Below are 72,089 nucleotides of genomic sequence, written 5' to 3'. Positions count from 1 at the left end.
CTCGCGGGTTCATATGAGGAACTGTAGGGGCATACTGCACACTAGTGGTGGCATAAGGAACAGCACCTTTTATTATGTGGTTCTTATTGTGCTGAGAAGCACATGAGGCATTAACAAGGTGTAGAGCTGGATGAACACAGCAGGCCAAGCAGCATCAGAGGAGCAGGAAGGCTGACGTTTCAGGCCTAGACCCTTCTTCAGAAATGGTGGACGGGAAGGATGTCCTGAAATAAATAGGGAGAGAGGGGGACGTGGACCGAAGATGGATAGAGGAGGAGATAGGTGGAGAGGAGACAGACAAGTTAAAGAGGCGGGGATGGACCCAGTAAAAGTGAGTGTAGATGGGGAGTTAGGGAGGGGCTAGGTCAGTCCAGGGGGGATGGACAGGTCAAGGGGGTGGGATGAGGCTAGTAGGTAGGAGATGGGGTTGGGAGGAGGGAATAGGTGGGAGGAAGGACAGGTTAGGGAGGTGAGTACGAGCTGGGATGGCTTTGGGATGCGATACGGGATGGGGAGATTTTGAAGCTTGTGAAATCCACTTTGATACCATTGGGCTGCGGGGTTCCCAAGCAGAATATGAGCTGTTGTTCCTGCAACCTGTTCCTGTAATCTGCTACAGGAACAGCACCTCATATTCCGCTCGGGAACCCTGCAGCCCAATGGCATCAATGTGGACTTCACAGGCTTCAAAATCTCCCCTCCCCCTCCTGCATCCCAAAACCAGCCCAGCTCGTCCCCGCCTCCCTAACCTGTCCTTCCTACCACCTATCCCCTCCTCCCACCTCAAGACACCCCCCATAACATACCTACTAGCCTCATTTCCACCCCCTTGACCTGTCCATCCTTCCTGGACTGACCTATCACCTCCCTAACTCCCCATCTACACTCACCTTTACTGGCTCCATCCCCGCCTCTTTGACCTGTATGTATCCTCTCTACCTACCTTCTCCTCTATCTATCTTCTATCCGCCTCTCCCTCTCTCCGTGTTTATTTCAGAACCCCCTTCCCCTCCCCCATTTCTGAAGAAGGGCCTAGGCTCAAAACGTCAGCCTTCCTGCTCCTCTGATGCTGCCTGGCCTGCTGTGTTCATCGAGCTCTACACCTTGTTATCCCAAATTCTCCAGCATCTGCAGTTCCTACTATCTCTGAGGCATTAACAACTTGTTCAGCCACATTTTGAACACATCTTTCTTTGCCATCAAGGCCCAAGGTGGGATTTGAACCCAAGCATCTGGTTCAGAGATGCCCACTGCGTCACAAAAATTACTGCCATTCAGTTGGCTAGCACAGTGATAAATAATGCAGTTACATGACAAGACCAGTTCAGATGATGAAGTTCATAGAGTCATGCAGCACAGAATCAGGCCCTTCAGCCCAACTCATCCATGCCAACAGGCGTTTCTAAACTTAACTCGTCCTATTTGCCTGTATTTGGTCCATATGCCTCTAAAACTTTCCTATTCACCTACCTCTCCAAATATCTTTTACATGTCACTTCCTCTGGCAGCTCGTTCCATACACGCACCACCCTCTGCATGAAAATGTTGCCCCTTTTAAATCTTTCCCCTCTCACCTTAAACCTATGCCCCTCTAGTTTTGGACTCCCCCATTCTGCAGAAAAGGCCTTGTCTATTCACCCTATCCATGCCCCTCATGGTTTTATAAACCTCTATAAGGTCACCCCTCAGTCTCCGATGCTCCAGAGAAAATAGCCCCAACCTCTTCAGCCTCGCCCTATAGCTCAAACCCTCCAACCCCAGCAACATTCTTGTAAATATTTTTTGCAACCTTTCCAATTTAATAATATCCCTCCTATGGCAGAGAAACCAGAATCCTACACAGTGTTCCAAATGTTGCCTCACCAATGTTCTCATAGTCATAACATGATGCCCCAATTCCTACACTCAATGACCAGCGAAGGCAAGCGTGACCTTCTTCACCAGCCTATCTACCTGTGACACCACTTTGAGGGAACTATGTACCTGCCCCCCTAGGTCCCTCTGTTTGACAACACTCTTCAGGGCCCTATCATCAACTGTTAATTTTAGATTTTTGGAATTCTTGACCTACCCAGCATTTTCAGTAATTGTCTTAAATCAGCCCATTGTCTTGGTTTTAATCATCTTGACCCACTGGCTACCTTTGAAGTATAGATGGATTGGTCTGACGGGTAGATCAGTGGCAGATGGAATTTAAACCTAAGAAGTGTGAGGTGATGTGCTTTGGAAGTCATAACCAGACAATGGTGTACTCAGTGAATGGCAGGACACTAGGAAGCTTAGAGGGGCAGAGGCATCTCGGAGTATTTGAACGTGGCAGGGCTGGTTAATAGGGTGGTCTACAAAGGCACATGGGACACTTGCCTTTATTAGTTATGGCATAGACTATTTGAGCAGGGAGGACATGTTGGAGCTGTACAGGACTTTGGTTAGAACACAGCTGGAGTACTGTGTGCAGTTCTGATCACACACTGGGGGAAGAATATAATAGCATTGGAGGGGGTGCAGAGGAGATTCACCAGCAATGAAGAGAGGCTGGATAAGCACAGGTTATTATCTATAGAGCAAAGAAGGCTATGGTGGGGGCGGGAGCAACCTGATAGAGGTGTGTAAGATTGTGAGGGGCATGGACAGGGTGGGATAGGAAGCAGCTGTTCCCCTTAGGGGAAAGGTCAATAACAAGGGGATGATAAGTTTAAAGTAAGGGAAGGAGGTTTACAGGGGATTTGAGGTAAAATCCTTTTCACTCAGAGGGTAGTGGGGGTCTGGGAGGCACTACCTGGGAGGGTAATTGAGGCAGAAAACCTCACAACCTTTAAAAAGCACTTGGCTGAGAACCTGAAGTGTCATAACATTCAAAGCTGTGGGGCCTAGTGCAGGAAAATGGGACCAGTGCAGATAGATCAGCGCAGACATGATGGGCTGAAGGGCCTCTTCGGTACTATCTGATTCTATGACTTTAAGGCCCCAGGAGGAACAGCCATGCCTCATCATGCATTTATCAGCGGAGGGCCCGGAGTAGGAAGCTTTATTGCTTTTTTTATCTGATTACCTAAGGGTCACTGAGGCTAATTGTATCAGTGCCCAGCACCATCAAGCTGCCTTCAACTGCTATCTTTAATCCATTGGAATGATTACTGATGAGCAGGATGAGAAGCCATTACTTGCAAACAAAATTCCGACTAACATAAGGCCTTCAATATGTCTTGCACCTGGACATTACATAAGTTGCCACACATAAACTTGCACCTCGTAAATCATATTTATAGCATGACATGACTTCGCAATGACATCTTCGTCTTTTGCAATGTGGGATCTTGCCAAAGGAAGGCAATCTGCAGTGCAGTGCAAGGCGCCTCGTGGCAATGGCAGATGAAATTATGGTTTCCCTGTCACACACTAGGAAAGTGATGAACTGTACTTGAGCCTGTGAGGATTGAGTGACGTGCCTTTCGCTTATAACCTTGGCATCGATGCCAACATTTTCAAAGTATTCCAGCACCCATCCATCTGGACATTTATGGTGAGGTCATTTTTACAAAACTATTTACAGACAAGGGCATGTCCAAATTGCCTGTTGCTTTCTTATTGTAGTCTCCAAACACACTTCAGCAGTGAGTTCTCCTCAGAAGCAACATTGACACTGATTATACATATGTTCCATCCTGTTTTGTTCCTGTATAGCATTGCACACAAACATTGCTCGGAATGTAGAGATAGGAGTAGGCCCTTCGGCCCCCTCAAACCTGTTCTGCCATTCAATGAAATCGTGGCTGACCTGTGGCCGCAGTGCACGTCCCTGCTGATGGAGTGTGCTGTGGCTTTTCTGCTAATAGCAGGATTTTCGTGCAAATTCATGTCGAATGATTTCTGCACTCAAGCAAAAACCAAAAGAACTGTGGGTGCTGTAAATCAGGAACAAAAACAAAGTTGCTGGAAAAGCTCAGCAGGTCTTGCAGCATCTGTAAATGAGAGAACAGAGTTAATGTTTTGGGTCTGGTGATCCTTCCTCAGAACTGGTGGTGGCTGGGAAAACGTCAGATTATATGCAGAAAATAAGGAAGTGGATGGAGCGGGGAGTAAATGATAGGATAGAGCCCAAAGAGAGAGAAAGACAGTGGGACAGAGAAAGGAGTTGCTAATGATCAGGCTGGGAGGGTGAATAGTGGTTAATGGGGACTGTTAGTGACTAACAACAGGGGGTGTGTAATGGCAGGCTGTGTGGTAACAAGGCCTGGTGTGTGGGGTGGGGGCTGGCACATGGGAGAGTTTAGGCCCTAAAATTATTGAACTCAATATTGAGTCCGGAGGGCTGTGGGGTCCCCAAGCGGAAAATGAGGTGTTGCTCCTCCAGCTTGTGTTGGGCTTCGCTGGAACACTGCAGCAAGCCAGAGACACAGATGTTGGCCAGGGAGCAGGGCGGTGCATTGAAGTGGCAGGCAACTGGTAGTTCCGGGTCAGAGCAGAATGTAGATGTTCTGTGAAGTGGTGGCCAAGTCTACACTTCGTGTCCCCAATGTAGGGGAGACCACATTGTGAGCAGTGAATGCAGTAGACTAGACTGTGGGAAGTGCAGGTGAAGTGTTGCTTCACATGGAAGGTATGTTTGGGCCCTTGGATACTGGGGAGGGAGGAGGTAAATGGGCAGGTGTTGCACCTTCGCCGGTTACAGGGGAAGGTGCCGTAGGGCTGTGGGGAGGTTTTGGGGGTGAAGGAGGCATGGACAGGGGTGTCCCAGAGGGAATGGTCCCTGCAGAAGTTGGACAAGGGAGGGGACGGGAATATGTGTCTGGTGGTGGTATCTTGCTGGAGGTGGCAGAAATGGTGCCTGATGATCTTCTGGATGTGGATGCTGGTGGGGTGGTAGGTGAGGATAAGGGGAACCCTATCGCTGTTGCGGGAGGGAAGAGAAGGGGTGAGGGCGGAAGTGCAGGAGATGGGTCGGACCCGATTGAGGGCCCTGTCAACAACAGAGCTGGGGCATCCTCAGTTGTGGAAGAATGTGGACATTTCGGAGGCTCCCTTGTCGAAGTTGGCGTCATCTGAACATATTTGATAGAGTTGGAGGAACTGAGAGAATGGGATGGAGTCTTTCCAGGAAGTGGGGTGTGAGGATGTATCGTCCAGGTAGCTGTGGGAGTCAGTGGGCTTGTAATGGGCTCTTAGTGGCCAGTCTATTCCCAGAAACTGAAACAGAAATGTTGAGGAAGGGGAGGGGGGAGTCAGAGATAGGCCACGTGAAAGTGAGGGCAGGGTGGAATTTGGAGGCAAAATTAATGAAGTTTTCTAATTCCAGACAAGAGAGGGAAGCAGCACCGATGATATCATCGGTGTATCGGAGAGAGAGTTGTGGGTGGGGGCCGGAATAGGACTGGAACAGGGAATGTTCCATGTACCCCATGAAGAGACAGGCATAACTCGGGCCCATTCGGGTTACCATGGCAACCCCTCTTACCTGAAGAAAATGAGAGGAGTTAAAAGAGAAGTTGTTGAGGGTGAGGACAAGCTCGGCCAAGTGAAGAAGGGTGGTGGTGGGTGGGGATGGTTCAGGCCTTTGCTCCAGGAAGAAGCGGAGAGCCCCAAGACCCTCCTGGTGGGGAATGGTTAATAAATTTCGGGCACAACGTGACACCGAACTGTTCTTCCACCGTCTTCGCCTCCATGCTCATTTCTTTCGACAGGGGCCTTTCCTCTCCCCACAGACCCCTTTGCCCAACTCCAACACAACCCCTCCACCTGGACTTCTCCCTCCGGCCTTTTACCTGCACTTGATCTTTTCATTGAGAGCTGTCGACATGACATTAGTCGCCTCAATTTCATTGCACCTCATGACCAATCCAACCTATCTCCCTCTGAGCTGACTGCACTCAGATCTAACCCTGACTTTGTTATTAAGCCTGCCAATAAGGGTGGTGCTGTTGTAGCCTGACGTACTGACCTCCACCTTGCAGAGGCTGAGCGCCAGCTTTCAGATACCTCCTCCTACCTTCCCCTGGACCATGATCCCGCTATGGCACATCAGGACATTGTATCCATTACTGTTATGGATCTCGTTTCATCCGATGATCTCCCCCCATTCACTTCCAAGCTGATAGTCCCCCAAACCCACACAACACATTTCTACCTCGTCCTAAAAATGCACAAACAGGACTGTCCAGGCAGACCCATTGTTTCAGCCTGCTCATGCCCCACAGAACTCATCTCTTCCTACGCTGACTCAGTCTTCTCCCCGCTGGTCCAATCCCTACCCACATACGTCCATGATTCATCTGACAGCTTACGCTGGTTTCAAAACTTCCAATTTACCGCCTCCAGCCACATCCTCTTTACAATGGATGTGCAATCCCTTTACACATCCATTCCCCACCAGGAGGGTCTTGGGGCTCTCCGCTTCTTCCTGGAGCAAAGGCCTGAACCATCCCCACCCACCACCACCCTTCTTCACTTGGCCGAGCTTGTCCTCACCCTCAACAACTTCTCTTTTAACTCCTCTCATTTTCTTCAGGTAAGAGGGGTTGCCATGGTAACCTGAATGGGCCCGAGTTATGCCTATCTCTTCGTGGGGTACATGGAACATTCCCTGTTCCAGTCCTATTCCGGCCCCCACCCACAACTCTCTCTCCGATACACCGATGATACCATCGGTGCTGCTTCCCTCTCTTGTCTGGAATTGGAAAACTTCATCAATTTCACCTCCAATTTCCACCCTGCCCTCACTTTCACCTTCCAGGTGAAGCAGCACATCACCTGCACTTCCCACAGTCTAGTCTACTGCATTCACTGCTCACAATGTGGTCTCCCCTACATTGGGGACACGAAGTGTAGACTTGGCGACTGCTTCACAGAACATCTACATTCTGCTCGCAAAAAAGACCCGGAACTACCTGTTGCCTGCCACTTCAATGCACCGCCCTGCTCCCTGGCCAACATCTGTGTCTCTGACTTGCTGCAGTGTTCCAGCGAAGCCCAACACAAGCTGGAGGAGCAACACCTCATTTTCCACTTGGGGACCCCATAGCCCTCCGGACTCAATATTGAGTTCAATAATTTTAGGGCCTAAACTCTCCCATGACCCAGCCCCCACCCCACACACCAGGCCTTGTTACCACACAGCCTGCCATTACACCCCCTGTTGTTAGTCACTAACAGTCCCCATTAACCACTATTCACCCTCCCAGCCTGATCATTAGCAACTCCTTTGTCTGTCCAAGTGTCTTTCTCTCTCTTTGGGCTGTATCCTATCATTTACTCCCTACCCCACCCACCTCCCTGTATCCTGCCTATAAACGGACGTTTTCCCAGCCACCATCAGTTCTGAGGAAGGGTCACCGGGTCTGAAACATTATCTCTGTTTTCTCTTCACAGATGCTGCCAGACCTGCTGAGCTTTTCTGCACTCAAATGTTCTCTTATTTTGTTGTTCATGAGCCCCCCACAGAAAAGCCTAGAGGCATAGCCAGTGTTTATAGGTGCGAGCTCTCGAGTGGAAACAGTTTGGGCAGGGAAAGTTCGCTCATTTTGGCTTTATGTACAGTCTATGCCAATTCTGACCAGACAGTGTAATGCTGTTAGCCCTGTGTGCTGATGGGCCACGTCCTGTATTTGCCCTTTTGCATCTACACGATGTCAGAGGAGTGGAAATGAGCACAGAGCCCACTGAGACCTGCTGAAAGTGCTGGCCTGAATCATCTTATAATCTACAACCACTTATTTCTCTGCAGCACCGCAGGAATTCACCCCACTACAGCCACCTCCCTGACAGTACACCCACCCTATACACACAGAGTAAATTGGAAAGTCTTCCAAATTAACTGAGCTTCCTCCTAGACCCCCCCTGCGCAACATGAGTCCACACAGTGCTTGGATAATAAGGGTCGAAAAAGGGCTTACAAGCAACAGGAAGTAAGAATTTCATTTCAGAAATTGTAATATTCTTGACCACTTTGCACTACTGAAGAATATTTACAGATTCTGCTCAGGTGAGGGAGACATTTGCCTGATTCTAGAAATAGTGTGGCTTCACTTTGCTGCAAGACTGAGAAAATCCCAGCAAGATCATGTGGCACTGCATCACTTTCTGTGATGATATATACACTGTCTATAACACACATTCAGACCTGACTCTGGAAACGACATCACTAGTTCACCCCCCAAACAAGTTTCTGATTTGACCCATGATATTACATTCCTCCTCAAGCCTATAATTTTCACCATATTACATCTCTCGAGTCGCTGGTTCTATCGTACAAAAGTCAGGCGCAGAATATATTTGAAATCCCAGCAGAGTGCAGGGCAAAATGAAATAAGAGATAAGAAGGGCAGAAAGAGATTAGCAGGTACCATAAAATGGACCCTGTAATGTTTTAGAAACCTGTATTGAAGGGGATAGGAAAGGACTGACGTTCAGAAATCATCTTGTGTAAGCAATCAGCAAAACTGAATGAGCAATTTGTGGTTGTTTTTGCAGAGAAAGGGGTGCACTTAATTTCAGAGTGAAGTGTGTGTAGTGGGGTGCAGGAGAGATATTGGAGAGAATGAACATAGATACAAAAAAGTGCTAACATTGTTGGCGTCTCTTAATGTTAACAAGCCCCTCCAGGTCCAGATAGGATATATCCTATATTTCAGGGGGAAGCAAGGATTAAGAGAGAGGCAATTCGCACCACAATTTTTAATCCTTCTCATATCAGGCTAATGCCAAAGGATTGGAAAACACTATAAATGTAATACTTCTGTTCAAAAACTGGGAGAAAAGTTAACCCAAAGACTACAGGTCAGTCAGTCTTGCGTCACTGATGGGAAAACTCAAGGACCAAATATTTATCACTTGGGAAAATATGGGCTCATAACAGACAGCCAGTGTTAACGGCAAATTTACACCTGACCAACCTGATTGAGTTATTTTATAGAGTAGCAGAAAGAGTTGAAAAAAGATGGTGCAGTAGATATGAATATGGAGTTAATACCTCAGATTGGACATATTTGGAAGAGAAAAACATATGGCATTAAAGGGATTGGCAATCTGGCTAAAGGTTGGGAGGCAAGAGTCGCAAATAAATTATTTTTTAAAACATGAAAATGGAAAGATGTATACAGTCGACACCCCAGGGTCTTTATTTGGACCATTGTTTTACTTTCCCTGGAGTGTCGGAGGCTGAGAGACGACCTAACAGATATTTATAAAACCATGAGGGGCATGGATAGAGTGAATAGGCAAGGTCTTTCTCGCTGGGGTGGGGGAGCCCAAAACTAGAGGGGTGTAGGTTTAAAGTGAGAGGGGAAAAATTTAAAAGGGACCCGAGGGGTAACTGTTTCACACAGAGCGTGGTGCGTGTATGGAATGAGCTGCCAGAGGAAGTGGTGGAGGCTGGTACAGTTACAGCATTTAAAAGGCATCTGGATGGGGACATAGATAGGAAGGGTTGAGAGGGATATGGGCCAAATGCTGGCAAGTGGGGCTAGTTTTTTTAGGAAACCTGGTCAGCATGGACGAGTTGGGCCGAAGGGTCTACTTCCATGCTGTAAGACTCTATGACTCTAAATGACCTGGACCTGGATATAGGGAGAGCAATTAACAAAATTTGTGAATGATTCGAAACTCGTCATGGTGTGTGTGATAGAGAGAAGATTGCAGGAAGACAGTGGCTGACCTGGTGAATTAGGCAGACAGTCATCCAAGTGTGAAGTAATGCCTGTTAAGAGGACTGTACTTTGAAACACAGTGTAATCTAAGTTGTACGACTCTGATGGAGGCTCAAGAACAGGGGGAGCCAAGGTGTAAAGATTCACAGCTTTTTGTGGGTGACGGAGCAAGTTGTTGGGACTGTCAAAAACATGTCGGGGTTTCTTAGTGCTGTCAAGAGGGGCTTTGACTGATAAAACAGCCTCATGCTAAAATCTTTACAAATCTCTGGTTAGGCCTCAGCTAAAATATGGAATAGCTGAGCAGCAACAAAGTTTGAATGAGTCAATCCTTCTCGTATTTTCTATGTTTCTGTGTTTTGCTAGCAGGAAGCAGGGATAAATTGGTCTTTTGGAATTGGCCAACTGTTGCTAATGGAGTGCCAGAAGGTCCTCAATTATTTATAATCTATATCAATGAATTAGCTGGCAGGAACGAATGTATAGTCACTAAATTTGCTGATGACATGCAGCTTGAGAGGAAAGTAAACTGTCAAGATGGGGTAGAGAGTCTACAAAGAGATATAGCACAGTTCATATGAGGGAGCAAACATTTGGCAGATGGAGTATAAAGTGGGTAAACATAAACATGTTCATTTTGGCAGGAAGAATAGAAAAGCAGCACATTTTTTTTCAGTGAGGAAGGTTGCAGGATTCTGCAGTACAGAGGGATCTGGTGCATGAATCACAAAACATTAGTCTGCAGGGACAGCAGCATCTAGGATGGCAAATCGAATGCTGACATTTAATGCAGGAGGAATGGAATATTTAAGTGAGGAATGTTAACTGCAGGGTAAGACCACATCTGGTACACTGTGTATCTTGCTTTTTTAAACATCCTTATTTGTAAAAAATATACAATTCTTTTAGAATCAGTTTCGAGAAGTTTCACTCAGTTCACTCCTGGGATAAAAGGCTTACCTTATAAAGCAATGTTAGACAGTTTAGGTCTCTCTCCATTGGCAGTTAGAAGAATGAGGGGTGATCTTATTGAAATATATAACACTTTGAGAGGATTGGGAAGGGCAGATGTTGAAAGGATGATTCCCCTTTTGGGGTAGATTAACAATCCGAGCCCCAGTTTAAGGAAAGGAGGACTCCCTTTTAACACAAAGATAAGGTAAAATATTTTCCCTTAGAGGATCATTTGAATGTAATGGAGGCAGGGTCTCCAATTTATTCATGTTGTATAAGGTAGTAGTTGTGAAAGGGTTAATGGTGAACACTGCATGAAGCAACATCCAAACTAATTATGTCATTATGCCTGGGTCGGGATAAAAGGCAGAAGGGATAAAAAGCCTGAAATACCGATGGACATACTGAACTTTTCATGACAATGAGCGATAGTAGGAACTGCAGATGCTAGAGAAACTGAGATAACACGGTGTAGAGCTGGATGGACACAGCAGGCCAAGCAGCATCAGAGGAGCAGGAAAGCTGACGTTTTGGGTCTGGGCCATTCTAGACGCTGCTGTCCCTGTGATTCATGTACCAGATCCCTCTGTACTGCAGAATCCTGCAACCTTCCTCATTTAAAAAAAGTGCTGCTTTTCTATTCTGCCTGCCAATATAAACACATTTATGCTTACCCACATTATACTCTGAGAAGGGTGCAGACCTGAAGCATCAGCGTTACTGCTCCTCTGCCTGCTGTGTTCCTCCAGCTCCACGCTGTGTTATTTTTGTGTGTGTTTTTAAAAGAGGACTTATGGCCAAATGATGACTGCAGATGTAAATCCAGTGGCTGTCAGGAAAGGGAGCCTGGAATGTTATATCTGAAGGTCGGAAAAGCATGGCAGGTCAGACAGCATCCAAGGTGCAGGCAAGTCAATGTTTCAGGCTGAAACTCTTCATCAGGACTGAGGAGGGCAAGGGGAGCCCAGAAATAAATGGAGAGAGGGAGGTGGGGCTGGGAGACAGGTAGGTGGGATGGTGATAGGTGGATGCAGGTTGGGGTTATTGTGATTAGCCCATGTGAAAAGTGGAGCAGCTAGGTGAGTAGGAAGATGGACAGGTTAGGTCAGGTCAGGGAGGTGAGGGGGAGAGGGAGAGCTAGACATTGGAGAAAGCAGGGGATGGAGGTATTTAAAGCTGGTGAAGTCTATGTTGAGGCCATTGGGCTGTAAGATCCCAAGGTGAAATATCAGGACTTGTTCCTCCAGTTTATGTTTGGCCTCACTCTGACAGTGGAAGTGGCCAGTGATGGACATGTCATCAGGGGAGTGGGAGGGTGAGTTAAAGTGGATGGCAACTAGAAGATCAGGTGTATAAAACAGCCTGACCTTTCCTGCTCCTCAGATACTGTCTGATCTGCTGTGCTTTTCAAGCCTCACGCCTGTGGACTCTGGCTTCCAGCATCTGCAGGCCTTATTGTCACCAATTCACGTCTGAAAGTGTCAAGGAAGCTTCAAAAGAATAAATGCATGAGGAACTGAACTGTAATCTTCCACGAATACCTCAGACAGTGAATATAACGGAAGAAAGGACAGCAATCGGAGGTTGGGGGGCCTGGGGATATACGTTTGCATTTCATCTTTGAAGAAGACAATGAGGGCCAGCATTAAAAGTCAGTTTCCACTCTAGTCTGTGTGTGCTAGTGGGGTGAGGTTCTTATGTACACTAACCTGGGTCTCAGCATCAGTGAGCTGTGAAAGTTGCAGTGAAAGAACCATCCACCAATCGCTCCTACATTGCAGATAAACAGCTCTCTCAATCTGAGCGCTGTAAACCAATCAGCAAACTGTCTAAAGGAAGCAGGACAAAAGGATTTCAGCTAATGTGTAAAGCCAATAACTACCAGTCTCACCCAAAGTTCCAGTATTTACTCTTTACAAATGACTCAGAGACTGATCTGTGACTAATTACCTCATTCTTTCTTTGTGTGTTTAATAACTAATAAACTCACTCTTTTGATGCAGGAGGCAGTGGTATGGTGGTAATCTCACTGAATTAGCCATCCATAAAGCACAGGTTAATGTTCTGGGAACATAGGCTTGGATGCCACAATGGCAGATGGTGAAATTTGAATTAAATTAAATAAGAAACAAGTCTAATGACAGCTAATATTTTTGTTCAACCTCCCCCCCACCCCCGCCACCGCCCATCTAGTTTACCGATATCCTGAAAGGAAAGAACTCTCTCATCCTTATCTGGCCTTGCCTATGTGACTCCAAACCCACAGCCAATGTGATTGACTCTCAACTATCCTCTGAAATAGCTAGGAGAGACACTCAGTTCCTTTACACTAAATACTGCCTGGGCTAGCAACCCCTATTCCATGAATGAATGGAAAAAAAATTAGAAATTTCCATTCAAAACATGAATTTATTTGATCTGGCAGAAAGGTACACAAGATCGTACAATGGAGGGGGATCTTTTGTAAATTAACCATGTTGCAACGAACTAAGGAGACCCCCAGGAGTTTGACAATTTGTGGATCCTGTCACAGATTCCCTGCTGGAGCAGTTTGAGCAGCCAGTGAACTACTCCCCCAGCAATTAGTTGGGGGAAAGAAGCGTGTGAGGAAAGGGTGCCCAGCTTATCTCTCCCTGTGATAATGGGAACTGCAGATGCTGGAGAATCCAAGATAATAAAATGTGAGGCTGGATGAACACAGCAGGCCAAGCAGCATCTCAGGAGCACAAAAGCTGACGTTTCGGGCCTAGACCCTTCATCAGAGAGGGGGATGGGGTGAGGGTTCTGGAATAAATAGGGAGAGAGGGGGAGGCGGACCGAAGATGGAGAGAAAAGAAGATAGGTGGAGAGAGTATAGGTGGGGAGGTAGGGAGGGGATAGGTCAGTCCAGGGAAGACGGACAGGTCAAGGAGGTGGGATGAGGTTAGTAGGTAGATGGGAGTGCGGCCTGGGGTGGGAGGAAGAGATGGGTGAGAGGAAGAACAGGTTAGGGAGGCGGAGACAGGTTGGACTGGTTTTGGGATGCAGTGGGGGGAGGGGAAGAGCTGGGCTGGTTGTGTGGTGCAGTGGGGGGAGGGGACGAACTGGGCTGGTTTAGGGATGCAGTTGGGGAAGGGGAGATTTTGAAACTGGTGAAGTCCACATTGATACCATTAGGCTGCAGGGTTCCCAGGCGGAATATGAGTTGCTGTTCCTGCAACCTTCGGATGGCATCATTGTGGCACTGCAGGAGGCCCATGACGGACATGTCATCTGAAGAATGGGAGGGGGAGTGGAAATGGTTGGCGACTGGGAGGTGCAGTTGTTTGTTGCGAACTGAGCGGAGGTGTTCTGCAAAGCGGTCTCCAAGCCTCCGCTTGGTTTCCCCAATGTAGAGGAAGCCACACCGGGTACAGTGGATGCAGTATACCACATTGGCAGATGTGCAGGTGAACCTCTGCTTAATGTGGAATGTCATCTTGGGGCCTGGGATGGGGGTGAGGGGGGTGGTGTGGGGGCAAGTGTAGCATTTCATGCGGTTGCAGGGGAAGGTGCCGGGTGTGGTGGGGTTGGAGGGCAGTGTGGAGCGAACAAGGGAGTCACGGAGAGAGTGGTCTCTCCGGAAAGCAGACAGGGGTGGGGATGGAAAAATGTCTTGGGTGGTGGGGTCGGATTGTAGATGGCGGAAGTGTCGGAGGATGATGTATTGTATCCGGAGGTTGGTGGGGTGGTGTGTGAGAACGAGGGGGATCCTCTTTGGGCGGTTGTGGCGGGGGCGGGGTGTGAGGGACGTGTTGCGGGAAATGCGGGAGACGCGGTCGAGGGCGTTCTCGATCACTGTGGGGGGAAAGTTGCGGTCCTTGAAGAACTTGGACATCTGGGATGTGCGGGTGTGGAATGTCTTGTCGTGGGGGCAGATGCGGCGGAGGCGGAGGAATTGGGAATAGGGGATGGAATTTTTGCAGGAGGGTGGGTGGGAGGTGGTGTATTCTAGGTAGCTGTGGGAGTCGGTGGGCTTGAAATGGACATCAGTTACAAGCTGGTTGCCTGAGATGGAGACTGAGAGGTCCAGGAAGGTGAGGGATGTGCTGGAGATGGCCCAGGTGAACAGAAGGTTGGGGTGGAAGGTGTTGGTGAAGTGGATGAACTGTTCGAGCTCCTCTGGGGAGCAAGAGGCGGCGCCGATACAGTCATCAATGTACCGGAGGAAGAAGTGGGGTTTGGGGCCTGTGCAGGTGCGGAAGAGGGACTGTTCCACGTAACCTACAAAGAGGCAGGCATAGCTGGAGCCCATGTGGGTGCCCATGGCCACCCCCTTAGTCTGTAGGAAGTGGGAGGAGTCAAAAGAGAAGTTGTTGAGGGTGAGGACAAGTTCGGCTAGGCGGATGAGAGTGTCGGTGGAGGGGGACTGGTCGGGCCTGTGGGACAGGAAGAAGCGGAGGGCCTTGAGACCATCTGCATGCGAAATGCAGGTGTATAGGGACTGGACGTCCATGGTGAAGATGAGGTGTTGGGGGCCAGGGAATTGGAAGTCCTGGAGGAGGTGGAGGGCATGGGTGGTGTCACGGACGTTGGTAGGGAGTTCCTGGACCAAAGGGGAGAAAATGGAGTCCAGACAGGTGGAGATGTGTTCGGTGGGGCAGGAGCAGGCTGAGACGATGGGTCGACCAGGGCAGGCAGGTTTGTGGATTTTGGGAAGGAGTTAGAAACGGGCCGTGCGGGGTTGGGGAACAATGAGCTTGGAGGCTGTGGGTGGGAGGTCCCCTGAGGTGATGAGGTCATGAATGGTGTTGGAGATGATGGTTTGGTGCTCGGGTGTGGGGTCATGATCGAGGGGGCTGTATGAGCAGGTGTCGGAGAGTTGGCGTCTGCCCTCGGCGATGTAGAGGTCAGTGCGCCATACTACCACTGCGCCACCCTTGTCTGCGGGTTTGATGGTGAGGTTGGAGTTGGAGCGGAGGGCTGCCCGTTCTGCGGTGGAGAGGTTGGAGTGGGTGAGAGGGGTGGAGAGGTTGAGGCGGTTAATGTCTCGACGGCAGTTGGAGATGAAGAGGTCGAGGGAAGGTAGGAGGCCTGGGGGTGGTGTCCAGGAGGAGGACTTGTGTTGGAAGCGGGTGAAGGGGTCAGTGGAGGGAGGGTTAGGCTCCCGGTTGAAGAAGTAGGCGTGGAGGCGAAGACGGTGGAAAAACTGCTCTATGTCCAATCGTGACTGGTATTGGTTGATGTGTGGTTGTAGCCGCTGCTGCCGCCCACCCCGACACTCCCACCGCCGACGGAACCCCGCCCACGGCCGACGCCGACGGAACCCCGCCCACGGCCGATGCCGACGGAACCCCACCCACGGCCGACGACCTCATCGCTCTGCCCACAGCCTCCACAGCCAGCAACCCCAGAGGACACAGTCACACTGAGCCCTGCCGCATGTTCACCTTCCCCCCAGACCTCCCACTGACTGAGGACGAACGGTCAGTCCTCAGTAAGGGGCTCACCTTTGTCCCCCTACAACCACACATCAACGAATACCAGTCACGGTTGGACATAGAGCAGTTTTTACGCCGCCTTCGCCTCCATGCCTACTTTTTCAACCGGGAGCCGAACCCTCCCTCCACTGACCCCTTCACCCGCTTCCAACACAAGTCCTCCTCCTGGACACCACCCCCAGGCCTCCTACCCTCCCTCGACCTCTTCATCTCTAACTGCCGTCGAGACATTAACCACCTCAACCTCTCCACCCCTCTCACCCACTCCAACCTCTCCCCCACAGAACGGGCAGCCCTCTGCTCCCTCCGCTCCAACCCCAACCTCACCATCAAACCCACAGACAAGGGTGGCGCAGTGGTAGTATGGCGCACTGACCTCGACATTGCCGAGGCCAAACGCCAACTCTCCGACACCACCTCCTACCGTCCCCTCGATCATGACCCCACACCCGAGCACCAAACCATCATCTCCAACACCATTCATGACCTCATCACCTCAGGGGACCTCCCACCCACAGCCTCCAACCTCATTGTTCCCCAACCCCGCACGGCCCGTTTCTATCTCCTTCCCAAAATCCACAAGCCTGCCTGCCCTGGTCGACCCATCGTCTAGGCCTGCTCCTGCCCCACCGAACTCATCTCCACCTATCTGGACTCCATTCTCTCCCCTTTGGTCCAGGAACTCCCCACCTACGTCCGTGACACCACCCATGCCCTCCACCTCCTCCAGGACTTCCAATTCCCTGGCCCCCAACACCTCATCTTCACCATGGACGTCCAGTCCCTATACACCTGCATTCCGCATGCAGATGGCCTCAAGGCCCTCCGCTTCTTCCTGTCCCGCAGGCCCGACCAGTCCCCCTCCACCGACACCCTCATCCGCCTAGCCGAACTCGTCCTCACCCTCAACAACTTCTCGTTTGACTCCTCCCACTTCCTACAGACTAAGGGGGTGACCATGGGCACCCGCATGGGCCCCAGCTATGCCTGCCTCTTTGTAGGTTACGTGGAACAGTCCCTCTTGGGCACCTACACAGGCCCCAAACCCCACCTCTTCCTCCGGTACATTGATGACTGTATCGGCGCCGCCTCTTGCTCCCCAGAGGAGCTCGAACAGTTCATCCACTTCACCAACATCTTCCACCCCAACCTTCTGTTCACCTGGGCCATCTCCAGCACATCCCTCACCTTCCTGGATCTCTCAGTCTCCATCTCAGGCAACCAGCTTGTAACTGATGTCCATTTCAAGCCCACCGACTCCCACAGCTACCTAGAATACACCTCCTCCCACCCACCCTCCTGCAAAAATTCCATCCCCTATTCCCAATTCCTCCGCCTCCGCCGCATCTGCTCCCACGACAAGACATTCCACTCCCGCATATCCCAGATGTCCAAGTTCTTCAAGGACCGCAACTTTCCCCCCACAGTGATCGAGAACGCCCTCGACCGCGTCTCCCGCATTTCCCGCAACACATCCCTCACACCCCGCCCCCGCCACAACCGCCCAAAGAGGATCCCCCTCGTTCTCACACACCACCCCACCAACCTCCGGATACAACGCATCATCTTCCGACACTTCCGCCATCTACAATCTGACCCCACCACCCAAGACATTTTTCCATCCCCACCCCTGTCTGCTTTCCGGAGAGACCACTCTCTCCGTGACTCCCTTGTTCGCTCCACACTGCCCTCCAACCCCACCACACCCGGCACCTTCCCCTGCAACCGCAGGAAATGCTACACTTGCCCCCACACCTCCCCCCTCACCCCCATCCCAGGCCCCAAGATGACATTCCACATTAAGCAGAGGTTCACCTGCACATCTGCCAATGTGGTATACTGCATCCACTGTACCTGGTGTGGCTTCCTCTACATTGGGGAAACCAAGCGGAGGCTTGGAGACCGCTTTGCAGAACACCTGCACTCAGTTCGCAACAAACTACTGCACCTCCCAGTCGCCAACCATTTCCACTCCCCCTCCCATTCTTCAGATGACATGTCCGTCATGGGCCTCCTGCAGTGCCACAATGATGCCATCCGAAGGTTGCAGGAACAGCAACTCATATTCCGCCTGGGAACCGTGCAGCCTAATGGTATCAATGTGGACTTCACCAGTTTCAAAATCTCCCCTTCCCCAACTGCATCCCTAAACCAGCCCAGTTCGTCCCCTCCCCCCACTGCACCACACAACCAGCCCAGCTCTTCCCCTCCCCCCACTGCATCCCAAAACCAGTCCAACCTGTCTCCGCCTCCCTAACCGGTTCTTCCTCTCACCCATCCCTTCCTCCTACCCCAAGCCGCACCCCCATCTACCTACTAACCTCATCCCACCTCCTTGACCTGTCCGTCTTCCCTGGACTGACCTATCCCCTCCCTACCTCCCCACCTATACTCTCTCCACCTATCTTCTTTTCTCTCCATCTTCGGTCCGCCTCCCCCTCTCTCCCTATTTATTCCAGAACTCTCACCCCATCCCCCTCTCTGATGAAGGGTCTAGGCCCGAAACGTCAGCTTTTGTGCTCCTGAGATGCTGCTTGGCCTGCTGTGTTCATCCAGCCTCACATTTTATTATCTCTCCCTGTTCCTGGTTTCAGGATGAAACTGGTTTGTCACTCTGGAATTGAAAGAACATCTCACTATTATACTTTCCGAGCAAGTTGTGTCTACTAAGACTCCAGTGACAATACTGGAGCACCAGACTTTGGAACATTGTACTCTTCATTTTTTTGCCTTCAAGGCTAACGCTGATGGCCATAAGATGCTTTTACTTTTTCCAAAATGAATCACTGCAGACTGAAATCCATTTTTTTCCTTAAAGTGTGGGTGATGGAGTTCTTTGGAGGGATAAGTATTTATAGTTGCATATTACTGATTGTGTATGTTCTAAGGAAGGTCTCTGGGCCCAAAACATTGACTTTGACTTCTCTACACAGATGCTGCCAGACCTGCTGAGCTTTTCCAGCAACTTCTGATTTACAGCATCCGCAGTTCTTTCGGATTTTTATTCATGTTAACCAATTATTGAATCTTTATTGCATAATTTTGTCATGATAATAAGCCCTTGATAGTGTTTATTAATAAGCCTGACTCACAGATATTACTTGAAGCCTGATATGGCTAAACATTAATTGTTAACTGGGAAACCTATTGTTCATTTTACTTTATGGTTGCTGGAGTAGTGGGGCCAGGATTAGTATTCTACAGTAGCTTGGGTGTTGTACAGATGAAAGATACTTAGGCATTGCTTCCTCTCCTGCACTATAGAAATAGTGGTATGTATTAAGTAGGAAGCAATATTCTCTGTGTTTAATTATAATGTAATTATAGTGCCTTTTAAGAGTAAAAGGGCAAATCCTCATCTGTGCATCTTCTACTTTCAGTGCAGGGGGACACCCTCCAGCCAGATCTAAGCATTTACAAATTCTCTTCTAAATTAAGCTCCACTCTTTCAGTTCGGTTCTGCCCCCTTGTTCCTGTGGCTTGTTAGTCAAGTATCCTCTTTCTCTCATGCCTGCAACAGCTGAGTAAGCCTTCAAGATTCCTCGTCTATTTTTAAGAGTTTAACTGACAGTGATGGATGTGGCCTGGAGATTTGCAGTCAATTATTTATGGCCTTAGTTAGGAAACATCAGGCAACCACATGAGGACATTGTGGGATGGTTTCCCAGAGCTCAGCTGGGAAACGGTAACACATAGGCCCAGGCTCAGTGCTAGGTGGTGCTTTGTGAACTGTGCTGTCCTTTATATCAGCCCAAATCCTAGTAACTTGACTCTCCTGTATATAGGTCTACACATCAATACATGAGCCACATTTAAATCTTCATCCCAAAGCTGGTGGTTTTGAGAGAATGTAGATATGGGAACATTTTCATAATGGCAGAGAGGAGCATTATAGGCATGTATAAAAGGTGAAGCTATCATGTAGTGACTTTCTTGTTAGAGAGACAACTGATCACCACCATGCCTCTGACAAAGGGGCAAGTTGGAATCTTCATGGGGACATCAGTTAGGGATGGGAACTGAACCCACAGCATTAGCATCACAAACCAACTGTCCAGCCAACTGAGCTAACCCTCACTTCTTTACAGAATACCATAATTGATCTGAAAGAAGCTAATGGCTTCTCCAAAACAAAAACAATTGGGGGAGGCAATGAAGGTACTTAAGAAGTACTACAAGAGGTTAGAAAACCAGCTTGCATTGTGGCTCAGTGGTTAGCACTGCTGCTTCACGGCGCCAGGGACCCGGGTTCGATTCTAGCCTTGGGTGACTGTCTGTGTGGAGTCTGCGCATTCTCCCCGTGTCTGTGTGGGTTTCCTCCCACAGTCCATAGGTGTGTGGGTTAGGGTGGGTTGGCCATGGGAAATTGCCCATAGCATCCAGGGATGTGCAGGTTAGGTGAGTTAGCCATGGGGAATATAGGGATCAGGGGTGGGGGGGGATGCTTTTCAGAGGGTCAGCATGGACTTGATGGGCCAAATGGCCTGTTTTCCACACTGTAGGGAGTCTATGAAATCTTGATCACCTACTTGAAGAAGACTGGGTTTGACCTCAGCAGCTGGGAAGAACTTGTGAGGCTCTGCTTCACCCAAGTTGCTACTGGCCTGAAGGAAGGCTGAGGATGCAAGAGTAAGGAGAAACTTGGAGACCTCTCATCAGCAACCGACTGACTGTAATGTGGATTTGTTTTAAAGAAATGCTTGCTGAGCTATTTACTTTCCATTTGCCACCTACTTTACCTTTCACTTCTCCTTATACTCTGGGACTGTGTAGCAAACATTCTCTTCAATCCACAGGACTGCCAAAGGGAGATAGTGAACATGATGGCAAGCGTGACTGGGGACTGATCCTCTGCTAATCAATGTCCTACTGAAAATTAAAGTCATTCTGAGAAAAGATACTTGTATCAGGCAATACTCAGTGATTCAGACAGTGTTCCATTGCCTGGAAGCATATGATTTTGCACAACCAATCCACCTAACCTGCACAAACAGGGGGATAATGTTGCAAACTCCATACAGATAGTCATCCAAGGATGGAATCAAACCCAGATCCCTGGCCCACTGAAGGAGCAGTGCTAACCATTGAGCCACCGTGCCACTCTTGGAGAGAGGAGAACACCATCCTGGTGATTAGAGATAATGGGAACTGCAGATGCTGGAGAATTCGAGATAACAAAGTGTGAAGCTGGATGAACACAGCAGGCCAAGCAGCATCTTAGGAGCACAAAAGCTGACATTTCGGGCCTAGACCCTTCATCAGAGAGGGGGATTGGGAGAGGGTTCTGAAATAAATAGGGAGAGGGGGGAGGCGGACTGAAGATGGATAGAGGAGAAGATAGGTGGAGAGGAGAGTATAGGTGGGGACATAGGGAGGGGATAGGTCAATCTGGGGAGGACGGACAGGTCAAGGGGGCGGGATGAGGTTAGTAGGTAGGAAATGGAGGTGCGGCTTGAGGTGGGAGGAGGGGATAGGTGAGAGGAAGAACAGGTTAGGGAGGCGGGGACGAGCTGGGCTGGTTTTGGGATGCAGTGGGGGCAGGGGACGAGCTCGGCTGGTTCTGGGATGCAGTGGGGGAAGGGGAGATTTTGAAGCTTGTGAAGTCCACATTGATACCATTGGGCTGCAGGGTTCCCAAGCGGAATATGAGTTGCTGTTCCTGCAACCTTCGGGTGGCATCATTATGGCACTGCAGGAGGCCCAGGATGGTCATGTCATCTAAGGAATGGGAGGGGGCGTTATCCCCTCCTCCCACCTCAAGCCGCACCTCCATTTCCTACCTACTAACCTCATCCCGCCTCCTTGACCTGTCCGTCCTGCCCGGACTGACCTATCCCCTCCCCACCTCCCCACCTATACTCTCCACTCCACCTATCTTCTTTTCTCTCCATCTTCGGTCCACCTCCCCCTCTCTCCCTATTTATTCCAGTTCCCTCACCCCATCCCCGTCTCTGATGAAGGGTCTAGGCCCGAAACGTCAGCTTTTGTGCTCCTGAGATGCTGCTGGGCCTGCTGTGTTCATCTACCATCCTGGTGATTGCTGTCTGGGAAGGTGGCTAAAGTTAGGATGAGCTCAGCTTTTCATAGAAGATGGTGTCATGCCATTAAAGGACAAAAGAATTGAATTCATATTGCACCATTCACAGTCTCAAAGTGTTGCAAATCGCTTCACGGCCAATGAAGAGCCTTGTTTGTGTGATGAAATCAAAAGTTGTAATGTAAGGAACATGACAGCCAATTTGTGCACAGCAACCTCCCTCAGATAGTCAGGAGCTAATGACCAGAAGTGAAAGTTCAACCACTGAAATACAACCATCATCAATGATCGACAGAGTCAATGCTCCCTGTGAAGGCAGGGCAGTCTGTAACTCAACACTGGGCAACTCTGAACACTAAAATCTGCTTCAACGTGATTGAAATGAACTAAAAAAAATCCACAAGTTTCAAAGAGGACAAACATGAATGCAAGACACACAGGTGCAAACTGAACCAAGTTGCAATTGATGCCAACAGCAAAAACCCAGGAGTATCTTGAAGTGTATAAACATCACCAGCGTCTGGCCATTTCTTATGTACAATATTTCAGTGTTTCAACATCTCTTGTAGACGGTACCACATCAGTATTTTGCAATGGCTCGTTGACTGTGCTTTGTGAGTGTTCGGGGACTCCTGGTATACATTATATCACCAGTGTTTGCAATCTCTAGTGAATAGTACCTTGTCTGTAACAAAAACAGAAGTTGCTGGAAAAGCTCAGCAGGTCTGGCAGCATCTGTGACAGAAAATCAGAGTTAATGTTTCGAGTCTGGTGGCCCTTCCTCAGATATAAAATAATGAGGGTCTTGGACAGAGTGGGCAGGGAAGGTCTGTTTCCCCCTCGCAGAAAGGGGTCCATTAGCAAAGGCCACAGATTGAAGGTGTTTGGTGGAAGGGTTCGAGGGGTCATGAGGAAAATCCTATACTCCAGAGGGTGGCACTGCCCAGTTTGGTGGTGGAGACAGAAACTGTCAACCAATTTCAAAGGAACCTGCCCCTGAAGCACTGGAACTAGCAGGGCTACAGAGCAAGGGCTGAAAGTTGGAGATAGCATAGTCAACCACATGGCACATAGACTAGTTCTATGCTGTAACTTTTCTATATAATCATAGGATCCTACAATGTGGGAGCAGGCCATTCAGCACATTGAATCCACACCAACTCTTCAGCGAGCATTCCACCCAGACCCACCCACTACCCTATCCCTGTAACCCTGCATTTCCCATGGCTAACCCACCTAACCCACACATCCCTGGACACCAGGGGTAATTTAGCACAGTCAATCCACCCTAACCTGCACATTTTTGGACTGTGGGAGGAACCCAGAGCACACCCATACAGACAAGCAGAGAACATGCAAACTCCATACAGACATTCTCCCAAGGGTGGAGTCAAACCTAGGTCTGTGATGGTGGTGAGACAGTGGTGCTAACCACTGAGCCACCATGCCACCCAAAGGTATAGAAACTAATTGATTAGTTGAAACTGACTCCTTAATGGGCCTTTCAGATGACCAAAGCTTCTCTGGCCTTTCAAAACCTTTAAATATACATTTCTGAAGCATTCTTCAATCTGCAGAACAATCTGAAACGCTAGTCGCGCATCAGCTACATTTCAGGCTGACTACAACCCTGCCTCAAGACTGAGTCCCTACTTTGAATTTAGAAACAGAAAACAGGAAGCAGTAACTCTGGGCTAACAGCTCAACTGGCCTCAAGTCCAGACACGCGAATCCCAGTTGTGAAAGGAACCTTGCATTTGACCGAGAAATGTTGATCAGCTCACCTTCCATTGCTGTGTCTTTGTCATCTGTAAAAGGAATTCTGTAACTCCTGACTTTTGCCAGCAGAGACTGCTTGAATTGGAGGGCCAAATTTCCCTCTTTTTGGACTAAGTGTGGGGGTGGGCATCCAAGATGGCAACTCAGAAAACTCAATGATTGGCAGATGATTGGGTAAGAGCTTAGATGTGAGTGTGGCCAAGCACCTCACCATATTGGAGGCCTTAAGACTATCAGTCAAGTCCTTTTCCTCATGGGATGCCAGCGGCAAGAAAAAAAAAATCATTTTATTCATTGCCCATCCCAGAGGGCAGTAAAGAGTGAAACCACATTGCTGTGGGTCTGCAATCATGTGTAAGGCCAGCAGTTTCCTTCCCTGAAGGACATGAACTAGATGGGTTTTTTATAAAAAATTGACAATGGATTCGTACTGATCATTAGACATTTTTATTGAATTCAAATTCCACCATCTAACATGGCAGGATTTGAACCCTTGTCCCAGGGCAGTATCTGGGTCTCTGTACTGACACGCCAGTAATAATAGCACAAGGCTATCACCTTCCCATTGATTTGGTACAGGCCATGGAAAGAGGGGTATCAGAGGTAAAGGCAGATGGATTGGCTTTCAGAGGTCACCCTTTAGCCCCCTCCTTTCCTTTGCTTGACCCCAGATTGGGGCAAATGGAGGCACACCGCTCCCACCCCAGTGACTTAGTAAGTAGGACGTCCGGCCATTATTGGGAACAATTTACTTTTCTCATCAGCCGGGAGGGCCAGTAATCAGGGAGGTGAAGAGTTCAGGCCCTTAAGTGGCTGTAAATGACCATTTAAGGGCCTTAACTGGTGACAGGTCAAGAAGGTCACAGGAACATTTTCACCCACAATTTATTTGGCGAGGTGGCAAGAAAGGGACAACGATCTCTCAAGGACCTTCTCGCTACCTCCAGTGAGGGGAAAAATCTATCCTGATCTCCTACAAGAAAGAATCATCACTGGACCTTCTTGATTCTGACACCACAATGAATTAATTTCCATCTCTTTGTTTTTATTTTACATTATTCTGAATTGTAACCTGTTTCCCTTCATTCAGAGATAGCAAAAACTGCAGATGCTGAAGTCAGAGACAAGTAAAGAGCTGGAGGAACATAGCAGGCCAGGCAGCATCAGAGGAGCAGGAAATTTTCTGAAGGGTCCCGACTCGAAACGTCAACTTTCCTGTTCCTCTGATGCTGCCTGGCCTGTTGTGTTTCCCCTGCTCCACAGTGTTGGCTCTGTTTACTTTCATTGTTTTCTTTGTATATATATAGAACATAGAACATAGAACAGTACAGCACAGAACAGGCCCTTCAGCCCACAATGTTGTGCCGACCATTGATTCTCATGTATGCACCCTCAAATTTCTGTGACCATATACATGTGTGTGTGTGTGTGTGTGGGGGGGGGGGGGGGGGGGGTTGACTGCATAAATAAACCACACATCTCATTAATCCAAAAGAAAGTTTGTTGTTGCCTCGTTTAAAAATTGACTTCACAACTGTGGACAATACCACAGCCTGTCTCAAAATAGAAAAACAAATAAAACAATTTTGCTGACGGACAGAAAGCAAAAAAGTAAATCCTTTAATTTATCTCTCCTCTGTCCATAACTGGACATCATTAGTGTTAAACACATCACCGGTGTTTAGAAATTTTGAGTGAACAGTACATTGACAGTGTTTGTACATCCTCATATGTAGCACATCAACAGTGTTTCATATTTCTGGTGTACAGCATATAGCCAGTATTTGGGCACCAGTATTTGATATTATTCAGTTTCTTGCTTTACCCTTGGGCTGAGAATATGTCTGTCCTCTTTCAGACTTCTATCTCATTGACAGAACATTCTCCTCAGCATGTAATTCAAAAGTTTTCCAGAATGCACATCTGGAGTCCTTTTATGTACATTTCTCCTAGGCACTTCACTTCGGCTGTGATTTGCGAGTGCTACATAAGTCAGTGCGAACTTTGGTTTGCTGCAAACTTTCTTCCTTGTAGCATTCATACATATTCCAATAACTCTTTCCTCTGATTAGACTTTTCCTGTGGTCCTCAATATTTACTTATTCTCATCAAGGTGAGGAGGCCCATTACAGACGTCACAGTACTGAATGCAATAATGTTTAATGCCTTTATTAATACGGTCAACACATCATTGCTCCATCTTGCCTAGAGCAACTTGTCAGTCTTGTCCTTGTCTGGGTCAAGTAGTTACCCTCAGTGCCTCTTCACTTATGCAGGTAAGTGCTGTGATAAAAGCAGGAAGTGCTGGAAAGAACAAGTCAGGCATTATCTGCGGGCAGAAAGAAGCAGAGTTACTGTTTCAGTTCGATGATCTTTCATCCATCAGTGCTACAGCACTGACATCTTGTGGCTATTTAATTAGACTAAATGTTGGCAGAATATGTAACTTAGTCCAATTGCCGATTGCATTGCATTAAATCTTGCTAGAAATGGTGCATTTTGAAGAGCAGATTTACAACATTGTATCATAGCTGAAATTGGAGCAATTTACATTTTTCATTTTTAATGAGCTTTCAGCTGGAGTAATAATGCAGAACAGCTCAGCCATATGAAACACAAGTAATAGAGTCATAGAGCCATACAGCACAGATACAGGCCTTCTGCTCAACTCATTCATGCCAACCAGGTTTCCAAAACTGAACTAATACTGTTTGCCTGCGTTGACGCATATCCCTCTAAACCCTTCCCATTCATGTACATATTTAAATATCTTTTCCATGTTGTAATTGTACTCACCACTTCCACTTCCTCTGGCAGCTTATTCCACATCTGAACCACCCCCGTGTAAAAATGTTGCTCCTCGGGTCCCTTTTATATCTTTCCCCTCTCACCTTAAACTTATGCCCCTCTAGATTTGGATTCCCCTACCCTGGGGAAAAGACTTTGGCTATTCACCCTATCCATGCCCCTCATAATTTTATAAACCTTTATAAGGTCACCCCTCAGTCTCTGATGCTCCAGGGTTAAAAAGTCCCAGCCTATCTAGCCTCACATAACTTCAACTCTCCAGTCTCAGTGTCATTCTTGTGAATCTTTTCTGCATCCTTTCCAGTTTAATAACATCCTTCCGACAGCAGGGCATCCAGAATTGTATGCAGTATTCCAAATGTGGCCTGTTGTAACATGACATCCCAATTCTGATCAATGAAGGCAAGTGTGCCAAATGCCTTCTTCACCACCTTGTCTATCTGTGACGCCACTTTCAGAGTGTTTCAGAGTTTGTCTCGTGAAAGATGACACTTGCAGCACTGCAGCACTACCTTGACGCTGCACTGGACTGTCAGCAAGAATGGCTGTGCTCAAGGCTCTGGAGTGGGATTTGAATCCCCAGCTTTCTGACATCAAGGCAGGCATGTGCCCACTGGCAACTATGATCAACAGAAGCTGTCACTACTTGCTGACAAGTCATAGGTTTCACCTCTATTCAGAACAAAAATGCTAAGTAGCAAGACAGAGCAGTTAATTTCTTAAAGTTCAGTGCGCTCTGTGCCTTCAGCTGCCCAAGCACAAAGCCCCTTAAACCTCTCCTTCCGTTCACTGCTCTTGTTCAAGAGGCTTCTTACAGCTGTATCTTTGTCCAGGTTTTGGCCACCTGTCCTACTATCACCTTATGTGCCCAGGTGTTTTTTTTAATTCAGTCCCAGGATGAGGGTGTCACTGACCAAAAATTCCTTTGTTTGTTGTTTTTATATATTGAACAGTACAGAAAGGCTTACTTAAACATGTTAACCAGTGCATGACCAGAAGTTGAGGATGTTTCTGATGGACCAAAATTCTACTTCTCAAATGAGACAGCAACCACTAGATGGAGACAGAGTGTTAAAGGACATACAAAGTCAGCAGGCCAAACACACATTGATGCAACGAGTGCACAAAATATTCAAATATATGAGAGAATTCGGTGAGCATCGGACACTTCATGTCAACGATGTAAGCATGGGTAAAGTGCACGTTTCATACTGGCCAACTGAGAGGTGTTTCTAAATGGTCTCATCCTTTTTCTTCATCTTTATCTTTGTGCTTCCTCTCCATTTCTCACACTATTTCTTCTCTTTCTACTGTCTTTTCACCCCACTCGACATGAGTGAGTGTTTGGCCTTCTTGCCCCGATGGAAGGAGGGCTATCCCAGCACTTCTTGTGGACATGAAACTACTCTATTAAATGCACAGCGTCCTGATTCAGAGACATAGCTCTTCGCTCAGCTAAGCTGTCAGACTGAAAGCACAGAGTTTGTTTACTGCTTTGCTCCACCTTCCCACACCCTCAACACATCCTTCCAAATCTTATTTAACAGCATTGTCCCTCACCCAGTTAGCTCTTTTGAAAATTAACATTGAATTTCTTCCCATCACTTTTCAGGCAATAAAATTTAGATCTTAACAACTTGCTGGGTTAAGAGAAAGGATTCCCTGATCCTTTCTCATTATTTTGCCAGTTACAAGGCACAAGTCAGTAGTGTGATGGAATACTCCCCACTTGCCTGGATGGGTGCAGCTCCAGCAACAATCGAGAAGCTTCACACTATCCAGGACAAAGCAGCTCACTCAATTGGCATCATATCCACAAACATCCATTCCCACCACCAATTGGAAATATATCGCTGTTCTTTCAGTGTTGCTGGGTCAAGATCCTGTAACTTGCTCCCTCAGGGCATTGTGGGTCAACCTGCAGCACATGGGCTGCAGCACTTCAAGAAGGCAGCTCATCACCATCTTCTCAAGGGGCAACTGGGGACAGGTAATAAATGTTGGACCCAGCCAGCAATGCCCACATCCTCTGCATGAATAAAAGAGTTCATATCTGTGTGTCATCAGGTGGATGAACTATCTGCCATTAGAAATACTTTCTCCTCAATGACACTATGAAACTCCCTCTTGATTTTGAATACATCAACAAAATTGCTCCTCTAAATGGAAATAAAAATCCAAGTTTTTCCAGCTGTTCACAATTAATTCCTTTCCCTGGCATTGCTGCAACTGAATTCTAGTCTCACCTTGGCAGTGGCAATGGAACCAAAACATAGCCCCTCCACCATTAACCGATCCTAACAAACCTGGCCACATTCACCAGATCTTGCTGTGAAATGGCCGACTGCCAACTTGGGTTGGGTACGTTCCTGGAGGCATCATGACGTGACCTCCAGCCTCGCATTGCTCTGCCCTCACACTCCTGCCATTGGTCACCTGACATGTCCATCTCAAGACACTCATCAGCCTCTCCTGAATTGTTCACCAACCTATTACTCTGATATCACTGTGAAAAGAGTTTGAAGATTTTTTTTCTTTGAAAGTGTGATTTTTTTTTCTTCCTAAATGCCTCTGATTACTTTTCCTCTTTAGGATTGCTCCGTGGTTCTTGTGTTCAATTCTTGGGAACACCAGGGCTATCCTAACCCAAAAGTTCAACCCTTCCGGCCTGCTTTCCTACTTGATAAGATCACGGCAGATAAGATTGTGGCCTCATCTCCACTTTCCTGCCTCTGTCTAAAACATGCAGTGCATTTCCCATGTAAAAATAGTTTCTTGACCAATTGTCCAATCTTCATTCTTAGTATCCTTGGATGCTCCTATTATTTCTCTTGCCCGACTCTGCTGCTGGGACCTCTTCGGGCTCAACCTTTTCTGTCCAGCTTTCGGTGTCACAATCCGGGGAAAACCACTGCTTCCTAAACCCTTTTAGATTGAAAAAGAGCGAACGCAAGAGCTTTCACCTCCCCATATCCTGTTTAATCCTTCAAAGGCAGCAGGAGCCAGTCCAATCCTTCTTTTGATGTCCCCTTCACTTGCCAAACAATTATCTTAATTGACTAATTTCAGAACAAAGCAAGCAGCCTGTCTCCACAGAAACTCCAGGAGGGAAAACATTCCAGGCAGTATGCTCTGTTTGGCATAAACACATCAAAGTGGCCGAAAGTACACTTTATATTCCGAAGGTCTTTATCTTATATTTTACAAATCGTATATGATATAAAATCCCATGGCAATAAAACATCTGATTTTTATCTGCTGCAGCATTTCTCCTCCAACTCATATCGGAAACGTGTATGTGTTAACGCTTCAGCTACATGCTTTTTTACTGTGTTGACTCTACAGCTCCAAGGTTGGCTGGCAATCAATACATTAACTAGGTTGCCTGGATGTGGAATCATCAGAGCATAATGTTTTCAAATGCTCCAGCTTAATCTATCCAACAGATGCAAACCAAAGGCAGCTTGTCTCAAGACGGTGTTGCATAGTGAGTTCTACTGAAGCTGAAGATGGGAACGAAAGCTGTTTCGCCTTCCACAGAGAACACTGTGAGCACATCAGATGCTCCCCCAGTCCTTTCCTCCAACTCAAAAAGTAGACAGGTTTAGCTCCCACTTCAGAGAGTTGTGCACAACATCTAGGCTCACCCCTGAGCAGACTGCTGCACTATCAGACATGCCAGATTTTTGGAGAGGTCATGAAACTGAGGGTCCCATGTGCCCTCTTCTTAGGCAAGATAAAAGACCACATAGTCACTATGTCAAAGCAGTAAAGATGAGTTGTCCCTGCCCAGTAAGTATCCCTCATCTTTAAACAATGATATGCACTTTACCTTGTGTTAAAAGCTGATGCTGCTGGCTGTACATTGAGATCCCAGTCTGGAGGGTCTCTGGGCTGTGTGTGTCTGCACAGACCTTGTCCCTGAGGGTACTTGCTCCTTATCTCAAGCAAGATTCTCCAACTCCTAATGTACTGGAACACTCCTTTGTACAGAGTAGATTCTCAAATACAGCTCCCTAGTGTGGTGCCTTAGACCTCCGTCCTCACATATTCATTCGAGACTGGTGTCCTCCCCCCCTCACCGATGTCAGAGTCATATAGATATACAGCATGGAAATAGATTCTTCAGTCCAACTCATCCATGCTGACCAGTCATGTGATTGACACAATTGGTTGTGAATCCTCATTATCTCAGCCTGGTCTATGCCCTCTGTGGGAACTTGCTGTGTGTAGCATTTCCAAGATCGCAGCAGTGACTATCCTTCAGAAGTAGTTCATTGGCTGTCCAGTTCTTTGGCATGTCCTGAAATTGAAGGGGATATACAAATGCAAGTCACTTCTGGAGTAGTTGGTAGTGTCAGCTCGCCATGAGCTCAAAGGTTCAGGGTTCAAGCGTCAATCTGCCTCACAGGTGTGTGTCACAAGGTGTTCAAACATGTTGGTAAGAAGCTACTTAAGGCCTAGTGGACCAGTGGTAGCATTCAGTACCCCTGGGTTTGAGCACCAACTACCCTCAAGACTTTGCTAACATGTTGATTGAAAAGCAAAAGCTGTAAATCCAAGTCTCTGCCTTTTACAAAGACCTGAAACCCCCTCTGCAAATTTGATTCAATAACAAGGTGTTAAACCCTGAATATTACGAATGGCAACAATGTTCATAGTATACTATGCCACTAGGTGGGGCAGCCGCCCACTGCCATGCTCTTGTCCCTTGCTGATTTCTTCTCCTCACCCACTGTATTGTAACTAAAGGCCCTGGGTCTGCTCAGGTCATAGTCCTGGCAGTTACACCAAAATTATAGCAGCATGCCTGCCATCTTTGCTCTTGGCAGAATCCGCAGCATTAAGGGGTGGGCACCTCATCAACATGGCACGTCAGCAACCAGCTGGTATATGCACTTGTTCTTCCCTCAGGAAATGAGACTATCCAGCCCTACCATTTCAGCAATTTGGTCACACCGAAGATTATGATTGCTGAGGGAGATAGCGAATGGGTGACCAAAAGGCAGAGGAAGAGCAGGAAGGCAGTGCAGGAGTCCCCTGCGGTCATCTCCCTCCAAAACAGGTATTCCGTTTTGAATACTGTTGGGGGAGATGGCTCACCAGAGGAAGGCAGCAGTAGCCAGGTTCACGGCACCGTGGCTGGCTCTGCTGTACAGAAGGGCGGGAAAAAGAGTGGAAGGGCGATAGTCATTGGGGATTCAATTGTAAGGGGAGTAGATAGGCGGTTCTGCGGTTAGAAACGGGACTCCCGAATGGTATGTTGCCTCCCTGGTGCACGGGTCAGGGATGTCTCCGATCGGCTGCAGAACATTCTGAAGGGGGAGGGTGAACAGCCAGTTGTCGTGGTGCATAGAGGCAGAAAATGGGATGAGGTCCTACAAGCAGAATTTAGGGAGTTAGGAGCCAAGTTAAAAAGTAGGACCTCAAAGGTAGTAATCTCAGGATTGCTACCAGTGCCACGTGCTAGTCAGTGCAGAAATGAAAGAATAGCCAGGATGAATGCGTGGCTTGAGAGATGGTGCAGGAGGGAGGGGTTCAGATTTTTGGGACATTGGAACCGGTTCTGGGGAAGATGGGACTATTACAAATTGGACGGTCTACACCTGAACCGGACTGGAACCAATGTCCTTGAGGGTGCTTTTGCTAATGCTGTGGGGGAGGGTTTAAACTAATGTGGCAGGGGGATGGGAACCAAATATTGGACAGAAAAGAGGTAGAAACGAAAGCCTGTAGGGAACTAGATAATGGAGTCAGTGTGACTAAAGGGAATAGCAGTCGGGGAGCAGATGATGAACACAAAGGGACAGGTGGTCTGAGGTGCATTTGTTTTAATGCGAGAAGTGTAGTAGACAAGGCAGATGAGCTTAGAGCTTGGATCGGTACCAGGAAGTATGATGTTATTGCTATTACTGAGACTTGGTTGAGGGAAGGGCATGATTGGCACCTAGTTGTCCCAGGATATCGCTGCTTCAGGCGGGATAGAGAGGGAGGTAAAAGAGGTGGAGGAGTTGCAGTAATGGTCAAAGGCGATATCACAGCCGCACTGAAGGAGGGCCCCATGGAGGACTCAAGCAGTGAGGCAATATGGGTAGAACTCAGACATGGGAAGGATGCAGTAACAATGCTGGGGCTTTACTACAGGCCTCCCAACAGCGAGCGTGAGATAGAGGTACAAATATGTAAACAGATAATGGAAAGGTGTAGGAGAAACAGGGTGGTGGTGATGGGAGATTTTAATTTTCCCAACATTGACTGGGATTCACTCAGTGTTAGGGGTCAAGACAGAGCAGAATTTGTAAGATGTGTCCAGGAGGGTTTTCTAGAGCAGTATGTATGTAGTCCAACTCGGGAAAGGGCCATACTAGACCTGGTGCTGGGGAATGAACCCGGCCAGGTGATTGATATTACAGTAGGGGACTACTTTGGAAATAGCGACCACAATTCTGTAAGTTTTACAATACTCATGGACAAGGATAGGAGTGGTCCTAAAGGAAGAGTACTAAACTGGGGGAAGGCCAACTATACCAAGATTCGGCAGGATCTGAGGAATGCAGATTGGGAGAAACTGTTTGAAGGTAAATCCACATATGATATGTGGGAGGCTTTTAAAGAGAGGTTGATTAGCATGCAGGAGAGACATGTTCCTGTGAAAATGAGGGATAGAAAAGGCAAGATTAGGGAGTCATGGATGACAGGTGAAATTGAGAGACTAGCCAAGAGAAAAAAGGAAGCATACATGAGGTCTAGGCGACTGAAGACAGACGAAGCTTTGCAAGAATATCAGGAATGTAGAGCGAATCTGAAAAAAAGGATTAAGAGGGCTAAGAGAGGGCATGAGATATTGCTGGCAAACGTGGTTAAGGAAAATCCCAAAGCCTTTTATTCATATATAAACAGCAAGAGGGTAACTAGAGAAAGGATTGGCCCACTTAAGGACAAAGAAGGAAAGTTATGCGCTGAGTCAGAGAAAATGGGCGACATTCTTAACAAGTACTTTGCATCGGTATTCACCAAGGAGAGGGACATGACGGATGTTGAGGTTAGGGATAGATGTTTGCTTAGTCTAGGTCAAGTTGACATAAGGAAGGAGGAAGTGTTAGGTATCCTAAAAGACATTAAGGTGGATAAGTCCCCAGGTCTGGATGGAATCTATCCCAGGTTACTGAGGGAAGCAAGAGAGGAAAAAGCCGGGGCCCTAACAGATATTTTTGCAGTGTCCTTAGACACGGGTGAGGTCCCAGAGGACTGGAGACTTGCTAATGTTGTCCCCTTGTTTAAAAAGGGCAGCAAGGATAATCCAGGTAATTATCGACCAGTGAGCCTGACATCAGTGGTAGGGAAGCTACTGGAGAAGATACTGAAGGATAGGATCTATTCCCATTTGGAAGAAAATGGGCTTATCAGTGATAGGCAACATGGTTTTGTACAGGGAGGGTCATGTCTTACCAACTTAATAGAATTCTTTGAGGACGTGACAAAGTTGATTGATGAGGGAAAGACTGTAGATGTCATATACATGGACTTCAGTAAGGTGTCTGATAAGGTTCCCCATGGCAGGCTGATGGAGAAAGTGAAGTCACATGGGGTCCAGGGTGTGCTAGCTAGATGGATTAAAAAAACTGGCTGGGCAACAGGAGACAGAGGGTACTAGTAGAAGGGAGTTTCTCAAATTGGAGACCTGTAACCAGTGGTGTTCCACAGGGATCTGTGCTGGGACCACTGTTGTTTGTGATATATGTAAATGATCTGGAGGAAGGTGTAGGTGGTCTGATCAGCAAGTTTGCTGATGACACTAAGATTGGTGGAGTAACTGAGAGTGAAGGGGACTGTCAGAAATTACAGCAGAATATAGATAGACTGGAGAGTTGGGCAGATAAATGGCAGATGGAGTTCAATCCGGGCAAATGCGAGGTGATGCATTTTGGAAGATCAAATTCAAGGGCGAACTATACAGTAAATGGAAAAGTCCTAGGGAAAATTGATGCACAGAGAGATCTGGGTGTTCAGGTCCATTGTTCCCTGAAGGTGACAACGCAGGTCAATAGGGTGGTCAAGAAGGCATATGGCATGCTTTCCTTCATTGGGCGGGGTATTAAGTACAAGAGTTGGCAGGTCATGTTGCAGTTGTATAGGACTTTGGTTCAGCCACATTTGGAGTACTGTGTACAGTTCTGGTCGCCACATTACCAAAAGGATGTGGATGCTTTGAAGAGGGTGCAGAGGAGGTTCACCAGGATGTTGTCTGGTATGGAGGGTGCTAGCTATGAAGAGAAGTTGAATAGATTAGGATTATTTTCATTAGAAAGACGGAGATTGAGGGGGGACCTGATTGAGGTCTACAAAATCATGAGGGGTATAGACAGGGTGGATAGCAAAAAGCTTTTTCCCAGAATGGGAGACTCAATTACTAGGGGTCATGAGTTCAAAGTGAGAGGAGGAAAGTTTAAGGGAGATATGCGTGGAAAGTTCTTTACACAGAGGGTGGTGGGCGCCTGGAACGCGTTGCCAGCGGAGGTGGTAGACGTAGACACGTTAGCATCTTTTAAGATATATTTGGACAGGTACATGGATGGGCAGGGAGCAAATGGACACAGACCGTTAGAAAATAGATGACAGGTTAGACAGAGGATCTTGATCGGTACAGGCTTGGAGGGCCGAAGGGCCTGTTCCTGTGCTGTAGGTTTCTTTGTTTCTTTGTTTTACCATAACAAGTGACCTAGAGTGATGGGTGGCGAGTGGGAGAATCACTGGGGATGGCAGAGTCAGCACTCCTTGGGTTTCAGCCGTGAGTCCTTGCTTCAGGTAATAATGCCTGAACATTTGCATGTTTATAAGTGTGCCTGTGATTGTGTATGTGTGACTGGGTTTGTATTGTGTGTATGTGTGCGTGAGTGTGTGTATGTTACCGTGTATGTGTCTGTGCACGTTCATGTCTCTGTGTAGGTATGGCTACAGTGTGTGCGTGTGTGAGAGAGCCTGTGTGTGTGTGTCTGTGACTATGTTTGTATCTATGATGCTGTGTATGTGTGAGACTCTGTTTATGTGTGTGTTGGTTTGGGGGGGCAGTAACTTTGTGTATGTGTGTATCTGTGACTGTGTGTGTGAGCCTGTGTATGTGTGTCTATGACGGTGTGTATGTGTGAGACTGTGTGTGTGTCTGTGACAGTGTTATGTGTGTGTGGCTATGTATGTGCCACTTTGTGTGTGCACATGTGTGTGTGCGTACATGTGTGTGTGAGAGACAGAGAGCGAGAGAGAGAGAGAGAGAGACTGTCTGTGTGCACGTGTGTGCGTGTCTGTATTTGATGGCTGCCTACACTCCCAGTATGGACATGGGCCTTGTGGGAGAGTGGGGGTTTGTTGGCAGGGGATGGAGGGGAAGGAGGAACTGGCCTGCTGGCTCACGTCCGTGGTCTACTCTGCCTGGGTTGCCCTGAACAGGATGGGTGCAGTTTCCGCTGGTCTGCTTGAGGCTCTGTGACAATTGGGCATCGCAAATCATTCGATAGACAACCAAGCCATTGATTTTGTTTCAGAAGTTTCCTTCCGATTAAGAGTTCAATGTGCGCTGCAGCAAACAGGCATCCAGCCAAGAATGACTCCTTTGTCTCTTCGGAAGCCATGTTTAGATTTCTTAGTTTCTAAGCAGCTGAAAGCGAGACTCAGCGTCACAGTCTTGTTGCGATAAAGGATTGCATGCACAATATTTTCCACTTGTGGCTGAGGCCATTGTGTCTGCCTTGTGATATCCCACTCCTTGTGGTTTGTGTGGTTGGGCCTCATGTGTTTGCTTTACGATCACGTCACTGTGACCTCTGATAGTTGCCATGGCTCCGTGTATAAAAGTGCAACAGAGATAACCGCAGCCTTTGAAAGCACCCCACTTTTCCTGAAGTCATTTACTGATTGATGAGCTCAGTTGGGTGTCAGAGACGAGACAGGTCAGATGACATTGAGTTTCCCTTCCTAATTGCTAGTGTATACTGCTCAAATGTTTGCACAGATGTGACCCACATACTCCCATTGTGGCTGGAGGAGACAGATAGGAGGCAGTGTGACATTAATCAGAGGCAAGGGATACCCAATGTAATCCATCTGGTGCCAGTCAAACTCCCCAAAGACTTGATGTGAATCCAGAGAATGAGGGCTTCCTAATGGCTGGATAAAATAATGGGATCACATGTGTGTCCAATTCTGTCTGCTGCCAAGATCTGCACCAAATATACCAGCCAAAGTGCTCACCCCAATGATTGACAGTGGTGACACCAGCTGATTTTGCCCCTCCTTGTTCTCTGAGGCCACTTGAAACTCTGTTCCTCGCCTGTGTGCTTAGACCATAATTGCTGGCAGGTTATTTAAATGATCAGGGATTAAATCTGGGATCGTCCAGTATGCCTCTGCATCAGTCAATAAGGTGGGGTGTGTTTAAATTGGAGTTTGATACCACTCCAAAATGGATGACAGAAGGTCACAATGCAACCTATCATTCAGTATGCTAACTCAATTCCACCGACATCATTCTCTGGACATGCATTGCATACACAGTCTATAAAGCTTCCAGGTCTCCTAATGGCATATACATACATTCCCAGTTATTGCTCATCTGGTAGCTGCTTGTTCCGAGGATGATGTTCCTTCACTGGGCAGTGTATTTCCTGTGGCAAGTGCTGCTGCTATAGTAACTGCTGCTATGCTAAGTGCTGGTGCTGATCCAATTCTATCACTGGGGAACAGAGTACCTTTGGGATTGGTGGTCATTTTGTACACTGTGCAGATAGTGAGATCATTTCTTCCGGATCCACTGCCTGCAATAACAGCCTCTCTAGCTCTATGGAAATGCCTGTGGTCATGATAATTTATCTGGTTGTTCACGACACACAGTTAGAGTGACAACTGCTCTATAGAGGTCCAAAGTTGCATGGGGGCTGGCTTTTGTTAAAAAGAGTGTTGAATGTTTGCACTCTGGCTACACCAATACTCAGCTCTGGCAATGATTTGGCAGTTTAATCAAAGTGGAATTTGGCATGCTGTTGTTTTCACCTTGATTTCTTTTCACTCACAACTAGAGGTCTACAGCATAGAAAAAGGCCCTTTAGGGCATCAAGTTTTCACCAGTCAAAACAACCACCTAACTACTCTGTCCCCCCAACCACTTGTTCTTCTTACTTCAGAGGTATTTTTCACTGCTGGAAGAGTAGTTTGGGTGCAGTATAACACTATTTTTTGGACTGGGCTACTTTCCATGCCTTCATCTGGTGTATTTCTCCACTGAAGGATTACCTTGTACAGGACTAGGCTGGGTTTGTTCCATTTCTTTCATAGAATCATAGAATCCCTAAAGTGTGGAAACAGGTCCGTCAGCCCACACAATCCATACCGACCCTTTGGAAAGCATACCACCCAGACCTACCCTTTTACCCTATCCCTGTAACCCCCACGGCTAATCCACCTAGCCTACACATCCCTGCACATTATGGGCAATTTAGCATGGCAATCCACCTAACCTGCACATCTTTAGACTGTGGGAAGAAACCAAAGCACCCGGAGGATACCCACACAGATATGGGGAGAATGTACAAATTCCACACAGACCAAGGCTGGGATCGAATGCAGGTCACTGGCGCTGTGAGACAGCAGTGCAAACCACGGAGCTGCCACGATCCCTTTTAAGGATTTTTACTGTGTTTCCCCCCAACCCCCACCACTGCCTAGCCTTTGTATTAGATGGGGAATTATTTGGTGATGGTGGATGATGTTGAAATTCCAAATCCTTTATGAAGCGACTGAATCTTCCCTCATGAAATGAGACCCACTGTCACTCATCACAGCATCTGGAATACAAGAATGACTAAGTGTGCCTTTAGGCATTCAACAATTTCACTGGGAGTTATTGACATTCCCTGGCCTAGCTCCCAGTCATCAGAATAGTAGCCAATGGTGAGAGGTTTATCATTTCCTGTGAGAATGAAGAAGTCTACTCCCAGCTTCATCCACGGCCTGTTTTAGGTGTCATGTGTCACAGGTGACTCTTTGCTTGTTTATCTTGGTATGTCTTGCAAACACTGCAGTAACGGATGTGGCCCTTAATCTCATTACTCACATTCGGCCAGTAGATCATGTCTCTTGCCTTCCTCAGACTAGACTCAATTCCTTGTTGCATGGACATGTCATAGCTCTCTAATATCATCTCTTTCAGGATAATGACTCTATTTCCATTGTACAAGATGCCATCTTAGGCTACCACTTCATCTCTGTAGGTCCACTAACCTCTCTTTACAATAGCAGTGTCCTGGATAGTTTCAGACCACCCTTTCATCACCACTTCCTGTAGCACTTGGAGAGTTATAGCTTGTCAATTGGGTGCTTGATTTGAGCAAGACGCTTGTCTTTAACTCTCAACAACAAGCTAATGCAAACAAATGTATCATCTACATGTCAGAAATACGTAAGGGGTAGAAGGTTAGGTGTCATTCCATCAAAGACCCATTTCTTAATGAATCATTAATGATATATTTCCAATGGCAACACCTCTACCAATCAGAGTCCACTTGCCAATGAATCAGCACTCTCCTCTCATACAGTGTAAAAATGATAAAAATGTTGTTCTCTCTTTACTTTGGTATTCTTGCAAATGGTCCTACTGAGTGAAATATGAAAAGCTTCCAGAAAGTGTGTCTATTTTCAGCAATACTCAAGTTCTGAACGAGCAAATTACTATGCTCAACTTTCTTCATAGTGGGTCCTGCATTGCTTTCGCCATATATGGTCACTGCATCTCTGCTACAGCTGTCACCTTGTCAGGATCTGGCCAAAACATCCTTGTGTTCCAAAATGCTTGGCCTAGCCTCCCTCCCTATCGCCGTAATCTCCCACAACCCTCAACCATCTGACATCTCTGCAGTCTTCCAATTCTAGCCTCTTGTCCACCCCAAGTCCCCAACACCACCATCCCACCACTCTTTCCTTCACCTCAGTATTGGTGGTTGTGCTGTCATGATCCAAACTCTGGAATAAAATTCCCAAATCTTACCACTTCGTCAACCCTCTTAAGATGCTCCTTAAAACCTAACTCTTTGACCAAGCTTTGGGTCGCCTCTCCAAATATCTACTTCATTAGTTCATGATCAAATGTTATTTGATAACTGCTCCTGTGAAGCACCTTGGGATAGTGGACTATATTAAAGGTGCAGTACAAATGCAAGTCATTGTTGTAATTTTAGTTTTCTGGAGGAAGGCAGGATGATGCTCATAAGGACCATAAACACTGACATGGACTGGCTGGGCTGAATGGCCTGTTTCTAAACTGTGGGTTCAATGTAGAGGAAGCCACACTGGGTACAATGGATACAGTATACCACATTGGCAGATGTGCAGGTGAACCTCTGCTTAATATGGAAAGTCATCTTGGGGCCTGGGATAGGGGTGAGGGAGGAGGTGTGGGGGCAGGTGGCTTCCTCTACATTGGGGAAACCAAGCGGAGGCTTGGGGACCGCTTTGCAGAACACCTCCGCTCGGATCGCAATAAACAACTGCACCTCCCAGTCGCGAACCATTTCAACTCCCCCTCCCATTCTTTAGATGACATGTCCATCATGGGCCTCGTGCAGTGCCACAATGATGCCACCCGAAGGTTGCAGGAACAGCAACTCATATTCCGCTTGGGAACCTTGCAGCCCAATGGTATCGATGTGGACTTCACCAGCTTCCAAATCTCCCCTTCCCCCACCGCATCCCAAAACCAGCCCAGTTCGTCCCCTCCCCCCACTGCACCACACAACCAGCCCAGCTCTTCCCCTCCACCCACTGCATCCCAAAACCAGTCCAACCTGTCTCTGCTTCCCTAACCTGTTCTTCCTCTCACCCATCCCTTCCTCCCACCCCAAGCCGCGCCTCCATTTCCTACCTACTAACCTCATCCCACCTCCTTGACCTGTCCGTCTTCCCTGGACTGACCTATCCCCCCCTCCACCTCCCCACCTCTACTCTCCTCTCCACCTATCTTCTTTTCTCTCCATCTTCGGTCCGCCTCCCCCTCTCTCCCTATTTATTCCAGAACCCTCACCCCATCCCCATCTCTGATGAAGGGTCTCGGCCCGAAACGTCAGCTTTTGTGCTCCTGAGATGCTGCTTGGCCTGCTGTGTTCATCCAGCCTCACATTTTATTGTCTTGGATTCTCCAGCATCTGCAGTTCCCATTATCACTGTTTCTTTCTTCAGTCAAGGTTTACTCAGAAGCCAGTGGTGAGAAGCCAACAGCCCAGTCCACTTAATTTCAATCCTTCACAAAACTTACATGATGATCCCATCTCAGCTTTCTTCAAACACCTTCCTCATGTTCTTTGACAAAAGATGGGGTAAAACTTGTTTGGCAGCCTTCAATCAGATCCTTGTTTGAAAGAGCAGAGAGCTGAAGACAGAAAGGGCTTGGAAAAGACCCACTGCTGCTGTCTCAGTGTTGCCAGAGCAACTGGACTGGTTCAAGGGGTCCGAGAAGGGAGTCTCTGGGGACTCCGTGCTATCAGGTTTGTCCTCATCTGAGTGAGAGAGGGTTCACAGATGTGCAGTTGGTTAATGTCTGGTGAATGTGACCCTGGGGTTAACCAATTGAGTGGGATGTGAGAGATCCTGTTGAGATTGTGTATTGTGCTACATTTGTACAGGAATTAATTTGATTGCTTGCAACAAGAGTCTACCTTTGTTGCATCAAATACCTTTCTTTTAGAAAAATTTATCACCTGCTGGTTAATATTTGAATTACAGTGGCTTCAGTTGGCTTCTTACAGTAAATGTTTTAAGAAGTGCAATCTTGTCCACCTGTTATTCCTCCATTGGTTTGTAGCGATTCCTTTTTTTAAAGAAGTTATTGCTCTCTGCAGACAATTGCAACACCTCCGCAAGCACCCGGCTTTTTAAAAAAAAACAAGCTGGAATTCATCATTTAACACCAACATGTTAAAGCTGTCTGGAGGGGCGACTTCTGTCTCACCATGAACTGGTGTACACTTCTCAATGCAATCTCATGCTTAGTAGGATCATTTTTTTTCTTTTGAAGCATGTACTTCCTACAGCTGCGACGAACTCTCAAGCGTACACATCTGCTGTGTTTATCAGACTGAGTCTAGTGGGCAAAATGCAATCTCTTGGGGCCCATTTCATACCCTCAGAGTCATACAGCACGGAAACAGGCCCTTCAGCCCAACTCGTTCATGCTGACCAAGTTTCCAAACTAAACTAGTTCCATTTTCCTGCATTTAGCCCATATCCCTCTGAGCCCTTCCTATTCAGCGACCTGTCCAAATGACTTTTTAAATGTTTCAAGTGTAACCACATCTACCACTTCCTCTGGCAGTTCATTTCACATACCCACCACGCTCTGCATGAAAAAGTTGCTCTCAGGTCCCTTTTAAATCTTTCCCCTCCCAACTTAAACCAATGGCTCCCCTCCCCCTCCTATTCCATAGATGACATGTCCATCCTGAGCCTCCTGCAGTGTCACCATGATGCCAGTGTAGAGGAGCTTTACTCTGTATCTAAACCCCATGCTGTCCCTGTCTTGGGAGTGTTTAATAGAGACAGTGTAGAGTTAGCTTTATTCTGTATCAAAGTCCATGCTGTCCCTTTTCTAGGAATGTTTGATGGAGGGCAGTGTAGAGGGAACTTTACTCTGTATCTAACCCCAAAGGTTGCAAGAACAGCACCTCATATTTTGCTTGGGAACCCTGCAGCCCAATGGTATCAATGTGGACTCCACAAGCTTCAAAATCTCCCCTCCCCAGACCACATCCCAAAACCAGCCCAGCTTGTCCCCTCCTCCCACCTCAAGCCCCAACCCCATCTTCTACCTACCAGGCTCATTTCGCACCCTTGACCTGTCCATCCTCCCTGGACTGACCTATCCCCTTCCTAACTCCCCAACTACACTCACCTTTATGGGCTCAACCCCCACCTCTTTGACCTGTCTGTCTCCTCTCCACCTATCTGCTCCTTTATCCATCTTCTATCTGCATCCCCCTCTCTCCTTATTTATTTCAGAATCCCCTTCCCCTCCCCCATTTCTGAAGAAGAGTCTAGGCCTGAAACGTCAGCCTTCCTGCTCCTGTGATGCTACTTGGCCTGCTGAGTTCATCCAGCTCTACACCTTGTTATCTCTTAAACCAGTGCCCTCTTGTTTTGGACTCCTGTACCCAGGGAAAAAGACATTTGCTGTTCACACTATCTATGCCCCTCATGATTTTATAAAGCCCTATAATGTCATCCCTAAGCCTCCAACACTCCAGGGAAAATAGTCCCAGCGTATCCAACTTCTCCTTATAGCTCAAACCTTCCAATCCCAGTAGCATCCTTGTAAATCTTGCCTGCACCCTCTCTAATTTAGTAATATGCTTCCCATAGCAGGGTGACCAGAACTGTACACAATACTCCAAAAATGGCCTCACCAACAACCTATTCAACCTTAACACGATGTCCTATCTCCTATACTCAATGGTCCGAGCAATAAAGGCATTGATCACTGGGATCACCCTCTCGTCAAAGTCCAAAGGCTTTCAGCACCGGAGCCTGTGCTGGCACTCCCAATGCTGTGCTGTCAGAAATGGCCTTTCAAAAGGAATGTTAAATTGATCCATCCCTCTGCCCTTTCAGTGCAGGCATTGCAAGAACAGTTGACGTGAGTAAGGTCACAAGCTTGAAAAAGTACATGGATGAGCAGTTGGAATGTCATAACACTCAAGGCTTTGGGCCAAGTGCTGGAAAGTGGAAACGCGTCGGCACAGACTTGATAGGCCACAGGTTATCCTCTATGCTGTACGCCTCTATGATATTGGTGTCGTGGTAATGGTACTGGACAAGTAATTTAGAGGCTGAATCTTGGAGGACGTGGGTTCAAATTTCACCACAGCAGTTGCTAGAATTTAAGGTCAGTTTGTAAAGTTTGGAATTGAAAAATGGGTGTCATGGTTGCTATTACTGAAACTATCATCGATTGTTGTAAAAACCCATCTGTTTCACCAAGGTCCTTTCTGGAAGGAAATCTGCCATCCTTACCTGGTCTGGTCTACATGTGACTCCAGACCCACAGCAATGTGGTTGACAGTTAAGTGCCCTCTGAAATGGCTGAGGCAGCCACTCTGTTCAAAGGCAACTAGGGATTGGCAGCAAGTACTGGATTTGCCAATGATGCCCAGATCCTGTGAAAGAAGAAAGAAAAGACACAGGCACTGCAGGATCCTGAGAACTCTCATAACAGGGTAAGACATAGAGTAAAGCTCTCTCTACACTGTCACCCATCAAATACTCCCATGACAGGGACAGCACAGGGTTAGATACAGAATGACACTTCCTCTACACTGTCCCCGTGAAACACTCCCAGGTCAGAAAACTGAGATGAACATCATTTACCATTGGCAAAGTCTAAAATAATCCAGACAGGGGACAAAGGACAGCTGCGCCATCATTCTCTCCTTCTCCCCAATCTAGGGCCACCGTCCATTTTCAGGGGTCATTGGCAGTGTCCTAACAGCCGTGCCCTCAACCTTGCAACATGAGTCTTTACTCTGTATTGAACCCCATGCTGTCCCTGGAAGTGTTTGTTGAGGACAGTGTAGAGGAGCTTTACTCTGTATCTAAACCCCATGCTGTCCCTGTCTTGGGAGTGTTTAATAGAGACAGTGTAGAGTTAGCTTTATTCTGTATCAAAGTCCATGCTGTCCCTTTTCTAGGAATGTTTGATGGAGGGCAGTGTAGAGGGAACTTTACTCTGTATCTAACCCCATGCTGTCCCTGTCCTGGGAGTGTGAAGCTGAAATAGGATGTCTGAAGCAAAGGAAGTTTTTACTATTACAGCAGGAACATTCCTCATTTTCCATGTGCAGACTATGCTGTTGTCAGTCGTTTCATATTTTTGCTATTACTTGGGATCTTGTTTGGAGCATCAATTTGGACATGAGGTTTCTAAATCTCTTTCCGGCTGCAGGGTGTTCTTCAAAAAAAATGTCAACTTGAAATATCAAACTCAGAGAGAAAACTGGAACATGTGGACCAGTGCAAATGCTTTTTGCTGTCTCCTCAAATGTCAGACAGTAGCAAACTTTGCAATAGGGCCAATGCAGCGATCGTCTCCATCTCACCACAGTGTGTCACAAATATCTTATCAGGCTACAAGCTTCAACTTGACATGCTGTTCAGTATCTCAGTTTTGCTAATCTGATTGTATTTTCTCAAGTCAGGCTTCAGACGGAAAGCTCACTGACTGTGGTACATGCACAGGAACATTCTACGTGCTTTCTTATACATGGGCAGTTTAAGTACATAATGTGCATGTTTCTATAGTCATTATATATATTGTACTCAATGGTTTGTTTTATTTGTTTGATTATACTAGTGGGAGTTAAATAAGATATTATGAAAAGGTGTTCCAACAGGAGTAAAACAACAAGGACTGTAAGGGTGAAATGTAAATGATGGATAGGTATTAAACTTGATTATTTTCTGTACGTATCAGACATGGGTCAGAGAACAGACAGATGTGGGGCAAAGCCGGGGCAGAGTGCTAGGCAGAATTCAGTTTGGCCAGACAAAGGCTGACACTGTTTGAACGAACATGAAATTAACCTGCATACCTGGGTCCTCCGTTTGTCTGTGCAGGCAGAATTCACCACGACGCTCATAACTGATCCTCATATACATCGTCAATAGCTTGAGGATGAACGGAGTAAGCGAATTAAGTACTCTCACTTCACATGGAATGCTCCAGAACATTTGGAATCTAGTAAAGATGACAAATCCTATAAGTTATGAGATGTTTTAACTTGCTGTGAATAAAATTTTAGAACTAGAGTCATTACTGCATTGCTCTGAAATACTTTAGGCAGCCAAAATATATAGCAGTCTGGTACATACATATCAAGAACGACAGCATCACCGTTCAAGCACTGCTAGACATTCTGCCCATTGTCACCTCTTCCACAATCTCTGATCTGTAAACCATACAAGGGTTACAATGTGAAAAATTACCTGTTGGCCTCCTTTCAGGAAATCTTGCTTTTGATTATACTGTGTGATTATTTGTGTGTAGTTAGAGCATATCCCTTCAGGGCTGATGTCAGGAAGAACTTCTACAAAGGCAAATGAAGCACTAGAATAGTTATTGAGGCTGGAGGTCAACTGAAATGTGAAAACTGCAATTAGTGCTTGTTTTTTGTTCATTAAGGAGGTTGCGTGCTATGGAATCAAAAATGTCATTAGATTGGAGACCAGCCATGATTTAATTGATTGGTGAAACAGGGAGAGGCTGAAAGGCCTCCTCCTGTTCCTATGTAAGACTCCAGAACTCTCCCCAGCATAGAGCTTGTAGCACTCTGTCCCTGAGGGGCCTGGATAGAGTGGACGTGGAGAAATGCTTTAGAAGAGACTAGGACCTGACTGCACAATCTCGGAGTGAAGGGATGATCCTTCAGAACTGACGAGGGGGAATTTCTTCGGCCACAGGATGGCGAGTCTGTGGAACTCATTGCTGCAGAGGGCTACGGATTTGCAGAGGCAAAATCATTGAGTGTCAGAGATAGATAGGTTCTTGACTAGTAAGGCGATCATGGGGTACATGAAGGTCAGGAGAGTAGGTTTGAGAAATATATCAGTCATGATCGAATGGCAGAGTAGACTCAATGGGCTAAATGGCCTAATTCTGCTCCTGTATCTATTGGTCACATGCATATTCACTCCCTTTTCACTCATTTCCCACAAACTGTGTTTGCAAGCTGTAGCACAGCTACTGATACTCAACAGTGGAATTAGTGAACCTGAGCAAGTGCCACTGAGGAAGCCAGAGGTGGATGGCAACAAGTGATGGTGCCAAGGGAAGAGCAGGCACCACATGCCTGCTTGGCCACATGGCTGGCATTGATGATCCCTCTCCCATCCACAGCAAATTAGTAACATTGGCACTCATAGCATGGTGTCAATGTGAAAGGGAATGAAGGTGTCGGCTATAATGAATAATCCATTAGTCCAATCGTACAAAAAAGTTGACGCTCAGGGCAACTTCGACTGCAACTAGAAATGATATTCCCATGTTGCAGCTTGGCTGTGAATATCCTGGCACCAGGTGGCATCGATCTTCAACTGCCTTTGTGTTAACTCACAGCTGACGGAGCAACTGCCCATAGCCCAGCTGGTAGCACAATGTGTGGCTATAGTGAGACTGGCGTTAGTGCCAGCCAATCTCACTGTGCCTTGTTTCATTTTGCAGTACATCAACTGTGCAATGTTGCAGTTGAGTTACTTACAAAGTTGCGTCAGTCACAAGTTTTACACAAACCTGCCAATTGGCTTGGTAAGGGTACTCCAAGACCCCTTCTTCTTTAAAGCAATTCAGCAGAGCAGAAAGACTGTTTATTAGAGGTGACAATATTCAGCAGCTTTTCTTTTTAATTCATGCAAACATTCCTGGGATGTTCTGTTACAAATAAAAATCCAGAAGTCTTGGGAGAAACCTCGGCAAATAAAAGCACAAAAGAAAACGAAAACCCAAAAAGTCCCCCTCAAGGTCAATATGCCTTAACAGTTCCCCACTACATGGAAGTCCCCTTAATCCTTTATGCATATTATCCATCATAAATTATTTGATGGATAATTCAATTTTCCTTCATCTGCCATGTCTAGAGTAAACTCAGGAACTATGCAGGACTGACAGATCTTGTCTGGGTGTACAATGGCCTTTTAAAGATAGCACTGGTGCCAGGGATCCCAAAGTGCCCTAGCAGCGGTGAGTATATCTGTCTACAGCAAGTTGGAGGATTGGGCTGGCATCGGATGAGAGGGGCACTGTCATTTGAATGGTATGTGGTTAACAAGGTGAGCTTGGGACAATAGTGTGAGAAAACTCACTGGCTTCACGGACAGAAACCTTCCAGTAACCCGACAAGAAATAACACTTTGCTGATTTCTGGTCAGATTCAGCCCTTCACTTATGACAAAGCTTTGGGTAAGACCTACGTTTCTGAAATGTTCAACTTCCAAAATCTTGCCATTAGATTTAACAATGGGCAAGCAGAACTGGAGTACCCTGTTGGAATATTCTAGCTTCTACCGAGAAAGACTATGTACATCCAAAGAATGGAAAAGTCCTCACTGGATCCACAATAACAATTCACCTCTGAGCCACCCCCGATGTTGAAATGAGACTGATGACTTGTATGGAACAGAAGAAGCCACATTCCAATTACCCAGACAGTAAAGTCTAGCTCCCCTTCTGTTCACCACCATTTAAGGATGTGTGTGAATGTGTTGGTTGTCTCTGTGTGTGTGTGATAGAGACGGAGAGAGTGTGTGTGAGAAACTGAGTGTGTGGATTGCGCATGTCTGTGTGAGTTATTTAAGTGTGTCCCTGAGTGGCACAAACTTGAGTGCATGTTTAAGGGAGTGTGTATGTGAAAAAGCGCGCACGCGCGCATGTGAGAGAGACAGAGAGAATATGAACATAGAACACTACAGCACAGTACAGGCCCTTCAGCTCTCGATGTTGTGCCGACCAGTCATACCAATCTGAAGCCCATCTAACCTACACTATTCCATGTACGTCCATATGCTTGTCCAATGATGACTTAAATGTACTTAAAGTTGGCGAATCTACTACCGTTGCAGGCAAAGCGTTCCATTCCCTTACTACTCTCTGAGTAAAGAAACTACCTCTGACATCTGTCCTATATCTTTCACCCCTCAATTTAAAGCTATGCCCCCTTGTGCTTGCCATCACCTAGGAAAAAGGCTCTCCCTATCCACCCTATCTAACGCTCTGGTTATTTTATATGTTTCAATTAAGTCACCTCTCAACCTTCTTCTCTCTAACGAAAACAGCCTCAAGTCCCTCAGCCTTTCCTTGTAAGACCTTCCGTCCATACCAGGCAACATCCTAGTAAATCTCCTCTGCACCCTTTCCAAAGCCTCCACATCCTTCTTATAATGCGGTGACCAGAACTGTACGCAATACTCCAATTGTGGCCGCACCAGAGTTTTGTACAGCTGCAGCATAATCTCTTGGTTCCGGAACTCGATCCTTCTACTAATAAAAGCTAAAACACTGTATGCCTTCTTAACAGCCCTGTCAACCTGGGTAGCAACTTTCAAGGATCTGTGTACATCGGCACCGAGATCTCTCTGCACATCTACACTACCAAGCATCTTACCATTAGCCCAGTACTTTGCCTTCCGGTTACTCCTACCAAAGTGCATCACCTCACACTTGTCCGCATTAAACTCCATTTGCCACCTCTCTGCCCAGCTCTACAGCTTATCTATGTCTCTCTGCAACCTACAGCATCCTTCGTCACTATCCACAACTCCACCGACCTTAGTGTCATCTGCAAATTTACTAACCCATCCTTCTATGCCCTCATCCAGGTCATTTATAAAAATGACAAACAGCAGTGGACCCAACACCGACCCTTGCAGTACACCACTAGTAACTGGTCTCCAGGGTGAACATTTCCCATCAACTACCACCCTCTGTCTTCTTTCAGCAAGCCAATTTCCGATCCAAACTGCTATATCTCCCACAATCCCATTCCTACGCATTTTGTACAATAGTCTACTGTGGGGAACCTTATCGAGGGCCTTGCTGAAATCCATTTCCACCACATGAACCGGTTTACTCTCATCTACCTGTTTGGTCACCTTCTCAAAGAACTTGTGGCTGTCTAAGTCTGTGTCTGCACGTCTAAGTCCAAGCATGTGCAAGTGTGTGTCTCAATGTGTGTCTGTGTGTCTCAGTGTGTGTGTGTGAGAGAGAGACAGCATATGTTGGTGTCTCCTTATGTGTGTCTGCATGTCCAGTCATGGTGTCTCAATGTGTGTGTCTGTGGGTGAGTATGTATGTGTGTGAGCAAGTTTATGAGTCTCAGTGTGTGTGTCTGTGTGTCTATGCGAATGTGTGTGTGTGAGCATGCATGGATATCTTTGTATATGTGTGTGTGTGTGTGTGCACGTGTGTCTGAGTGAGAATGTTGTTACTGTGTCTCAGTGCGTGTCTGTATGTTTGAGATGTGTAAATTTCAGAGTGTTTGAGTGTGTGTCTGAGAGACACGGACTTGAGACTTAAGTCAGCATGGCTTTGTGCATGGGAAATCATGTCTCCCAAACTTGATTGAGGTTGTTGAGGGTGTAACCAATAAGATAGACGAGGGCAGTGTAGTAGACATTGTCTACAGAGACGTTAGTAAGCCTTTGGCAAGGTTCCACATGGTAGGCTAATTAGTAAAGCTCGATCATGTGGAATTCAGGGACAGCTTGCCAATTGAATACAAAATTGCTGTAATGGCAGGAGACAGAGTGGTGTATGGTTGTTTTTCAGACTGAGGGCCTATGACCAGCGGTGTTCTGCAGGGATTGGTGCTGGGTCCACTGTTGTTTGTCATTTATATAAATAATTTGGATGAGAATTTAGGAAGTATGGCAAGGAAGTTTGCAGATGACAGTGGCATGGTGGACAGTGAAGAAAATTATCTAAGATCACAAAGAGATCTTGATCAATTCAGCCAATGGGCTGAGATGTGGCAGATGGAGTTTCATTTGGATAAATGCAAGGTATTGCATTTTGGTAAGGCAAACTAGGGCAGGACTTGTACAGTAAATGCTCAGGCCCTGGGGAGTGCTGTTGAACAGAGAGACCTAGGGGTTCAGGTACACAGTTCTTTGAAAAGGGCATTACAGGTAGACAGGGTTGTTAAGAATGCATTTAGCACACTTACCTTCATTGCTCAGACCATTGAGTATAGGAATTGGGATGTCATGTTGCATCTGTACAAGACGTTGGTGAGGCTATTTTTGCAACACTGCGTACAGTTCTGGTCACTATGCTATAGGAAAAATATTAAATTGGAGAGGGTGCAGAAAAGATTTACAAGGATATTACCGAGACCAGAGGGTTTGAGTTAGAAGGAGAGGCTGGAAAGGCTGGGACTTTTTTCCTGGAGCATAGGATGTTGAGGGGTGATCTTATAGAGGTTTATAAAATCCTGAGGGGCATAGATACAGTAGATACGGTGAATGACAAAGGTCGTTTCCTGAGGCTAGGGGAGTCCCAAACATTGGTTTAAGGTGAGAGGAGAAAGATTTAAAGGGGTCCTGAGGGTCAACGTTTTCACATAGAGGACGGCTCATATGTGGAATGAACTGGAGATGCAGGTACAATTACAACATTTAAAAGACATTTGGGCAGGTACATGAATAAGAAAGGCTTAGAAGGATATGGGCCAAATGCTGGCAAATGGGCCTAGTTTAGTTAGAGAAACCTGGTCGGCATGGATGAGTTTGACTGAAGGGCCTGTTTCTGTACTGTATGACTCTATGACTTCAGGTGATGATATTGTCCTCTAATTTGATGATGACGACGATGATGATGGCCCCAACAACGACACCCTTTAGTGCTTGGTGTTCAGGGTCACCAGGAAAAAAGGTCACTGGCGTAAAGTACTAGAAAGAATTGGCCTCTGCTAAATCATGCTTCACTAGGAGGCACAAAACAACATCTGACTAAAAGCTGGAGGAAGAAAGCGATATTGTGGTTGATCTAGTGTTGGTGTCAGTTGTGGTTCAGTGGGTAGGCATCTCACTTCTAACTCAGGCTCTGGGTTCAAGTCCTACTCCAGGAGCTAAGGCGAAGGATCCAATGTGTTGCGCCCATGGAGTTCAAATGTCTTTGAACTGAGAGACCACTGTCTTTTGGAGGAGATTATTAAACTAAAAGATTCCACAGCACACTTTCAAAAGAGCAAAGGGGAGTTATTCCTGGTCAATATATATCCCTCAAACAACGTCACAAAATGCTGATGTTTGTGGGAACTTGCCGTGTGCAAATTGGCCATAATGTTTCCTTCAGTATAACAGTGACCATTCTTCAAAAACATGCCTCCTTGGCTATAAAGTGCTTTACTGGTGGTCATGAGAGGCGCTATATAAATGCAAATCTTTGAAATATTAATGCAACTCTTGTATCACCTCCAAACCTGCGAAAGCTTTCAGCAGGGTGGGGAATTTGTTAGACTGTGACACATAATGTGTGATAACAGCACCATGAATTCTGTTCTTCTGTAATGCGTTTCCATAGCAACCACATTTTGAGGGCAATGGTCCCTTTTCCAACTGCTTCGGTCTGACCAAATGCTATGAGCCTTGACACGTTGTGAAGACCCTCAGTTCAGTATCCCGTCTGTGCCAGATAAATTGTTTTCAACTCTGACAGCACTCAGCTTTGCCACCTCTGAGCGAGAAATAGCAGAATATCAGCCAAAGCTCAATCTCTTCTCTTACTTTCATCTTGTGGCACTCTTGACAAAGTATTCGCATATGGGCACTCAGAGAGAATCGGTTCGATGATATGATAAAATAAGAACATTAAAAAAAGCATATGAACTGGGAGCAGAAGTAGGTCATTCCACCCCTTGATCCTGCTCTGCCATCCGACAAGATCATGACTGATCTGGTTCAGCTTCTTTTGCACCCTATCTCCATATCCTTTGATTCCTGTAGAGTCTAAAATTGTGACAACCTTAGGCATCCTCAATAATGGAGCATCTGCAGCTCTCCGGAGAAGAGAATTTGAAAGATTCACAAATGTCAGAGTGAAGTAATTTCTCCTCATCTCAGTCCAAAGTGCTTGGTGAGGCCACTTTTAGAATACTGTGTATCGTCCTATAGATGTTGTTAAACTTGAAAGGGTTAAGAAAATATTTAGTAGATGCACACATAACATAGAAATAGAACAGTACAGGCCCTTCAGCCCACAAATGTTGTGCCAACCTATTATCATACTCTAAGATCAAACTACCCTGCATACTCTACATTGTACGATCATTGATGTGCCTATCCAAGAGTCACTTAAATATCTCTAATATATCTGACTCCACTACCATCGCTGGCAGCGCATTCCACGCACCCACCACTCTGTTGCCAGGTTTGGAGGGCTTGAGCTGTAAGGAGAGGCTGAATAGGCTGGGGCTATTTTCCCTGAGAGTCGGAGGCTGAGGGGTGACTTATAGAGGTTTATAAAATCATGACGAGCGTGGATAGGGTGAATAGTCAAGGCTTTTTCCCCAGGGTAGAAGAGTCCAAAACCTGAGGGCATAGGTTTCAGGTGAGAGGGGAAAGACTTAAAAGAGACCTGAGGGCAACTTTTTCACTCAGATTGGTGTGTGTGTGTATGGAACAAGCTGCCAGAGGAAGTGGTAGATGTGAGTACAATTACAACATTTGAAAGGCATCTGGGTAGATACAAGAATAGCGAGTTTTGAGAAGATTTGTAGCTCAGGTTGAGTTTCTCCATGTGAGTTTGCTCGCTGAGCTGGAAGGACACCACTTTGATTGGGACAACACATCCATCCTAGGTCAAGCCAAACAGAGACACGCACGAGAATCCCTAGAAGCATGGCATTCCAACCGGAATTCCATCAACAAACACATTGATTTGGAGCCCATCTACCATCCCCTGAGAAAAAGAACAGGAAATGACATGACCAACACAGGAATTGACATCACCGACCCAAGGAACCCTAAACAGATAAATAGAAAGCGGGACATAACACCAGCGCTTCATTGGAGGCTTACTGATGCTGTTACCTAGAATGGTGACAAAACATCTGAAAACGAACCTTCCAGCTCAGCGAGCAAACTCACATCCAGAGATACATGAATAGGAAGGGTTATAGAGGGATATGGGCCAAATACTGCCAAATGGGACTAGATTAATTTAGAACATCTGGTCGACATGGACGAGTTGGATGAAAGGGTCTGTTTCCATGCTGTATAACTCTATGACCCCTAATTCCAAGATTATGTACCCTTGTTCTAGATTCTCAAGTCAGTGTCCAGCATGATAAGATCTCTGAAACATTTATATCCATTGGTCTGGTGCAAACAAACACGGTAATGAGGGAAATCTCTTGAATTTGTGTTTATCTGTTCTTCAAAACTGACATTACTAAGATACTGTCATGTGATAGGAAGGCATAACATTTCTGTGGTGACAGCTATTCACAGTCATAAGACATGACATAGCATTAATCAAGCATGCTTTGAGGAAGTTCTTGATATTGCACTAATTGGATAGTTTTGTGTATAATATGGAAATTTCCTGGACATTATTAAAATGATTTTTCTTGGAAGCACTTTGTAACTATGTCATTAAACATTCCAATACACATCAGTGACTACTTTGTGGCATTGTAGTGAGGCTGTGGAACACCCCTTCAAAGGTGTTATACTAATTCATAAAAATTGAAAAATGATAGCTTAGATCCTTGATTATCTTTATTCCTGACCACCACCAGCCCCACACCCATGTTCCAAATGCACCATGTTGTGATGTCATCACACTAGAGGAGATTTACCAGTGGTGTCACGGGTAGAGTGATAAAGAAGACATTTAACATGCTTGCCTTCATTGCTCAGGTCTTTGAGTATAGGAGTTGGGACATGTTGTGGCTATACAGGACATTGGTTAGGCTGCTTCTGGAGCGCTGTATACAGTCTGGTCACCCTACTACAGGTAGGATGTTATTAAATTGGAGAGAGTGCAGAAATGATTTATAAGGATGTAGATGAGCCTGGAAGGTTTGAGTTATAAGGAGAGGCTAGATAAGCTGGAACTATTTCCCTTAAGGATAGGAGTCTGAGGGGTGACCTTTTAGAGGTTTATAAAATCATGAGGGGCATGGATAGCCAAGGTCTTTTCCTTATGGTAGGAGGGTGCAAAACTAGACAGAATAGGTTTAAGGTGAGAGAGGAAAGATAGAAAAGGGACCTGAAGAGCATCTTTTTCACACAGAGGATGGTGTGTGTATGGAATGAACTGCCAGAGGAAGTGGTAGAGGTGGGTACAATTGCAACATTTAAAAGATATTTGGACAGGTACGTGGATAGGGAGGGTTTAGAGGGATATTGGCCAAATGCAGGCAGGTGGGACTAGGTCATTGCAGGCGAGTTAGGCCTAAGAGTCTGTTTTTGTGGTGTATGACTCAATAAATCTCTGTTGTTTGACTGGAGGATTCCAGTTGTGGGAGAAAGACTGGATAGGCCAAAGTTGCTTTTCTTTGGAACAGAGGAGGCTGAGGGGAACCCTGTTGCAATGTCTGAAATGATGATGACCCCAGCTCAGTTTCATAAAGCGTGGGCTCACAATATGTTGGAATGCTGTGGTCACAAGTTTTGATGCAGTGATGGCTGCTTGTGCATGGGTGACTGAGAGAAAGCAGCAACAAAATCCCATTCAATCTTTGCTCTTGTTTTTAATGATGGCTGCTGACACAGCTCTCCCCATCCCAAGCACAGCTTGCAGTCAGATTTGGACAGGCATAGTTCCTAGGAGCTTAGGGAGCTGGTTCAGATCCTTCAGTAAAACAGAGTAAAATTCCACGGCTCCACAGACTGAGTGGGACATCAACAGAATAGATGGAGCCAATGTGGCATAAATATTAACCACTTCAAAACCATTATCTCATACAATATTGCCATCCATTAACTCTGTTTTCTCCCTCACAGATGCTGCCAGACCTGCTGAGCTTTTCCAGCAACTTGTTTTAGTTCCTGATTCACAGCATCCGCAGTTCTTTCGGTTTTTATTGCCACCCATATTTTGACTGGCAGCATCATCCTTTTAATTCGTCATTTAATCACTCCTGTTTTCCACACTATCACAGAGCTTGGTTCTATCGGCCGCCCACAACCTTTCCTGCCTCTGTACTTAGACAAGGTCACACGACACCAGATTGGAGTCCACTTCAAATTTTAAAGAAACCTGTTGGACTCCAACCTGGTGTCGTGTGACTTCTGACTTTCATCACCCCAGTCCGACACCAGCACCTGCACATCAGCTGTACTTTAGAACAAGTTCGGACTTTTTCCAGCTCTTTCAGCATTGAGCTGAAAGGTTCACTCTGATTCGCCATCTGTACGCACCTACTGAGTTTTTGCCTCTGGGTTTTGTTTGGTCAGTGACGCCAAAACAGATTCCCCATCGTCTCAACCGTGAGGCACAAAGTGCTCCTGAGATGCTGCTTGGCCTGCTGTGTTCATCCAGCCTCACATTTTATTATCTTGGAATCTCCAGCATCTGCAGTTCCCATTAACCTCATCCCACCTCCTTGACCTGTCCGTATTCCCTGGACTGACCTATCCCCTCCCTACCTCCCCACCTATACTCTCTCCACCTATCTTCTTTTCTCTCCATCTTCGGTCCGCCTCCCCCTCTCTCCCTATTTATTCCAGAACTCTCACCCCATCCCCCTCTCTGATGAAGGGTCTAGGCCCGAAACGTCAGCTTTTGTGCTCCTGAGATGCTGCTTGGCCTGCTGTGTTCATCCAGCCTCACATTTTATTATCTCGGCACAAAATGACTGCCGGCTTCGTTGCCGCAGCAACGGTCAACTTGCCCGGAGAGAAAGGGCCTTTGCGGGATGATGGTGTCAGTAGGGAACGCGCGCGCATGCGGTTTTTTCGTTCGGTTGTATGTTTTTGTTGGCCTTAATGCGGAGGAAAATGTTTGGAGAGGACGGTGCCCCTTTAATAATTCGCTTCCTGACCTGAGGGAGGACGGGCTGTACTTTTTGTGGCGCTTTAACTCCATTGTTCCATTCTGGGAGCTCTTTAGGGAGTCGGGAGGCCTCGTCAAAAAAAAACATAAAGCCCGAGCAATTCACTTTGCAAGTTATGAGCATTCCAGCGAGTTCCTGTTTTCTTTCCTGTGGGATTCTGTGAAGTTTCTTGAAAGGCGTTCCCACCCAATGGCAGTTCCTGTAGTGCTGTGATATACAGGCAATGGAAGTTACCCACTGAGCAATGTCATCACCTTGGGAAATGTCAGCTATGTTGAGTAGAGTCAAATGAGTGTTAATAATTTACTGAACTTCTCTGGAAACCCGAATGGACTGACAGACACCCCCACTTGAATGCACATACATAAGTTCAGTTTAATAACAACACCATGAGTAATTAGGAAAATTCTGCACATGTTAGCAGAGGTCATTAAAGTACGACAGCATCTGACTTCAAATTGCGTAAACAATGCCAAAAACGATTTTCCGACTATCTTCATTCTGGAAACAACCGCACGCCACACTCGAAAACCCCTTTCAGACTTTGGCACTCACCTCAAATAAAGAATAACACAGTGGAGCAGCCAAAAGGACCAGAGGGAACTTGATTTAAAGTCTGCTCAGTTGCATTTTTAAAAAAATCTCCCGCAAGTACAGTCGACATTAGATACGGAATTTAGCAAAAATACATTGAAAAACAAAAAGTCAGCAAGGAAGACCCATCTGTTGCTTCTGAAGAGCTTAGGGATATTATTGACTTAAAATAAGAGACTTATAAAGCTGCAAAGAATCGTCATAAGTCTGAGGATCGGGAGTATTTTTGGAAACAGTGATTCAATAGTGATAAATCGGTGGGTATAAAATACAAGATTAAACTAGTTGGGAATATGAAAGTAAATTGCCAACACTTTTACTATACATGAAAAGGAATATAAAGCTAAGGTAAATGTTGGTCTCTTATAAGCGCATACGAGAGAACTATAACAGAGAATGGCAGGACATTTTGCATCTTGTCTTCACAATACGGAACAGAAGAGCTAGACCCAGGACCTCATTGCCTACGATCTAGAGATGTAAAAGTGAAAGCTCCACAGATAGTGGATGCACTGGCTAGGAGGGTGGTTCTGAGTGAGCACTGCAGTCAGAGGGGCAGTACTAAAGGGTTGCTGCACAGTAGGTGAGTCAGCACAGAAGGAAGTGTTGCACTGTTGGACAGTCAGTTGACAGACAGAACAGCACTGTCACAGTGTTGAGGGAGGGCTGCATTGTTGGAGGTCAGGTGTGAGTGAGTGCTGTACTGTTGGTGGATCAGGACTGAGGGAGTGCCACATTGTCAGAGAGTCAATACCGAGGGAGTGCCACACTGTCAGAGGGTCAGTACTGAGGCTCTGTTGTCCTATGGTGGGAAATTGAGTACAATAGGTGCGCATTCTCTTTCATTTGGAAGAATGAGAGGTGACCTCTTTGAAATGCGTAACAATCTGAGGATTTGACAAGGGAGATACTGAAAGATTATTTCCCCTGGCTGGGTGGTTCTGTCTGAATACCTCACTCCTCCTCACCACGTCGGACTCATTGCCCAGCTGCAAGTGCTGTGACACACATCCAATGTTTCGACCTTTTCCTCACTAAATGCATTCAACATGCTGTGTTCCTCCACGCTTGGTGCTCAGGTCAGTGAAGCTCCTTCAGCTTTGACTGCTGTACCCTTCGCCTCCCTTTTGTGATAACAAAATTTTCTGGGACTTGATGTGGGTTTTGCCTCTAGAAGGGTGTTTTACCTGATGCAGCAATGCTTCTATTATCCCTCATAACAGATGATATTAGGCATGAATATTGTGCAGTTAAAGAATCCTACAAATGGTTATGACAACCAACTGTTATTTACAAACATTACATTCAAAGGCGCATTAGTTTCTGGGCTAATATTACACTATTAGATTACAAAGAACAGCAAACTTCCAGTCAAGTATCATGCTTCAGGTGAACCTGGGGTAAGGTGGAGCCTGAGATCTTTATATCCTGAAGTTACATGCTATGAAACAGTGATGAGTGTGTCTGTAACTCTCCAACAGTGGCCCTTTAAGGGTCTACTGACTGTGAGATGTACCATAACTGGATTTGAATGAGTATACCCATCTGTTGACACAGTTACATTGCTATAGCACTACTGTGACTTTTCACAATGTATTGGTTCAGAAATGACTCCTTCAAGGGCATAAATTCCCTACAGTGTGTAAAGAGGCCATTTAGTCCTTCAAGTCTGCGCTGACCCTCCAGAGAATATCCCATCCAGACCCTGCACCCCATTCTATCCCTGTAAATCTTTGGAACATTAGAGGACACCAGAGCACCTAGAAGAAATGGGGAGAACATGCAAACTCCACAGAGACAGTCACCTAAGGCTGGGATCGAACCTGGGTGCCTCGCACTCTGAAGCAGCAGTGCTAACTACTGAGCCACCGCTCAACCCAATAATAATGGTAAAAACCAAAAGAACTGCAGATGCTGTAAATCAGGAACAAAAACAAAGTTGCTGGAAATGCTCAGCAGGTCTTGCAGCATCTGTGAAGGAGAAAACAGAGTTAACATTTTGGGTCCGGTGACCCTTCCTCAGAACTGATGGTGGCTGGGAAAATGTCAGTTTATGTGCAGAAAATAAGGAAATGGATGGGGTAGGGAGTAAATGATAGGATACAGCCCAAAGAGAGAGAAAGACAGTTGGACAGACAAAAGAGTTGCTAACGATCAGGCTGGGAGGGTGAAAAGTGGTTAATGGGGACTGTTAGTGACTAACAACAGGGGGGGTGTAATGGCACATACATACACACATACATCCATGATTCATCTGATGGCTTACGCTGGTTTCAAAACTTCCAATTTACCGCCTCCAGCCACATCCTCTTTACCATGGATGTGCAATCCCTTTACACATCCATTCCCCACCAGGAGGGTCTTGGGGCTCTCCGCTTCTTCCTGGAGCAAAGGCCTGAACCATCCCCACTCACCACCACCCTTCTCCACTTGGCCGAGCTTGTCCTCACCCTCAACAACTTCTCTTTTAACTCCTCTCATTTTCTTCAGGTAAGAGGGGTTGCCATGGTAACCTGAATGGGCCCAAGTTATGCCTATCTCTTCGTGGGGTACATGGAACATTCCCTGTTCCAGTCCTATTCCGGCCCCCACCCACAACTCTCTCTCCAATACACCGACGATACCATCGGTGCTGCTTCCCTCTCTTGTCTGGAATTGGAAAACTTCATCAATTTCACCTCCAATTTCCACCCTGCCCTCACTTTCACCTGGCCTATCTCTGACTCCCCCCTCCCCTTCCTCAACATTTCAGTTTCCGTTTCTGGGAATAGACTGGCCACTAATAGCCCATTACAAACCCACTGACTCCCACAGCTACCTGGACTATACATCCTCACACCCCACTTCCTGGAAAGACTCCATCCCATTCTCTCAGTTTCTCCGTCGCCGTCGCGTATGTTCAGATGAGGCCAGCTTCAACAAGGGAGCCTCCAAAATTTCCACCTTCTTCCTCAACTGAGGATGCCCCAACTCCGTTGTTGATAGAGCCCTCAATTGGGTCCGACCCATCTCCTGCACTTCCGCCCTCACCCCTTCTCTTCCCTCCCGCAACAGTGATAGGGTTCCCCTTATCCTCACCTACCACCCCACCAGCATCCACATCCAGAAGATCATCAGACACCATTTCTGCCACCTCCAGCAAGATACCACCACCAGACACTTATTCCCCTCCCCTCCCTTGTCCAACTTCTGCAGGGACAATTCCCTCCGGGACACCCTGGTCCACACTTCCTTCACCCCCAACTCCTCCCCACAGCCCTATGGCCCTTCCCCTGTAACCGGCGAAGGTGCAACACCTGCCCATTTACCTCCACCTTCCCCAGTATCCAAGCGCTCAAACATACCTTCCAGGTGAAGCAACACATCACCTGCACTTCCCACAGTCTAGTCTACTGCATTCACTGCTCACAATGTGGTCTCCCCTACATTGGGGACACGAAGTGTAGACTTGGCGACTGCTTCGCAGAACATCTACATTCTGCTCGCAAAAAAGACCCTGAACTACCTGTTGCCTGCCACTTCAATGCACCACCCTGCTCCCTGGCCAACATCTCTGTCTCAGCCTCGCTGCAGTGTTCCAGCGAAGCCCAGCGCAAGCTGGAGGAGCAACACCTCATTTTCCGCTTGGGGACCCTACAGCCCTGTGGACACAATACTGAGTTCAATAATTTTAGGACCTAAACTCTCCCATGTCCCAGACCCCCACCCCACACACCAGGCCTTGTTACCACACAGCCTGCCATTACACACCCCCTGTCGTTAGTCACTAACAGTCCCCATTCACCCTCTCAGCCTGATCATTAGCAACTCCTTTCTCTGTCCAACTGTCTTTCTCTCTCTCTCTTTGGGCTGTATCCTATCATTTACTCCCTACCCCACCCACCTACCTATTTTCTGCATATAAACTGACGTTTTCCCAGCCACCATCAGTTCTGAGGAAGGATCACCGGACCTGAAACGTTAACTCTGTTTTCCCTCCACAGACGCTGCCAGACCTGCTGAGCTTTTCCAGCAACTTTCCTTTTGATAATACTGGTGTTTTCCTCATCGACTCTCCCTCTGTTTATTCCAGTAATGATCCTTTGTGGATAACAGTGGGTTTCAGCTGGAGAGGAGCACAGCCTCTGCTAGTGATGCCCTTTTGTTGTCAGTTTGCACCATCTCCTTGCTCAGGGCTTTTACAGCTGCACTGTGCTCCTTCTGTATTCCAAAGCTTCTCTCACCTGTCGTTGCCCCTTTAAGAGCCTTTGTCTACACCCAGTCACACTTACGTCAGAATGCAGGCAGTGATAACAATTCACCATCACTAACAAGAACTTGCCATTGCTAAAGTTAATCTTGCACATTTAGGTATCAAGCTTTTAATGAGCATTTCCGTTTTCACACTTAAAAACTGCTCCCTCAGTTCAGCCACAGACATTTACAGCATTCCTATTCACAGTCACGTATGTAGTAAGTGGGAATGGGGAAGGCATGTTTTTGATTTAATCTATATCTTTCTATGTAATGTCAAAGTGTATCAGAACCTTATATTTTTCAATGAGTTCGCCTCTCATTTCTTGAAACTGCAGTGAGTATCGGACTACATCTCATTAGGTAGCATGTAACAACCCCAGTACTGACCCTTTCACAGTGTGACACTTTGTCAGTTTGTCCCTCGAACAGTGCCACACTCCCTTAGTAATGACCTTTTGACAGTGCGGCACTCCCACAGCGCTGACCCTCCAACAGTGCAGCGCTCCCTCAGCACTGACTCTCGGACAGTTACTGACCCTCGAATAGTGCAGTGCTCCCTCAGTACTGATGATCCAACATGTGGATTGAACCGGTGTCACCTCTGACCTGACCAGGTTCTTGCGAACTTCAGATTAATACAAGCAGTTGCAGAATTTCAGACTCCTGCCAATTCCTGTATTAATTCTGTAATTCAATCTGAATGGCAGAAATTGCTTAACCTAACTGATTTTGTACTAAAGTGATTTGGTTTTGAATCTACCCTGCTGTCTTTGGAAGGCAAACAGGCTGCAGTTCGACATAGTTGAATACACTGAATAGTAACTGCTGGTTAATTGGGTCATATTTTGTTTGCATCAGGATTTTGCATTGACCTGACCTGTTTGGACTGGGAATTTTCGACAATTGGGACAGATTCGGAAGTGAGGTACTCGATTGGAATGCTATGTTTGGATCGGGCAGGTGTTTTTCTTTGATGGGTCTGTTGCAGAACAATGTTTGAATTTACACAGGACATCTGGAAAAGCTGCCAGCAAAACCAGCTGAGAGAAGGGAGCAGCAAAACACAAATTCATGCTGGAAGAATTGAGTTCAGTGTGGAAACAGCACACAGGGCAACAAGTTTCGTTCTCTCAATGTTTTGCAGATGTCTTGGGGGGAGGTGGGAGGCAGCCCTCACCTGTTTTAGGAATAAAACCCGCCTGGAAGCCTGAAAAGCATCTGAAGGAAATCTGAAAGACGGGAGATGACTGGGAACCAACAAAATGGAATTATCCGGGCCCATCGAATCTGCTCCACCATTCAATTATGGCTGTTATGTTACTTAACCCCATGTTCCTGCCTTCTCCCTGTAACCTTGAACCCCTTACTAATCAAGAACCTATCTATCTCTATCTTAAATACACTCAATGACTTGACCTCTGCAGCCTTCTGCAGCAATGAGTTCCACAGAATAGTATAACTTCTTATTATTGGAATTTTGCTGAAAAGAAAAACATGTTGCAGACATTTATCATTTTGGACTTCTCAGGATCAATGCAAGAGTGCCAAATTTCAAATGATTGCAGCAGTTTAAACTACAGGAGAAAAAGGTGCTGAATGGTTTTCTTGTCAACTCTGATTGGCCGTGGCATTGCCACGGAGAAAACCATGGTGAACTATTGGCTCCCTAAGCTCCCAGGTAATTCAAAAAAGGTGCAAGACTTGACCATATTCTTTTTGTTTGCAGAGAACGGGTTCCTGTGAATGAATGTATGCTGCTTCTAGCAAACATAAACATTAAAAATTTTACTTACAATCTTCAATTGATTGTTCATGTGTAAGTTGTTTAGGTTGTCGAGGTGTTTGGGGAGCCTATAGTCCCCCATTGCTTTCTGCATCGCAATGCGTCAGCCTGTCAGAGTCAAATTGACAGTACTCTTTCTCCTGTAATATAAATTATTGTGATTGGTCAAAATGTGGCATTCTTGCATTGGTCCCATTGGGTGCAACTTAAAAAGCTTTGGCAACATGTCGTCTTGATATTGATCGACTCGTGAAATTAACAAGTCAGTGTATCATGAGTTGTCTGGCATGAAAGTGGCAATCAAGCTGAATTTTCACTGCTCCGCAAGTCTAACTTGTCAAACATAGCCTGGTGAACCGTAGCTGGCCTGCAGCTATGTCCTGAGATATTGGTTGAGGGGTAGATGAAGCAAAGGAGAGGGGGTGGATTAAGACTGCATCCACAAATAACTTTTCAAAGGCTTTATTACCATTTCTTGAGCAAACTCCAGCAGTTCCTATGAGCCTAAAGTTTGCTTTGAGATCCTAAAACTGAAATCAGGATCTCACTTTGCTGAGAATAATCCAGAACTCTTATCCCATGAAAAGGCTGTTGGGATTGGGGTCAAGTAAAAAATTGAATAGTGAAATTGGGAAGTGCATTAAAGGGCTCCAGAAGCAGGGGCAGGTAAATGGGTTGAAATACAGATCAGCCACGATCGGTGGGAATGGCCTCTTTCCACTCCTATGTTACAACTACAATCCCTGGTCCAAAGAAGTTTGACAGTCCTTCTATCTGTACCCGTGTGTCAAGTCAGCCAAAGGCAATGGAACAAAACTATTTGGATGGATGTTTTAGGTCTGCTTTATAATACGATAAAATTAGCATGTTAATGGCTCAATCAAAATAATTAAGAGAGATGTTTGATGCGAACATGTTAGGTGGTTGCAAAATAATGGCTTTGAACTTCCTTGAGGCCTATCTAAACCAAATTTGGACGACCACTGAGCCCTTATAAAAGTGTCATAAATGACTGTACGACCTCTCGAGGGGATCATTTGATCTCCCATCTGAGTCCTTCAAGAGAGCAATGTAATCCACATGGTATTCTTGGGCCAGCACTTTCAACAGTACCTTCACCAGTATGTGAGTAAATCCTAAGCAGAAGACAATACCTTGCAAGATTTTTTGTCACCTTGCTTCACACTTAACCTCTTAAAAAGCCACACTCACCATCCTGACGTGGAAATATATCGTCATTCCTTCACTGACACTGGGTCAAAATCCTGGAAATCCCCCATAGCCCATGGACTACATTGACTCTGGGCCTAGCGTTGGAAAGTGGGACATAATGCAGAGTTAGAGTAAGGTTTGGTGGTACAGACTTGATGGCCTCTCTGTACTCTGTAATTCTTTGTAGTAGTTCAAGAAGGCAACTCTCTACTGCCTTTTCAAGGGGCAATTAGGAACAGGCAATAAATGCTGGCCCAGCCACTGATGCCCATATCCTACGAGCAATGAAAAGAAACACAACTTGTTAAGTGCCTGATCTCATGACTGACCACATTGATACGCGAATACGCAAAGCTCAGAAAAGTCAGCCCTTCGAGATAAGGTCATTCTAGTATACACTGGGCAAGCAGTGTTACTTTTGATTGATGTTATTTATATCTATAGAGGAATAGATATAACATTACAGGAAATGAAGATCACTTTCATTTCTTTCTGCATACTAAATGAGAAAAATACAGCACCAGCCTATAATGTCAGATTGAACGTAACCAGCCACACTGGTTGACCTTTGGCTTGTGACCTCCTTTGTTGCGTGCAAAGGAAGTAAATCACTATAATTAGCAACCTTCTGCTTCCTGCCATTTCTAAACAAGCAAAGCATAGTGTCATGAGTGTCCATGGGCCAGAGACGTAGGCGTCCACTTCCTGTGAATTTTCTACCGCCTGCATGCAGACAGTACTGATCAGCTCACAGGCCACCAATGAGAAGTCAAGTGGGGCTGTTATCCATCGTATTCTAGCTTATAGCTGTCAGTCACCATCACAAGGATGGATGCATGGCATTGCTGTTGGTGCCAACCTTACTACACTTGAAAGGCACTCATTGGTCAGAGGATCCCTACAGTGCAGACGCAGGCCATTCAGCCCATCAAGTCCACGCCAATCCTCTGAAGAGCATCCCACCCAGACCCAGCCTCCTACCCGATCCCTCTAACCCTGAATTTCCTATGGCTAATCCACCTAACCTGCCTATCCCTGGACATTATGGGACAATTTAGCATGGCCAATCTACCCTAACCTGCACATCTTTGAACTGTGGGTGGAAACCAGAGCACCCGGAGGAAGCCCATGCAGACACACGGAGAATGTACAACCTCCACACAGACGGTTTCCTGAGGCTGGAATCAATCCTAGATCACTGGTGCCATGAAGCAGCAGTGCTAACCTCTGAGCCACTGTGCCACCCCATTGGCTTCAAAGGTTTCGAGACTTCCATACGTTGTGAAAGATACCATACAAATGTACATTTTTTTCTTTTAATTTCAATGTCCAAAACTGTGGTCATGTTTTAATATTGCAAGGCTGTCCGAAGTTTCCATCTGGGAGTCCAAAAATTAACCAATTACTTAGGCAGGGCAGGAAATGTCCAATTCTTCACTTCAATCATGCACTGTCTTATATGGTTGTACTTGTGACTGAGCTTGTTTGGCCTAGTGCCCTATCCTTAGTCAAAATCATCCAACACCCATAATCGGCTTCGAAAGTGGAGCAATGCCAACTCTGGCACAAAGAGCACTCTTCAAAACTGGTTCATAGCCCTGGACAACCCTTGACCTAAAAACTGAGTGAGGCCACTTTCCGTTGTGATTCTTTGTCATATTTAATGCATAAGACAGGCTTTTTTTTCCCATTTCTTTATTCTGTCATGGGACATGGGCATCATTGGTGAGGCCAGCATTTGTTGCCCACCCCTAACTGCCCTTGAATTCATTAGCTCTACAGGCTATTTAAGAAGGCAGCTCAGAGTCAACCACTTTGTGCGTCTGGAGTCACTGTTACTGAGGTAGGTTTTAAATTTCTGATTTGTTAACTGAATTTAAATTCCACCAGTTGCCATGGTGGGATTTGAACTCACAACCCCAACCCCCACCCCCAAGAATTAGCCTGGGCTCTCTGAATTACCAGTCGAATGACATTGCCACTGTTTTACACGTGTATGTATTGAAGGGCAATTTATCCAACAGCTCACAGTATTACAACTCATTCTCCACTCTAGGGTGGCACGGTGGCTCAGTACTTAGCACTGTTGCCTCACAGTGCCAGGTGCCTTGGTTTGATTCCACTCTTGAGCAACAATTTGTGTGGAGTTTGCATATTCTCCCCATGTCTGCGTGGGTTTCCTCTGGGTGCTCCGGTTTCCTCCCACAGTCCAAAGATGTGCAGGTGGATTGGCCATGCTAAACTGCTCATAGTGTCCAGGGATTTGAGGTTTAGGTGGGTCGTTTATGGGAAATGCAGGGTCACAGGGATAGCGTGGGTCTGGGTTCGTGTGGACTCAATCGGCTAAATGGCCTTCTTCCACACTGTAGGAATTCGATGAGTCTATCGCACTCTCTCCATCTATTTCAATGCATCACCAAACATTCAAATAAAAGCTTTTAAAGCCACTAAGTCCTGAAAGAAGCTAAGCTGTTTCAAAATGTTAAGGCAATTTAAGACAACGAGAAACTGTATATTTATTGCATGTGCTAACAATTCAAACACTTCCAAGGGGCTTGCATATGTTAAGGTAGTTCATTTTGGATGGCAGAGAGTTTTGTTTAAGAATGATACATTGTAAATGGATTTGAACCTCTGTAACCTATCAGTGCACTGAACTGTTCACCTGTCAGGTACTCTGAGGCAGTTCTGATTGTGCCTTCATCAAATCTCTGGTGAGAAGCTGAAACAAACTTTCATATTTCAGCAATTAACAGTATGGATAGGGAAGGAAGGCAGCTGAAATTTATAAAACAACACAATACAGTAAGCTGCTGCTCAACGGGACAAGTCACAAGAAGATGTTCACGTGCAGTGAGTGACATCATGTTAGCTCAGAAGAATCAGAAAGAGAATGAGACCAGTTCAAGAACAGCTTCTTCCTTGCCATTATTAGACTGATGAATGGACTCTATCTTCAAATAATGTTGGTTTTGCTAATGCCGATCTTGTTTTGTGCACCTCCTGTGCAGTGTAACCTTGTATGTCTAACTCTGTCTAAGCACCCTATGATCTCTGTGTCCTTGTTTGGTATGATCTGTCTGTACTGCTCAAAAAACAAAGCTTTTCGCTATGGTCAGGTACACATCACTACAATAAATCAAATCAAACTTAGCACTTGTTAGGGGAGGGCGATATTAAGAAGCGTCTGGAGTGTAAAACATGCATGTGGCAAATCTCTGGTCTGGTTTGTGCTTATTTTTTGCTGGTTTCAAGCAGCCAGACTGGGTAATACCACATTACATCACTCAGACCTCAGTGCCCTCAGACCTTGGTGCCATTTGGTGTTCAATGCCCATCAGGGCTCAGTGCCACTTGGAGTTCAATGCCCCTCAGAGCTTGATTTCCTTTTGAGCTTGGTATCCCTCAGTGCTTCTCTGAGCTTGGTTTCCTTGAAAACTCACCTCCTGACTCCCCAAAGCCTGTCCATCATCTTCAAGGCACAAGTCAGGAGTGTGATGGAATACGCCCCACTTGCCTGGATGAGTGCAGCCCCAACAACACTAAAGAAACTTGAAACCATCCACAACAAAACAGGTCACTTAATTGGCACTACACCCACAAACATTCACTCCCTCCACCACCAAAACTCAGTCACAGCAGTGTGTACCATCTACAAGATGCACTGCAGAAATTCACCAAAGACCCTCAGACAGCACCTTCCAAATCTACGACTCACCACCATCCAAAAGAACAAGGATCAGCAAATACATGGGAACACCACCCCCTGCAAGTTCCCCTCCAAACCATTCACCATCCTGACTTGGAAATATATCGCCGTTCCTTCAGTGTCGCTGAGTCACAATCCTGGAATTCCCTGCCTAAGGGCATCGTGGGTCTAACTGCAACACATAGACTGCAGCAGTTCAAGAAGGCAGCTCACCACCACAATCTCAAGGGGCAACTAGGAACAGGCAATAAATGCTGGCCCAGCCAGCAATGCCAATGTCCCATGAGTCAACTTAAAAAGATCATGTTCCTTGCAGGAAGCCCTGCCCTGATGTGTCAGGCATGCTTGAAAATCATGAGCCTGCTCCCGTAATTCTAAATTGTTTTCCTTTCTGCCTTAGAACAGATTAAAAAGAGCCAGGGAGGAACAGAAGATAATCTAAATGAGCTACAGAGACCGTGGTCAGAAGTGGATTCAGTGACGATCACATTGGCATGGAACTTGGCAATTCTATGAAGAACTACCTCAAAGGCTGAACAGGGCCATAGAATTTCACGAGATGTTTTCCTGATCTTGCCTTCTGTTATTTTCTATGGAGAAAAAAAATAACTGCATGCTGATAGGGTTGTTAACCAGCTGGTGGTCGTTTGACCATGTTAAAGGCGGTATATGAATGTAGGTTGTTGTTGCTTGATTTTCCCCTGGACTGTGTGTCTCGTTGAAACAATCTTGACACCTCCACCTCCCCTGCAAATTTTTTGTTCCTTAGAAAGGTCAGTCACCTGCGAGCTGGTGGGCACGGTGCCTGGTCTGCCCAACATGGGCACGATATGCACAAACCCACCTGGCATGGCATTCAAGGCTGGGAGTGGTTTCGGAAAGGCAGTCTCTTTTCTTTCTTTTTCTTGTTATGTGGGCAAGTCAAACGACACATTGCAACTGGTGCAGGACTCAGATCAGTATGTGGGCCCTGATGGTTTCAATCAATGTTTTTAGAATACTCACTGGCAATAATAAAAGGAAAGCCCTGCAGCCTATGTCTTTATTCTGCCATCTGGTTATGATATATGACGATGGTGCTGCAAAGATGTCTCGAAGAGGTCAAAATGTTTCAGACCAGACCCTTCTGTGGCTGTTCCCCTTTACCTGCAACTTCAGAGAAAATCAATATCAGCCCCACTATACCAGCCCTGGCTTCTCATTGTCAGTTGTGATTCAACGTTTGGTGCCTTTGCAGGGTCATTTACGGTACAGAGGAAGGCCATTTGGCCCCTTGAGATCATACTGGTTCTCTGCACAGCAATCCCGTTCCTTCCCTGTTCTATTGTGATTTGATTTGTCTCCAACACCCGTCCAAACTCCTTCAGAAACCACTCACTAGATTTTTTTGCTGTCTGAAGCTGCTGGGTCGAAATGTTTCTTCTTCACCTTCTCCTCCCCTCACTCCACCCAGGACAACAGGTAAAATGGATTTCATGGGTTTCCCATGAAGGGAGCCTCACAGAGAACAAGAGTGCGCAGGCTCCTTTCCTGAGTTCTCCTGTTATTCACTTATCAAATGCAAGATGATAACTGGATAACAATAACCAAGGAAATGCAATTTTTTTCTCCCTACAGCCCTTGTATTCCATTTCCGCTATCTGAGAGGTTGTAACAAGTTGACAAAATCTTTGCATCCAGGAAAATTCTCCAAGGACTGACTTCCCAACCTGGTCTACAAAATGTCCAGATGTTTCCACTCGCCTGCCTGTCGAAAATGATGTGCAGCATGTTTCCAAGTGCTTAAACTGTGCAGACACGTAATCCCCACGCGTAATCGCCAAATGCTTTTTTCATTCACTCTTGTTTTCCTGAGTGAGTATGGTAGATGCAGAGCTCAACTATTTTTAGACGCCAAAGCGGTTTAACCGACTATGGCCAAATATATAGCTTGCAACCAACATTATCAACCTCTCGTTGTCAAGCGCACATACAAAAAAAAAATTGATCTACTTAGGAATCATAGAATCATACAGCATAGACTAGGCCTGTCAGCCCATCTGATGTGAGTGGGTTGCTGCAATCTGGAGTGCACTGGTGAAAAGTGCAGTAGATGCAGACTCGGTAATAAATTCCAAAGGCAATTGGACAACGAATGAAAATGTTGCTGGGTTCTGGGAAAGGAGTGGGATGTGGTGGGGTGGGGTTGGGGAGTGTGGGGTGGTCGCAGAATGGAATGAGAAGGCTGAAGAGCCAGTACAGTCACAACAGGCCACCTTCTGTGCTGTATCATTAATTCTACACGTGACATATACATATACATCTCATTGTTATTTCAAGGTCAAAGTGGCACATGGTGCTACGACTCTGAAGGGACTTTGCTGGCTTTTATGGTTCTCCTCTAATCTATGTTGCGCAGGGGTTTGTGAAGATCCAGTGTTTCGATCTGGCTCAGGAATAAACTTCATGCAGCAGATACTAGTAGAGTGAATGAAGTGTTGCACTCATTCTTTAATGACCCAGCGAGTTGAATAATCGAATTCCTACAGGGCCATTCATCCCATCAAGCTTGAAGCAACCTTCAAAGAGCATCACGCTACCCTATCCGTGTAACCCTGCTTTTCCCAGAGCTAACCCACGTAGCTTGCACATTCCTGGGCACCATGGGCAATTTAGCATGGCCAATCCACCTAATGTGGACTGTGGGAGGAAACCCATGCAGACAGAGGGATATGGGCCAAATGCTGTCAAAAAAGGACTAGATTAATTTAGGAATAACAAGGTGTAGAGCTGGAGGAACACAGCAGGACAAACAGCATCAGAGAAGCAGGAAAGCTGACATTTCAGGCCTGGACCTTTCTTCAGAAATGGGGGAGGGGAAGGGGGTTCTGAAATAAATAGGGAGAGAGGGGGAGGTGGATAGAAGATGGATAGAGGAGAAGATAGGTGGAGAGGAGACAGACAGGTCAAAGAGGCGGGGATGGAGCCAGTAAAGGTGAGTGTAGGTGGGGAGTTAGGGTGGGGGTTGGTCAGTCAAGGGAAGACAGACAGGTCAAGGAGGCGGGGATGAGGCTGGTAGGTAGAAGGTGAGGGTGGGGGTTGAGGTGGGAGGAGTGGATAGGTGGGAGAAAGGAAGGACAAGTTAGGGAGGTGGGGATGAGCTGGGCTGCTTTTAGGATGCAGTTGGGGGAGGGGAGATTTTGAAGCTTGGGAAGTCCACATTGATAACATTGGGCTGCAGGGTTCCCAAACGGAATATGAGGTGCTGTGCCTGCAACCTTCGAGTGGCATCATTGTGGCACTGTATGAGGCCTAGGAGGGACATGTCGTCCAAGGAGTGGGAGGGGGAGTTGAAGTAGTTCGTAACTGGGAGGTGCAATGGTTTGTCGCGAACCAAGTGTAGGTGTTCCACAAAGCAATCCCCATGCCTCCACTTGGTTTCCCCAATGTAGTGGAGGCCACATCTGCAACAGCGGATATAGTATACCACATTAGCAGATGTGCAGGTGAACATCTGTTTGATGTGGAAGGTTTTGTTGGGGCCTGGGATGGGGGTGAGGTGTAGGGGCAGATGTAGCACTTCCTGCGGTTGCAGGGAAAAGTGCCGGGTGTGGTGGGGCTGGTGGGCAGTGTGGAGTGGTTAAGGGAGTCGTGGAGAGAGTGGTCCCTCTGGAAAGCATACAAGAGGGGGGAGGGAAAAATATCTTTGGTGGGGGGGTCAGATTGCAGATGGCAGAAGTGGCAGAGGATGATGTGTTAGATCCGGAGGTTGGTGGGGTGGTACATGAGAATGAGGGGGATTCTGTTTTGGTTGTTATTGCAGGGAGGGAGTGTCAGGGATGAGTTGCGGGAAACGTGAGAGATTCACTTGAGGGCGTTTTCGATCACTGTGGAGGGGAAGTTGCGGTCCTTGAAAAACGAGAACATCTGGGATGTCAGGGAGTGGAATGCCTCATCTCAGGAGCAGATGCGGCGGAGGCGAGCAAATTAATTTAGGATATCTGCTTGGCGTCGATAAGTTGGACCAAAGGGCCTGTTTCTGAGCTGTACAACTCTATGACGTGGGGAGAATGTGCAAACTCCACACAGATAGTCATCTGATGGTAGAATCAAACCTGGGGCCCTGGCACTGTCAGGCAGCAGTGAGCCACCGTACCACCTGCTTTGAAAGTATGATGATGCAGTCTTGTAACGTATGGTATGGGGCAATGATAGCTTTTGGTGAGTAGAATTGAGCGAGTATTGATCCCAGCCTGTCAGATGGGTAATTAGCAAAGAAGAATGAGAGGAGATCCAAGTGAGGTATTTGAAGGGAT

General features: G+C 46.5%; 1 long non-coding RNA gene across 3 annotated transcripts; it reads right to left on the bottom strand.

The window, feature by feature from the left end:
• Positions 1-25,468: 25,468 nt before the first annotated feature.
• Positions 25,469-56,433, bottom strand: LOC125448338 (uncharacterized). Of its 3 annotated transcripts, none has more exons than XR_009443504.1 (4): positions 56,249-56,433; positions 45,299-45,444; positions 43,725-43,867; positions 25,469-26,199 (listed from the first exon to the last, which is right to left on the bottom strand). It is a non-coding gene; the product is annotated as an uncharacterized LOC125448338 (long non-coding RNA). The 3 variants fall into 3 exon arrangements; XR_009443505.1 differs by lacking the exon at positions 56,249-56,433 and adding an exon at positions 55,626-55,735; XR_009443506.1 differs by lacking the exon at positions 56,249-56,433 and adding an exon at positions 45,579-45,658.
• Between the last annotated feature and the right edge of the window lie 15,656 nt (positions 56,434-72,089).

Source organism: Stegostoma tigrinum, chromosome X, assembly GCF_030684315.1.
Source record: "Stegostoma tigrinum isolate sSteTig4 chromosome X, sSteTig4.hap1, whole genome shotgun sequence".
NCBI classification, from domain to species: domain Eukaryota; kingdom Metazoa; phylum Chordata; class Chondrichthyes; order Orectolobiformes; family Stegostomatidae; genus Stegostoma; species Stegostoma tigrinum.
This window is presented reverse-complemented; position numbering and strand designations above follow the sequence as displayed.